This window comes from Primulina tabacum, chromosome 5 (assembly GCF_025594145.1).
Source record: "Primulina tabacum isolate GXHZ01 chromosome 5, ASM2559414v2, whole genome shotgun sequence".
Taxonomy (NCBI): Eukaryota; Viridiplantae; Streptophyta; class Magnoliopsida; order Lamiales; family Gesneriaceae; genus Primulina; species Primulina tabacum.
This window is the reverse complement of record NC_134554.1, coordinates 21842519-21914607: the sequence shown is the minus strand read 5'-3', so window position 1 is coordinate 21914607 and position 72089 is coordinate 21842519. Positions and strand designations below refer to the sequence as shown.

The window sequence follows — 72089 nt, the reverse complement described above, 5'->3', positions numbered from 1 at the left end:
AAGTAAAAGGTCCCGAGAAGCAAATAATCCTATTTGCCCACTGTACATTGCTAATATCAGAAAATGAAATAATCGAGAATCTCGAGTAACAGGCCGAGCCACTAAAGTAGCTAAAGTCGTGATGAATCCCGTCAGTAAAATAGGTCCTATAGAAAGTCCATCTATTCCTAATCTCCAATGAAAATAAAAAAAAAAACGATCTGTTGGAAATCCTCCACTAGTTGGATTAATGGGGATCATCCAATTGAAAATGATAACAGAATACATAAGTCATTAGAAGAAGTTCTAAAATACATATGCATGTAGTATACCAACGGATTAGTCGATTTCCTACATGTGGAAGAAAGAAAATTAATGAACATGCAAATATTGGCAAAACTACAATTATTGATAATAAAGAAAAATAATTTGTGGTAAAGACAAGATATATTTGGGTCAGAAAAATCCGTGCTCAAACTATTTTTATTTTATTTTTAGCACGGATTTTGTCGGTAAAAAAATATGAATTTAAGGAGAGTTTATGGAACGTATCAATAAGCTAGACCCATACTACGAGTTGTTTTTTGCGATAAATAAACTCGAACACTCAAGAAATCGGTCGGACATGAAGATTCACATCGCTTACAACCAACACAGTCTTCGGTCCTTGGAGCAGAAGCGATTTGTTTAGCTTTACATCCGTCCCAGGGTATCATTTCTAATACATCAGTGGGGCACGCTTGAACACATTGAGTACATCCTATACATGTATCATAAATCTTTACTGAATGTGACATTGTATCTATACAGTTTTGAACATCATAAGATTTTGATCTAGTAAACTAACTGAGAAGTGGATCCTATATTTAGATATCGGACGAATCAATGAGTGATCAGAATCAATCTACTTCCGAATTGATTTAGGAGCTAGGGTCAAAATACTTTGATTTCTTCTTTTTTTGCAACCATGATCATACTTGACCTATCAAACCTGCTAATTTGAATTATTTATGATTATTCGAATTTTGATTTATATGATTAATACTATTTATTCATCAAATTTGATTGGTTGATACGAGTTGATTTTCTGTTATGATAAATTGATGAAATAATAGCAGGTCCAATAGCTGCTTCAGCGGCTGCAATAGCTATAACAAAAATTGAGAAAATGTCTCTTCTTAATTAACGATTATCAAAAATATCAGAAAATGTTACAAAATTTATATTAACTGAATTTAATATAAGTTCAAGACACATAAGGGCTCTAACCATATTCCGACTTGTGATCAATCCATAAATACCAATAGAAAATAAATAGGCACTCAAAATAAGTACATGTTCCAGCATCATTAACCAACTCCTTATCAATCTTGATTCCTTTCAATATTAACAATAATTCAATCGATTCAATTCTAACAAGTAGGAAACAAGGGAATATATTAGTAATAGATCGATAGAAAAAATGATTTCTTTTTTAGACAGGAACTAAAGGGATTATAACATTACCTTTCGTTGATTCTATTTGAATTCTTCGTTTTAAAGATTTATTATTGACGAGCTATAACAATTGCACCTATTAAAGCAACTAAAACAATTATTGAAATGAGTTCAAATGGAAGAAAAAATTTTGTGGATAAATGAATTCCAATTTGTTGGCTATTACTTATCAAATCTTGCTCTAGAATCTGGTTTTATTTTGTAGTCCAAATGATCCCATACCACGACGTATCTGGAATAATAGTAATTAGTGAAATAAAAAGACTTTTACAAACCATTGAAGTAACTCCATCCCCAACGGTCCAAAGAGAAAAATCTTTGTAATATTCTGACCCATTCATGAACATCACAACAAAAATTATTAAAACATTTATAGCTCCTACATAAATAAGAAGCTGTGCAGCAGCTACAAAATACGAATTCGATAGAATATAGAATAAGGACATACAAAAAGAACAAATCCCAATGAAAAGGCCGAATAAATTGGATTCGGAAGTAATACTACTCCAAAACTTCTTAATACAAGACCCGATCCCAAAACGACCAAAATAAAATCATGTATTGGTGCAGCTAAATCCATTTTATTTTATAGAAAAAAAAATCAAAATATTTCATGACTTTATTGACCTGACCAGGAAATAGGAGGTTATCAGGATACTTCTTAATCTTAATTGACTGAAATTTGAATGGGGTTGGTGTGGGTTGATGTAGATACAGTTATGGGGCTACTATATTATCGAAACCAAAATTTCAAACTATCGAAATCATATTCGAATATAAATTGACTTCCAATTCAAATTAAACCACGATTATCACCAAGTAATCGCTCATTTGTATTGACCAAGCAAAAACCTCATTCGACATTTACGACTTTATGCTTTGAATGACTTTCTTTTGGATTTTAAAATAATACTTGGTTGGTTTATTTTTAAATGTGCAATATATATATATATATATATATATATATATATGGCCGAGAGTTGCACACATATATAAAAAAAATTCTAGTATATTTTAAAGAAAAACGAGTCGTTGACGTTTCAATGAAAATATTTAAGATTTTGTTTTTTCCATGATTATCTCATAGGATGTCATAGTAGAACCACTTCTGAAATATGCGCAATTTGAGATATGACATGTCGTGTTGAGGTCAGCAGCCCAAAAATGTTTTGAAATATTATTTGAACTCAACATCACCCTAACCATCTCTTGTAAGGTATGATTTTTTCGTTCACCAATACCATTTTGTTGGGGAGTCTTTATGGCAGAGAAATCACCTTTCTTATCACAAAATGATGAAAATAGATATTTCTCGTACTCCTTACCATGGTTGGTTCTGGTTTTGCTTACCTTCAAGTTATTCAGGTTAGTAATATTTGCAAATAAAATTTTAAAAGCAATGCAAGTGTCTTATTTTCCCTAAGAAATCTCACCCGTGTGAAACATGAAAAGTCATCGACACACACAAAAGAATACTTTTTACATCCATAGATTTCCACTTTCATTGGAAGCATAAGATCTATATGTAATAACTCAAAGCAGTGTGTTGTGCCGAAGTGTTTGCAACACGAGGTGCGACACCCGAATATGCTTACCCTTTTGACAATCTCTCCAAACATATGGTAACACTAAGGATAAATTGGGCATACCTCGTACATCATCATACTTAAGATTCTTCAATGTTTTGAAGTTTTCATGAACCAACTTTTGATGACGTAGATTATGTTCACTCACTTTTATATGTTCGCAGGTAATGTAAGGTCTAGGAAATTCGAGCTACGTAATCTGAATGCATGCAATCTAGGGTTTTACTAAAATAATTAAGGAAAAATATTTTTATTAAATAATTAATTTTAATTATTTAATATATGGTGTCAATAAGTATGATTTTCGAAATGGGCCTTAATTGGGTATTTTTACTCGTCAGACCATATTTTTAACAGGTACGCAAAATTTAGCGAGTCAGAGGATTTTTTGAGGGTTTGGGCAATATTTTCAAAAACGTACTTGAACGAAATATTTTTCGGGAGTGTTTTTGGGCTTAATGGAATTATTTAATGCATAATGAGCCCAAAATTCTACTTACCTTCATTATTTTAATTAAGGACCCAATATACACTAATTATACCACTTAATACACCATCCAAAAACTGCTAAACCTATTTTACATGACAAGGCCGCCCCTACCCTTGTAGCAATAGCCTCCTTTGAAAAATTTCATCAGCTCCCTCTCTAGAATTCTTTCAAGTTTTTTAAAGAAGTCCTTTGCCCGCCTCTTCGGTGCATGTTCTCTGCGAGTATCTCCACGTTTTCGAGCGTATATACGCAAAGGCACGCTTATTTCTCGTGTTACTCATCATTCACATCAATATATGTTGGTTTGTATGTTTTTGCATGAGAAAATCTTAGTGGTATCATGTTGTGTAAGTTTTATTTGATTTTTGCATGAAATATGCCTACACTTTTATTTGTAACCAACGTTTTCATGGTTCTTTTGCGACGGGCTGCTAGGGCTAGGTGTTAAAGAGCTGAACACGTTGAGGGCTAATGCATCAATGGGCTGGAGTCGAGAATCGGTCGAACCTTGGTGAGAGTCGATCAGGTCTAGGGATTATTATTGATGCTTGGGCTAGTTCGGGCCTTGGGAAAGAAACCGGCTGTAGGGGAGTCGATCCCAGCCATAGTGCAGTCCCTAAGGGGGCTGAGACGTGGTCTAGGAGGGCTCAACCGCGGCTGGTCATGATCTAGGAGTCGGCAGAGGCGCATGAATCGAGTAGTGTTGAGTTTGGACTTGTTTTCGGGCGGTTCACGATGGGTAGTAGGCATGGGTAGGGCTGGTCCAGGAGGGAGTCCAGCGCTTGATCTTCTTCCTAGGTAACATTGGTTCAAGGCTGGTTCGGGTTGGTTAGTTCTGGGAGCAAAAATTTGAGGGTTTAATGCACTAGGGTTTTCGGTGCATGTGTGCATAAATTTCTAGGAAGTGGCTACAGGTTTTAAGGGGTTGAAAATGGCTGGAATTGTGTTGTTTAGGGACTGATAGAGTGTGAATATCTTGTGGTTAAAATTTGGGAAACTTTGGTAATGTTTTGGGTTGATTCGGGTTGAAACCGAGACCCCGGTCCAAGTTTTAAAACGAATCATAGAAGTTACGAAATGGCCTCGAGGTTACATCTAGGAAATGATTATAATTATGTTTTGAGACAATTGTTACTTCAAATATACTTAAAATACTGCTTAATTTTTTTTTTTTAAGCTATACTTGAAAATTAAGTCTAAATGCATACATGCAATACTGCCAAAAATTAACATTTTTAAAATAACAATAAGCAACTAACAAGAAAAACACTGCAATTTAAATAATAGATAAATCGTCAAATCTAGACTTAGGTTTTAAAAAAACGCAATAAGAAACTACGTAAAAATCTCCACAACCAATGACATAATAAAATGATCAACAACAAAATAAAATGAATGAGTTAAAGTATTTACGTCCATTACTATCTCATAAACATGATGTGCGGAAAACTACGGTCCTCGGGTTTCGTGTGCGCACATCCAACTCTGCCTACTCAGTCTTCGGCACCTTCTACCTCCTGATTGTAATGCTCACCTGTATAATTCACACATAGTGAGTCTAAAGATTCAACACCCCTGTAATGTTATAACAAATACATATAAATAAAAGCAACAATGAAAAGTACCGTAATCAAAATACAATTCATGAACATAAAAAATCGTATGCAAAATCGTAACATGTCAAAGCATAATCATATTCATAACATATATCATCATATCAACACATACGTGTTCGCTTTCTTAATTTGAACTGAAACGTCTGCTATTCGTTTTGCTTAAAATGTGCTAAAAAAATTTTTTCTTTCAAACCTCACATAGCATTCGGCCGAATCATAAAATATTTTGGAACCATATTAAAAGAAAACAACCAACTATTTTATCAACCAAAAACATTATTTGAAAAGTATAGCTCATACTATAACCTCTCAAAAACCACTCATAAATAAATCGTCGTAAAAATATCTTTAACATAACTTAAAATAATAAATCATAACTAGTGCGAAAAACTAACGTTGGTCCTCGGGTTATGTGCACCTTCAGTCCAGCAAAGTCAACCATGTAGAAAAATATATTTTAAAAATACAAATATGCACCATATAATTAATTTATGCAATTAAAACATTTAATTAATATACACAAAGAATTTAATAATTGCATGCATGTGGTTCGCGTGGACCTTTAAATTTTCGGGGCATTACATGAATTTCGATCATCAGCTATGACTTTCGTATCATCGTATTAGGCGATGGATCCATCTACGTATAACTACGGTACCCGACAGCGGGGACATCAGCGACATTATTACCCATCCACTAAGTCTTGGTCTTACATATCATCGTATTAACATTTTATCATATTAGTCACAACCAACTCTCATCCTTTAAAACATCATCATTTTCATCACTTAACAAAATCATGCATATACGAATTTTTTCCTTAAAACCAAGCATGCAACGTATTTTTATATTTACGTAAAAAGTCATAAAAATGATACATAAACATTTAAACACATGATAAATTTGTGATCAGGGTGCTGCCAGGACTCAAAACTCGACTGGAACCCAAAATGACCATTTTTCCATAGGAACCCAAAATGACCATTATACCCCTGAACCTCAAAATTTCGACCCAAAGCTTACCAAACTCTTTAAAAAACCCCAAAACATATTATAATCACTTCCTAGATGAAAACTCGAGCCCGTTTCACAACTTACACGATTTGTTTTAAAACTTGAACCGGGATCCCGGTTTTAACCCGAAACTCAACCAAATTTTCCCAAACTTTTTAAACACAACATACCAGCCCCTTAACAACTTAAATCAGACCACCTAAGACCCTTGAACACGATCCAAGACCTTCTGGTCCTACTCTACGCAAGGAAGACCGAACCCTAACTCACCTAGGCTTATAAATCAAGACCCAAGTCTGAACTGTCAAGGACCTGACCCGGGCTGACCCTTCCTAGACCATCACTGGACCCTCCTAGGACTTATTTAACCCACGTCCAGAGCCCCATGCAAGCTGCAGGACTCAAACCCTCGCTAACCTCCAAAGGAACTCCACCCGAGACCAACTCGCACACAACTCGATCGACCGGCCCTAACACCAAATCAGCAGCGTTCGAGCCACCCCTAGACCATGACTCAGACCCACCAGGGTCTAGTCCATGGCTAAGAATAGCCCTTGCACGGCCGGCGCCCTCTATTCCCACGATGCAACCTCACCCGAGACCATCTACCAAGACATAGCGCAATGTGACTCCTAATTGACACCAGCCTCTTGTCATCTCAATCCTTTGACTTACACTGCCCCTAGGATTGAGACACGGTATCCCCTTACAATAAAATCAGAAAACATGAGATGTAATCATAAACATGCGGGTTCATGTCAAACCCAAATGAAATAACATGATATCATGCAAGGATCGAGCATTCTATATACATGACACACATCACAACATATATATGGTGTAAATGATGCGAAAAAGAAGATACATTGCGTGCCTTAGCGATAAAGTGATCAAAAACTCGAAAAACAACGCGCGGGGCATGAACCGGAGAGGCGGGGAGGAAGCTTTCTTTGAAAACTTGAAGGGCCGAAGGTTGCTGATGTTTGATGCTGTAATTTATGTGGGAGATGTTGCTGATGGAGGGGATGGGCGGCTGCTAACATGATAATAGGTTTAGGGTTAGCTTAGGGTAATATTTAAATAGAAATACAAAACACTAATGAGCCCTAAATTCGCAAAAATACTTTTAGGCCCTAAAAAGAATTTACTCGGTGAAGAATTTTTTAATCGGTACGTAAAAATAACACTCCCAAATAACGACCCGGCGAGTAAAATACTCACAAAAGCCCAATTTCAAAAAATACACTTAAAAACACTTCATATTAATTAATTAAAATTAATCATTCAGTGAAAATATTTTTCCTCAATTTTCTTCGGTTTCCATTGGTCGTTCGAGCGCGAAATGCAACCTAAAACCCTAATTCATTAAAGTTAAAAATAATCATGAAATAAACCTTACTCATGCAATAACCATGCATTAAATGCATAAAAATCCTTAAACACATATTTTAGACAAAACCCTAGATTGCATGAATTCAGGTTACGTAGTTCGAATTTGCTAGACCTTACAACTCCCCCCCCCCCTTACAGCAAAATTTTGTCCTCGAAATTTAAACATATCGAATAACTCCGAGTAGTGACTCCTCATCTCGGCTTCCGTCTCCCATGTAGCCTCCTCCTTGGAATGATTCAACCACTTGACTTTGACCATGTGGATCACCTTGTTCCAGAGCCTCCTCTCTTGCTTGTCCAAGATTTGAGTGGTCTCTTCTCGAAAGACAGGTTCAGTGTCAGCTGTAGCGGCTCATAGTTCATGTGAAGGATTCGACATGTACTTCCACAGCATAGAGACGTGGAACACATTATGAACTTCCGCCAGATTCAGCAGTAATGCAACTCTGTACGCGTGTGTCCCAAATCTCTCTAGGATCTCGAATGGTCCTATAAATCTAGGACTGAGCTTGCGCCTTCTTCCCAAACCCCATCACACCCTTCATCGATGCGACCTTCACAAATACATGATCCCCCACTGCAAACTCCAGATCACTGCACCGCTGATCTGCATAACTCTTCTGACGGCTCTGAGCGATCCTCATCTTGTTCCCGAATTCTGACTACCACCTCTGCGGTCTGCTTGACAATATCCGAACCCAATTCTGCCCTTTCTCCTACCACGTCCGAATACATCGGTGACCTGCACTTTCTCCCGTACAACGCCTCATATGGAGCCATACCGATCGATGCCTGGTAGCTATTGTTGTACGTGAACTCCACAAGAGGTAACTTCGGCTCCCAGCTGCCCTGGAAGTCGATCTTGCAAGCTGTGAGTAGGTCCTCCAAGATTTGAATCACCCTCTCTGACTGTCCATCGGTCTGAGGATGGAAGGCAGTACTGAATAGTAGCTTAGTACCCAATGTCTGATACAGAATCTTCCAGAACGCAGACGTGAACCTCGGATCCCTGTCTGACATAATGGACACTAGAATCCCTTGCAGTCTGACTATCTCTCTGATATAAAGCTCTGCGTAATGAGTTATGGTGAAAGTCTTCTTGATCAGTAGAAAATGAGCTTATTTATTAAGTCGATCAACTATCACCCAAATAACATTATATCCACCAGTCGTCCTCGGGAGCCCTGTCACAAAGCCCATGGTAGTGTTCTCCCATTTTCACTCGGGAATAAGGAGTGGTCTTAGCTTCCCTGCAGGTCTCTGATGCTCTGCCTTGACCTACAGATATGTCAAAAACTCGAAGATGAAACGCAGAATATCTCTTTTTATGCCCGGCCACCAATAAATAGACTGAAGATCCTTATATATCTTCGTACTCCCTGGATGGATGGAGTACGGGGTGTTGTGGGCCTCGCTCAAGATATCTGCTCTCAGGAAATCACTGCTAGGAACCCTATATCTTACTATGCCATCCAAAATAGTGTACAATCCCCAGCCCTTAGCCTCATCCCTATGTCTCCACTTCTGCAACTGCTCGTCAGAAGTCTGCCATGCCCGAATTCTATTTCTCAAAGTCGGCTGCACTAACAAGGTAGAAATATTAGGGGCACTGCCCCTGGCATAAACTACAAGCTCAAACCACCGAATCTCTGCCTGAAACGGTCTCTGTGGTGATAATTGAACGATCATTGCAATCTTCCTTCTCAAAGCATTTGCAACTACATTAGCCTTACCCAGATGGTAGCTAATATCACAGTCATAATCCTTCACTAGCTCTAGCCACCTTCGATGTCTCATGTTCAGCTCTTTTTGTGTGAAGAAGTACTCAGGCTCTTGTGGTCAGTGAAAATCCTGCACTTCTTCCCATACAGAAAATCTCTCCAAATCTTCAGGGCAAAAACTACTGCTGCTAGCTCGAGGTCATGAGTCAGATAGTTCTTCTCATGGACCTTCAGCTGTGTGGACGCGTAGGATATAACTTTGTAATGCTGCATCAGAACCGCGCCCAAACCAATTTTCGAAGCATCTGTATAAACCACAAACTCTCCTTGCCCTGATGGCATAGCTAGAACTGGTGCAGTGGTAAATGTCAGCTTCAACCTGTCAAAGCTCTCCTGGCACTCAAATTCCCCAGATAAACTTGGCATTTTTCTTCGTGAAGGCGGTCATAGGCACCATAATAGAAGAGAAGCCCTGAATGAACTTCCTGTAATATCCAAAAAATCCCAAGAATCTACAGATCTCTGTCACGCTCTTAGGCACTGGCCAATCTCTGACTGCCTCAACTTTACTGGGGTCGACCTCTATACCATCCCGAGATACAATGTGGCCCAAGAATGCAACTCTGTCTAGCTAGAACTCACACTTACTGAACTTGGCATACATTCGTATGTCCTGTAAAGTCTGCAGTACGGTCCTTAGATGATGACTGTGCTCCTCTCTGCTCCTTGAATAAATCAGTATATCATCTATAAAAACTATGACAAACTGATCCAAATATGGCTGAAACACACGGTTCATGAGATTCATGAAGATCGCTGGCGCGTTCGTCAGACCGAAGGGCATCACCATAAACTCATAGTACCCATAACGCGTCCTGAACGCCGTCTTATGCACGTCAGACTCTCTTACTTTCAGCTGATGGTATCCAGATCGGAGATCTATCTTCGAGAATACCGATGTTCCCTGAAGCTGATCAAATTGATCCTCGATCATGGGCAGTGGATACTTGTTCTTGATTGTGACACAGTTCAGCTACCTGTAGTCAATACAAAGCTGCATGCTGTCATCTTTCTTCTTCACAAAATGTACTAGTGTGCCCCATGGAGAAAAGCTAGGGCGAATGAAACCCTTATCTAGCAAGTCTTGTATCTGATCCTGATCCAAATATGGCTGAAACACACGGTTCATGAGATCCATCAAGATGGCTGGCGCGTTCGTCAGACCGAAGAGCATCACCATAAACTCATAGTGCCCATAACGCGTCCTGAACGCCGTCTTATGCACGTCAAACTCTCTTACTTTCAGGTGATTGTATCCAAATCGGAGATCTATCTTCGAGAATACTGATGTTCCCTGAAGCTTATCAAATTGATCCTCGATCATGGGCAGTGGATACTTGTTCTTGATTGTGACACAGTTCAGCTACCTGTAGTCAATACAAAGCCGCATGCTGTCATCTTTCTTCTTCACAAAATGTAACAGTGTGCCCCATGGAGAAAAGCTAGGGCGAATGAAACCCTTATCTAGCAAGTCTTGTATCTGATCCTTCAGTTATTTCATCTCTACAGGTGCTAGATGATAGGGCGCCTTAGAAATAGGCACGGTACCTGGCATGAGCTCGATAGAGAAGACCACCTCTCTGTCCGGTGGAATGCCTGAAACATCTTTAGAAAAAACAATGGGGAAATCTCTGACCACATCTACGTCCTCTAGCCTCTGACTGATTGGCTCTTACAATGTCACAATACTGGCCAAAAACGCCTGTCAGCCTCAATTCATTAGCCTCCTCGAACACATGCAGGAAATGATGTGCGGCATCTGGTGGTGTCTGGATGCCTTAAAAATAAACGGCTTACTGCTGGGCGGTCGGACAGATACTGATCTCTGTCGGAAGTCTATGACAGCTCCGTTCGACGAAAGCCAGTCCATACTGAGAATAATATCAAACTCCCGCAACGGTAGCACAATCAAGTCTTTTTGCACCACATATTTTTGTAATCAAAGCTCCAATTTCTTCACTATCAGATAGGTAAACATCTAATCCCCGGGTGGAATCGATACTCATAATCCCAATTCCATTGCCTCTGGTATGATTCCTAGTCACTAGACGAAAGATTCGGATATAAACGAATGTGTAGCTCTTGAATCTAGCAATGCATGCGTAGCTACACCTGCAATATATATCATTCCTGTGACAAAACATGCCATCAAATATGATCACGTTGAAATTTAAGAAATTTCTACCAGCAATTATCCCAAGTTCCTCGAAGATTATTGATTTAATTCTAGCACCCAGGAAGGAAATCTCGAAATTTTACCTCCAAAAATTTCAAAAATTGCAAATCGGTCCTTAAAGTTTGATTTCTGTACAATTCGGTCCTACAATTTTTTAAATTTAGCCCATTCCACCTTAAAATTTTCGAAAATTAAGAGTTTGACACACAAAAATCCCAAAAAATTTCGAAAGCAGCCCTTTTTTAAAAAATTTCGATTTTTCAAATAGGTCCTTCAAATTCTCAATTCATGCAATTCAATCCTTAAATCCAATTAGATAGAGCATGCATCCTAATTCTTTTATGTTCTCAATCCCACGAATTAATTCCCATAATAATCAAATCAACCAATGCAATCAAAGCAGTAAATACATAAAACTTAATCATAAAAGTTATCAGTGATCAAAGTAGAGTCGGATTCAGCCTCTGCCTCCTCGGCATGCATCCCATATGCTCTTCCAGTAGTGAAGCCCTTGTTCCTAGGGCAATCTGCCGCCTTGTGTCCCTCCTCTTTGCATATGAAGCATCTGAAGGTGCCCCACAGTGTATTTTTGTCGTAATGTAACTTGTTGCACTGCTTACATGGCTGCCCTTCCTCCAGCTTAGAAGCTCCTGGTGCCTGAGGTGGCCGCTGCTGTCCTGGCCTACTAAAATGTCCCTGGGGCTTTCTGCTGCCTCGGTGACCCTGTAAACTGCTTCTTCTGTGGCTGGGATCTAGGCTGGGCCTGATTCCTCTTCTGCTGCATCTCGACGTCGATATCTCGGAGGGCCTGCTCTGCCTGAAAAGCACAGCCAGTCGCCTCATCGTAACTAGCCGGTCTCATAAGCATCACATCCCAGTGCAAAGTAGGCATGAGGCCATCCATGAAATGTCTCAGCTTCTGGGCGACATCTCTAGCAATGAGGGGCACAAAGTGACAGCCCTTGTCGAACTTCCGAATAAACTCGGTCACAGAAGAGTTCCCCTGACAGAGACTCATGAACTTCTTCGTCAGGAAACCCCTGACATGAGTTGGAAATACTTACCATAGAACACCTCCTTGAACTGATCCCACGTGAGGGTAGCCAAGTTCAGCCCGTGCGCTGCTCCCTCCCACCAAAGGGATGCATCATCTCTCAACATATATGTAGCGCACCTGACCCGGTCACCTTCCCTCATATTCAGGTCTTGAAATGTAGCTCCAAGGATCAAATCCAACCCTGTGCCAAGAATGGATCAGTGGTGCCCCAGAACTCCTTCGGGTTGAACCGTCTAAACTGCTCATATATGTCTGACTGAGGTTGAGGAGCCTGCTGCGCCTGCTCCAGAAGTCTAGCTATGCCCTCGAGAACTCGAGTAGCTGCATCCAATGGCGGTGGTTGTGGTTGTGGTGGTGGTGGACGGTGCGCCTCTGCCGACTCCTGGATTATCATCCTATCGGTCTGTACTGGGGACACGTCTGGGAGGCATGATATCTGAATATAGTCTAAATTCTAAATGTAACCCATCATTCAATTTAATCTAGTTTCAAATCATTTAATCCTTAAATCATGAAAACAGGTAAACATGTACTGTAAATCATAAATCATGCAATCATGTAGGTGATAGATTTAAAACATTTAAACTTAAGGACTTGAGGCTTGAAGACTGAGCTACAAAAGCTGGCGGTGGCAAATCCCATATAGGACCTTTGCTCTGATACCAACTGAGAAAACTGCCGCTTAAAATATACTTAAAATACTGCTTAATTTTTTTAAAGCTATACTTGAAAATTAAGTTTAAATTCATACATGCAATACTGCCGAAAAAAATTAACATTTTTAAAATAACAATAAGCAACTAACAGGAAAAACACTGCAGTTTAAATAATAGATAAATCATCAAACATAGACTTACGTTTTAAAATAACGCAATAAGAAACGCGTAAAAATCTCCACAACCAACAACCAACGACGTAATAAAATGACCAACAACGAAATAAAATGAATGCGTTAAAGTATTAATGTCCACTACTATCTCATAAACATGATGAGCGGGAAAATACGGTCCTCGGGTTCGTGTGCGCACATCCAACTCTGCCTACTCGGTCTTCGGCCCCTCGAACCTCCTAATTGCAATGCTCACCTGCATCATTAACACCTATTTAGTCTAAAGACTTAACACCCTGTAACGTTATAACTACATATAAAGACAAGCAACAGTGAAAAGTACCGTAATCAAAATACAATTCATGATCTTAAAAAGTCTTATGCAAAATCGTAACCTATCAAAGCATAATAATATTCATAACATATATCATCATATCAACATATACGTGCTCGTTTTCTTAATTTGAATACCGTTCATCAGCTGTGACTTTCGTAACATCGTATCAGGCGATGGATCCATTTATGTATAACCGCGATTCCTGGCGACGGGGACCTCAGCGGCAGTATTATCCATCCACTGAGCCTTGGCCGTACATATCATCGTATTAGTCACAATCAACTCACATCCTTCAAGACATCACCATTTTCATCACTTAACAAAATCATGCATATACGAAATTTTTCCTTAAAACCAAGCATGCAACGTATTTCATATTTACATAAAAAGTCATAAACATGATACATAAACATTTAAAAACATGATAAATTTGTGATCAGGGTGCTGCCAGGACTAAAAACTCGACTAGAACCCAAAATGATCATTTTTCCATATGAACCCAAAATGACCATTATACCCCTGGACCTCAAAATTTCGACCCGAAGCTTACCAAACTCCTTAAAACACCCCAAACATATTATAACCATTTCCTAGACGTAAACACGAGCTTGTTTCACAACTTATATGATTCATTTTAAAACTTGGACCGGGGTCCCGGTTTTAACCCGAATCAACCCGAAACTCGACCAACTTTTTCCAAACTTTTACCACAACTTAAACACACCCTACCAGCCCTTTAACAGCTTAAATCAGACCACCTAAGACCCTCGAACATGACCAAACACCTGGTGGTCCAACTCTACGCAGGAATACCGAACCCTAACTCACCTAGGCTTCCAAATCTCGACCCAAGTCTGAACCGGTGAGGACCTGACCCAAGCTGACCCTTTCTATCCCACCACAGGACCCTCCTAGACCTAATTAACCCATGTCCACAGCCCCATGCAAGCCGCAAGACTCAAACCCTCGCTAGCCACCAAAGGAACTCCAACCGAGACCAACTTGCACACAACTCGATCAACCAGCCCTAACACCAAACGAACAGCGTTCGAGCCAACCCTATACCATGACTCCCACCAGGGTCTGGTCCATGGCTAGGAACAGCCCTTGCACTGCCGACGCCTTCTATTCCCACGATGCAACCTCACCCGAGACCATCTACCAAGATATAGCGCACGGCCCTCACCAAAGCGTGACTCCTACATAACACCAGACTCTTGTCATCTCAATCCTTTGACTTACACAGCCCTAGGATCGAGGCATAGAAACCCCTTACAATAAAATCAAGAAAACATGAGATGTAAGCATAAACATGCATGTTCATGTCAAAACCGAATGAAGTTACATGATATCATGCAAGGATTGAGCATTCTATATACATGACACTTATCACAACATCTATATGGCGTAAATGATGCAAGAAAGAAGATACATGGCGTGCCTTAGTGATAAAGTGATCAAAAACTCGAAGAACTACGCGCGGGACGTGAACCGGAGAGGCGTGGAGGAAGCTTTATCTGAAAACTTGAAGGGCCGAAGGTTGTTGATGTTTGCTGCTGTAATTTACGTGGGAAAAGTTGCTGATGGAGGGGAGGGGCGGCTGCTAGGGTTATAATATTTTTAGGGTTAGCTTAGGGTCATATTTAAATAGAATTACAAAGCACTAATGGCTGTAAATTAGATTTTACAAGGATTAAAAAGGGTCTTGAGCACATCAAGCATTAAAACCAACCCACAAGCCCAATAACACTCCCGAAAAATATTTTGTTTAGGTAAGTTTTTGAAAATATTGCCCGAGCCCTTAAAAAGTCCCCCGATTCGCTAAAATTTACGTACCGGTTAAAAATATGACCCGTCGAGTAAAAATACCCACCAAGACCCAATTTTCAGAAAATACACTTAAAAACACTTCATATTAATTAATCAAATTAATCATTCAATAAAAATATTTTCCTCAATTTTCTCCGGTCTCCGTTACTCGTTCGAGCGCGAAATGCAACCTAATATCATAATGCATGAAACTTAAAAATAATCATGAAACTAACCTTACTCATGCAATAACCATGAATTAAATGCATAAAAATCCTTGAACACATATTTTAGACAAAACCCTAGATTGCATGCATTCAAGTTACGTAGTTCAAATTTCTTAGACCTTACATGTTTCGAGGTTATGTTTTAAGGAGTTTGGTTGGCTTCGGGGTCGAAATTTTGATGTTCAGGGGTAAAATGGTCAATTAGGGTTTTCGGGGGCAAAATGATCATTTTGCACCCGAGTCGAGATAGCGGTCCTAGCAGCGCCTTGAATACTAAAATTGCATGTTTAAAATGTATATGATATTATGAACACTAATTTTTATGAAAATACGAAAAATATGTTGCATGCTTGGTTTGAAGAAATTTAAGTATATGTATGATTTTTATAAGTGATGAATACGATGACATGCTTTTGAAGGAAGGGAGTTGGTTGTGACTAATACGAACACGGACACAAACACGACATATAAGGCCAAGGCTCAGTGGATGGGTAATGTTGTCGCTGATGTCCTCGCCGCCGGGTACCGCGGTTATATGTAGATGTATCCATCGACTAGAGCCGATATGAAAGTCACAACTAATGAATGGAATTCAAATAAATAAAATTGAACATGTTGATATGATGCGATATGGACCCGTTTATGCTTTGACATGTCATGTTCATGCTTATGCTTTTGAGATCATGAAATGTATTTTAATTACAGTATTTTTCATGGTTGCATGTTATGTATATGTACTTGCTATTGTGATTCAGGCATGCTGAGTCTTTAGACTCACTAGGTGTGAATGATGCAGTTGAGCATATTGATGTAGAGACTGCAGGCGCCAAAGACTGAGTAGGCGGGGTTGGATGTGCGCACGCTAACTCGAGGACCATATTTTTCCGCACATTATGTTTATGAGTTAGGAGTAAACATGGATATTTTTATAAACTTTCGCTTTTATATGTTGATGGATGACAGGACTTTGCATGTCGCATACTTGAATTATTTTAAATAACAGTTTAGGGTTTGATGATGAGATATTCTTTTTTACTGCAGTATTTTTACCAGTAGTTGAATACTTTTATTTTAAATGTGTGATTGACAGATGTTATTGCATGCATGGGCTTAAATGTAATTTTCGAAAAATAGTTTAAAAAAAATTTCTAGTAGTATTTTAGTAGCACGAGTCGTTTCAGGTAAGTTCTTCTCCTAATTGATTGCAATTATCTGCAGATCTTGTACTTGTCATATTGACTTTCATGCAAGTCATCATCACATAATTGACTAATGCTTATTAGTTTTGAATTAAGTCCCTCGACATGAATCACATTGTGAAGTTTCGGAAGTCCTACATTCAGCGTTCATTTTCCAATTTTCCTTTCTTTTGAACCACATTGCATATGTCATTCTTCCATTATTTTGTTCAACAAAGTTTGTGTTTTCTTGAAAATGTCACGTGGCATGAGCTTTCACTATCAAAGTAACAGAGACCTGCAGTGTTAGTTCTCAAAGAGGGATAAATAACATGGCAATTAATTTTAGCCTTAGATACCCAATCTTTCTTCACTGAATTTCGTGTGTTGTAAGTGTTGTGAGACACTATGGGCAACATCCAATTGGCGTCCTTATACATATAGTCTTGTCTCAGCTTAAAACAGTACGGTCTGATATGACAGGTTTGAGATAATAACGACAAACAATTTTTTTTATTTTTTGCTTTGGCTTCTAATTGGGAACTTGCTTCTTTTGTGGGAAGATTTTGGCTGTTGGAGTGACTGTATGTTTACTTGATGTGTTGCCGTTTTCTCTCAAAAAATACAGTTGATTTTGATGATTCTCCAACTTTAAACACACTATTGTTAAAACCTAGATTATCCTTACCATACATTCCCATCATCGGTATAAAGTCAAGCTTGGTTGTACTCCAACGACAATCATAATCAGTGGTTATCTCAGTTTCTTCCATCATCAAACTTTCAAATTTAGAGGTTAACATTCATAACTTCGTAAGCTTTCAGACCCTTCACAATTTTTGAAGGATTTCTCATTCATCCTTATCAGAAACACAGTTGATAATCAGACTGAACATGTATATATATATATATATATATATATATATATATACAATGATGAGAAGATGACATTTAATGTCTTTGAATTGTAGTTCGACATTTGGGCTCCATCAGTTTTCTGTTCACTTTCTAGTTTGACCAGGCTGTCACTATCTTCATCAACTCTTTTTGGTGAAGTACAGCCGTTGACAACTCATTCACATTGAAACTTCACTACTCGTTTTTCTTTAAAATATACTAGAATTTTTTTTATTTTATATATATATATATATAAATATATATATATTGATTAAAGTACTTTTGCATCATTTAAAATAAATTAACCAACTATTATTTAAAAATCAAAAAGAAAGTAATTTAAAGCGTAAAATTGTAAACGTCAACCATCCTAAACTAACATTATTTCAAAAATGAACTTAACTCTATCATCCTCTCAAAAGTATCATAAGTTATAAAAATCTTTAAGTAAACATAAATCATAAACTTAATTTTATTTGCGGAAAACTAGCTACGGTCCTCGGGTTGTGTGCACCTTCAGTCCAGGTAGTTCAACCATCAAGACCTCCATTAACATCAATATCATGCTCACCTGCATCAATCACACCTAGTGAATCTATTGACTCAGCAAACTTTAATCATGATAACAAGTAATACACATACATTCACAAGCAACAGTGAAAATACTTTTAATAAAATAGCTTTTCATAAACATAAACTTTAACATTTTTCTTTCAAAATATCATATCATATTTCCTTTATCACATAGGTATATGTCTCCCTTTTTATTGAATTCAAATCCTTAATATTGACTTTTGTATTGCATGTAGGTCGATGGATCCATCTACGTATTACGACAGTACTAGGCGACGAAGACATCAGCTGACACTCTCACCCGTCAACTGAGCCTTGACCTTACATATTATCGTATCATCGTATTAGTTACAATCAATTCACTTCTTTAAACTTTTCATATTTCCATTACTTCTAAAAATTCATGCGCATATAAATTATTTTTCTTTTGAACCAAGCATTCAATATGTCTTTTAGCATTGACGTTTTATCATAAAATTTAAATATTTGAAATATAAATTTTAACATATATTACAGTATTCAGAGCACTCCCAAGACGTCTAACATTTTTCAGGTGTAAAATGATCGTTTTGCCCTTGAAATCCTAATTTTCCCAATTTATCTTTAAACCTTAAAACGACAACCCAAATCATTCCAAACTCGTATGTATTTGAAACTTAACCAAACTTGAATCAAGACTTAATAACACCTATCTAAACCATATTCAACCAAATTCAAGTCCATTAAGACCCTCGAACCAGCCTAGGATACCTACTAAAAATTTCTACACAAAACCCTAGCTCTATTTTGTTCGATCCTTGGCTTGCCTCGACTCCAGCCCCTTAGCCACCATGTCCAGACCTTAGTTGACCTTTCTAGGACCATGATTAACCCCTAAGGAACCTGATGTACCGAGCCCTTCACGCCTAGAAGCCGCAGCCTCACAGCAGCGACGCTCCAAGCCATGTGCGGCCCTCCTTCCTCACGCGATCGCCTAGCCCTTCACACCTAGCATCGTGCAGCCCCCCTAGAACCACCCTACAGCCCCTTTAGGTCTCCAAGACGCACCCTAATAGCAGCTAGTAGCCGTGGCCCTAGAAGACTCCTAGTCGAAGATTCCTTGCCCACAAGGGTTCTATTTTCGAGCAACCCCTTCCTCCTCCGTGTCCAGCCCTTATGTCAGCTTTTCTAGGCCCTTAAACCCTCTTAAACTCTTCCCTTCCCATATCCCTATGATGACATTCACTTTATGCACCATTAACATGAGTTTTGAATCATGAAATCATGAGTTTTTGGCATATTGTTGTAACATTTCATGTTCGCGATCTTTATTTTGATGTTAACAAAACTTATTACTTTGTTTCTAATGATTTAACTTAGTGCACAGGCAAATGGAATCGATCAGGCTTCGAACTAATTAGTTATTAAGCCAAAACTGAAGTTATCGAGACATAAACTTAAAACACCAATTGATCGACCAAACTGAATCAACTCAACTGATTTATCAAAGAATAGTTCAACTGATTGTCCAGCTAATAGGTGATTCGACAGAAGACCTTCAGAAACCCGGCCAGCTGATGAAGAATTCAACTGATGAAGAACCCAGCTAACCAGTTCAACTGACGAGTCAACTGATTTCACCAACCCAACTGAAGATCAGTTCAGATGATCTGTTAGGAGCATCAGTTCGGAATCAATCAGTTGCAGATCAAGACAAGCTTATCTAAATGGATTTCAGCTACGCACAAAGATACAAAATTATATGTACGATCAAATGTACAATAATGGATTTTGCAGCAAAGATTAAAGCCGAGAGATTCCTGGAGGCATGTCAGAAAAGTCGAGACACATATATCAAGGAACGCATTCAAGCTGCAACGATCACATGTGACGAGTCTTGGAGTACGGTCTCAATGCCCCTATAAATACAAGCTCAAGACCATCAGCAAAATACATGAACATACAAGAGTGTGTGAAGATACAAAGAAAAAGGACACGCTTATTTGCTTATCAGTTTTCAAGAACCAATCAGCCGAGGGGGAATACTAGAATCTTACTTCCCTCAGTGTGTGAGAACACCTTCGTGGTGCATTCCTTGTTCAGTTCTCACACACCACCACTCAAATATAGTCTTACACAAAGACATTAAACTTGTGTGTGTAGTCTTTAACACATAGACGTTAAACAAGTGTTGGCTGGAAGGTGTTGCCTTCAGTCTAGGCTAGGAGTTCAGTTAGGCAGTGGTGTAAGTCCTAAGATGAGAGGGTTTGTACAAAGATTTGTATAGATCAAAGTCTTCTAGTGAATCCTACCGAGGTGGTAGAAGGGGTGACATAGGAGCAATTGAAGTCTCCGAACATCCATAAACATATATTGTGTATTTAACTGATTAACTATTGTTTTCAAACTGATTTGATCAGTAAGAGCATCCGTCGGTTCAGTTTTTCACCATAACTGAAATGATATATGTCACAACTGATTCATGCTTTTCACTTATTCAGTTTATGCAAGTTAAAATGCTTTCAAATATAACAGCTTTCTCACAAAGGATTACATCGAGTTTCTTCTACTTGGTATTTAAAACCAAACTCGATTTAATTCATCGGTATTAACATTCTTATAACATGAGTTATTGCAGCTCTTGGAGAATATTTTGTTTGAAGCACCTCAAGGTGCCCAGCAAACGATCCTTCACATAGCATGGCATAAAAACGAAAATAAATTCAAGGGTTCATATTTTTTTCATGCAAACATGCATCAAACATATAATATAGTGTGATAGATGAGAAAAAGGTGATTAAGGCGTGTCTTTGCGTATATTATGCTCGAAAAAAATTTTGTGGTGCGAGGAATGTTGGCGGAGAGGCGACCCTTTGCTGAATTTCCTTCCAAGACTCACGAGTTTCCTTCAAATTTTCGTGTTGTGTGTGCATGGTGTGCTGCCGAAGTGTCCTAGTTGTTTAAGGGAGGGGTGGCGTGTGAGTTATGGGGTTTCGGGTAGGGTTTTAGGCTTTATTTATTAATTAAACCTCATATTATAAGCCTAGGCCCATTAACCTTGTATAATAGGCCCATTAAGCCCATTAGTTATTATTTAAAATATTTTGTTTAGTAAAGTTTGTCAAAATATTAGCCAAGTTCTCGAAAAGTTCATATTTCGTCGAAAATCGAATACTGTTTAAAAATACGACTCGACGTATAAAAAAATCTCAAAACTCCTTATTTTCGAAAATTCCATTTTAAACACACCACACATTAAACAATTAAAAATATTTATTTAATAAAATATTTTCTCTCATATGGTCATCGGTCTCCGTTCCTCGATCGCGTCTCGAATAACTTTTAAAACATAGTTTTATGCATTCTAACAGTAAACTCTATTTTAAACATGTAATCATGCATATCATAATTAATTCATGTCATTAAAATCATATAATTAGTCATTTTTCATTTTTCCTATATTTGCATGCAGTTGGATTAAGCCATCGTATTTTGGACATTATACCCATGCTCATTCATATATGAACTTGATATAGAATCTTATTTTGACTTCCCAAATAGCGTAGTTGGATCCATCCAAGACAGGCGGTTGTAACTTCTACCATTTTAAAAGTGCGGAAATATTTTTTTAAAATAATCATTTAAATAAATTGCATGCATTCAGTCCTACTAAAAATATCATTTAAAAATAGTCATAAGTAATTATCAATAAAAATATAGCGGAGTAAAAACGAGTAAAAATCCTAACATCAACCAGTAAAGTAAAACAGTGTATAAAATGCTCAAATCCTCTCGATAACATAAAATCGTAAATGTGCGGAAAATCAAGGTCATCTGGTTGTGTCGCCCACCAGATCTGCCGATTCAGAGCTCAGCACCTCCAGTACCCTCGACATCGAACTCACCTGCATCACACACGCCTAGTGAGTCTAAAGACTCAATACACCTGTACCATAGATAGCAAATACCTATACATACCACACAGCAGTGAAAAATATCATACTCAACATATCTTTCATGATCTTTAAAAGCGTAATGTAAACGTGTCATATGAAATCGTGACTTGTCAAAACAGCTCATCGTTAATCATCATTCATCATTTATCATTGGTGAAATCAGTTCATTAGAGGTGACTATCGTACATCATCATTTACGATGGATCCATCATACATAAAACCGCGGTACCAGGCGGCTGTCGGACATCAGTGACAAGATTACCCATCCACTGTGCATAGGCCTCATCATCATCATTTACATATATGTGTTATGCATTTACATATATTTCGATAGCCACAACTAATTCTCATCATTCAAAACATCATCATTTTCATAACTTATAAAAATCATGCACATATGCAATTTTCCTTAAATCCAAGCATGCAACGTATATTTTCATAAAATCATAAAAATCATGATCATGATGCATAAACATTTAAAATATGGTAAATTTGTGCTCAGGGCGCTGCCAGGACCAAAATCTCACCCCGGATGCAAAATGACCATTTTGCCCCTGGAAACCCAAAATTTACCGTTTTACCCCTGGACCTCTAAAATTGACCTGAAGCTTACCATACTCCATTTTGCCCCTGGAAACCCAAAATTTATTGTTTTACCCCTGGACCTCTAAAATTGACCCGAAGCTTACCATACTTCTTAAAACAACCCAAAACATATTTCAAAGTATTCCTAGACGTACACTCGAGCCCATATCATAACTTAACCGACTCTTTTTAAAACTTGGACCGAGGTCTCGGTTTTAACCGAATCGACTCGAAACCTAACCAAATTCTTCCCAACTTTTTACCACACCTAGTAAACACTTAAAGGGCTCTAAAACCATAAAGACTCAGTCCTTAAACCTTTCTGAATGGGCCAAAAGCTGCTGGACAGATTCAGCTATTCCCATCTCTAACCCTTCCATGCACCACCCGACTTCTAGCACCCCTAGGCTTGTACCAGCTCGCACCAGTCATGATCCCAGCCATCTAGGGACCTAGACCAGACCCTAAGGGACCTACTGAACCCATGCAACCAGCCCCATGCAGCCCACACGACGGCAACGAGCACTAGAACCCAAAGCCCACACATCCGAGCTCTTCTCCTTCCCGCGTGCAAGCTACTAACTCAGGCGGTTCCAGCACATGCCGAGCCCTTCCAAGCCTTGGCTCAGACTGAAAATACTAGCCGAACTCTCAAAAAGTCCCGCGATTCGATAAAATTTGCACACCGGATAAAAATAAAATCATGCGGGTAAAAATACCCAATAAAGCTCATTTTTGAAAAATACTTTTAAAAACACCTTAAATTAATTAATAAAAAATTACTCATGCAATAAAATATTTTTCCTGATAATTCCCTGGTCTCTGTTCTTGTTTGAGCGCGAAGTGCAACTTAAAAATCTTTAATGCATGAACCTTTAAAATTTCATGAAATAAATTCTACCATGCAATAATTATGCATAAAATGCACAAAATAATTAAACATATAATTTAAATAAAAATCTTAGATTGCATGCATTCAGATTACGTGAATTAAATTCCTGGATCTTACAACCCTCCCTCCCTTGAACATAATTTTGTTCTCGAAATTTAGAACGTACCGAATAACTCAAGGTAGCGACTCCTCGTCTCGGTCTCCCAAGTAGCCTCCTCCTCGGAATGATTCAGCCACTTGACCTTGACCATCTGGATCACCTTGTTCTGGAGCCTCTTCTCCTGCCTATCCAGTATCTGAGTGGGTTTCTCCTCGAACGACAGGTGTGGTGTCAGCTGAAGTGGCTCATAGTTAAGCACATGCGAAGGGTTCGACATGTACTTCCACGGCATGGAGACGTGGAACACTTTATGAACTCCCGCCAGATTTGGCGGTAAAGCAACTCTGTAAGAGAGTGTTCCAACTCTCTCTAGGATCTTAAAGGGTCCGATGAATATAGGGCTGAGCTTGCCGTTCTTCCCGAACCTCATCACAGCCTTCATCGGTGCAACCTTCACGAAAACACGATCCCATAATGCGAACTCAATATCTAGCCGCCTCTGATCAGCATAGCTCTTCTGACGGCTCTGTGCAGTCTTCATCCTGTCCCGGATCCTGGCCACTAACTCTGCTGTCTATCTGACAATATCCGGACCCAACTCTGCTCGCTCTCCTATCTCGTCCCAATAAACTGGCGACCTACACTTCCTCCCGTACAATGCCTCATACGGAGCAATACCTATCGATGCCTGATAACTGTTGTTATACGTGAACTCAACGAGGGTTACTTCGGCTCCCAGCTGCCCTGGAAGTCGATCATGCAAGCTCGAAGTAGGTCCTCCAGAATCTGAATTAACCTCTCTGACTGACCGTCTGTCTGAGGGTGGAAGGCGGTACTGATCAGTAGCTTTGTACCTAACGCCTGGTGAAGACTCTTCCAGAATGCAGACGTGAACCTCGGATCCCTATCTGACAGGATGGACACTGGAATCCGTGCAGTCTGACTATCTCTCTTATGTACAGCTCTGCGTCCTGAGTCATGGTGAATGTCTTCCTGATCGGTAAGAAATGAGCTGATTTAGTGAGCCGATCAACAATCACCCAAATAACATTGAATCCTCCAGTAGTCTGCGGAAGCCCTCTCACGAAGTCCGTAGTAATGTCCTCACATTTTCACTCAGGAATAGGGAGTGGTCTCAGCTTCCCTGCAAGTCTCTGATGCTCTGCCTTAACCTGCTGACAAGTCAAACAATTGGAGACAAATCGCAGAATATCCCGCTTCATGCCCGGCCACCAATATAGAGTATGTAGATCCTTATACATTTTCGTACTCCCTGGATGGATGGAGTACGGGGTGTTGTGGGTCTCGCTCAAGATATCTGCTCGAAGAGAATCACTGTCAGGAACCCATAGACAGTCCCTATATCTGACTATGCCGTCCACAACTGTATACAGTCTTTGTCCCTTAGCCACGTCCCTCTGTCTCACTTCTGTAACTGCTCGTCAGAAGTCTGCCCTGTCGGTATTCTGTCTCTCAGAGTCGGTTGTACTGTCAGAGTAGCAAGATTCGGGTCCTCGCCCCTTGCATAAACTGCAAGCTCAAATCTCTGAATCTCAGCCTGAAGCGGTCTCTGCACTGACAGATGAGCAATCGCTGCGTGTTTCCTTCTCAAAGTGTCTGCAACCACATTAGCCTTACCCGAATGGTAGCTAATGTCACAATCATAGTACTTCACCAGCTCAAGCCACCTCCTCTGTCGCATATTCAGTTCCTTCTATGTGAAGAAGTACTTTAGGCTCTTATGATATGTAAAAATCTTGCACTTCTCTCCATACAGATAGTGTCTCCAAATCTTCAGGGCAAATACCACTGCTGCTAGCTCGAGGCCATGAGTCGATAGTTCTTCTCATGGACCTTCAGTTGTCTGGACGCGTAGGCTATCACTATGTCCTGCTGCATCAGAACTGTGCCCAGACCAAGCTTCGATGCATCTGTATAGACCACAAACTCTTCGTGCCCAGATGGCATAGCTAGCACTGTTGCTGTGGTCAAAGCCTGCTTCAGTCTGTCAAAGTTCTCCGGTCCCCAGATAAACTTGGTGTTCTTCTTCGTCAAGGCGGTCATAGGCACCGCAATATAATAGAAGCCCTGGATGAACTTCCTGTAATAGCCTGTCAATCCCAAGAAATTACGGATCTCTGTCACGCTCTTCGGAACTGGTCAATCTCTGAGTGCCTCTACTTTGCTGGGGTCGACCTCTGTGCCATCCTGAGATACAATGTGGCACAAGAATGCCACCCTATCAAGCCAGAACTCACACTTGCTGAACTTGGCATAGAGTCATCTATCCTGTAGAGTCTGCAATACTGTCCATAGATGCTGACTGTGCTCCTCACTGCTCTTCGAATATATCAGAATATCGTCAATGAAGACTATGATGAACTGGTCCAAGTATGGCTGAAACACGCTGATTCATGAGATCCATGAAGATCGCTGGCGCTTTTCGTCAGGCCGAAGAGCATCACCAAGAACTCGTAGTGCCCATAACGCATCCGGAAGGACCCAGATCGGAGGTTTATCTTGGAGAAAATTGATGCTCCGTGAAGCTGATCAAACAAATCCTCGTTCCTTGGTAACGGATATTTATTCTTAACTGTGACCCTGTTCAGCTCTCTGTAATCAATGCACAGTCGTATGATGTCATCCTTCTTCTTAACAAAAAGAACTGGTGTGCCCCAAGGATAAAAACTAGGGCGAATGAAACTCTTGTCCAGCAGATCCTGAATCTGATCCTTGAGCTCCTTCATTTTTGTAGGCGCCGATCGGTAAGGTGCCTTAGATATCGGCACTGTCACTCGCATGAACTCAATCGAAAAGTCCACCTCTCTGTCTGGTGGGATGCCTGCAACATCGTCAGGGAAAACACCGGAAAACTCCCTGGTTACTTCAACTTCCTCCAGCCTCTGATTGACTAGCTCTGTCACTGATACGAAACTGGCTAAGAATGCCTGGCAGCCTCTCTTGATAAGCTTCAGCCTCTCTTGATAAGCTTCAGCCTCTCTTGATAAGCTTCCTCGCACACAAGCAGTAAATGACGTGCGGGAACTGCTGGTGTCTAGTTACCTCAAAAACAAATGGCTTTCCACTTGGTGGTCTGACAGAAACCGACCTCTGTCGAAAATCTATGACTGCGCCATGTGAAGATAGCCAGTTCATACCCAATATGATGTCAAACTCTGGCAACGGTAGTACTATCAGATCTGCCTGTACTGCCTTTTATTGCAATCTACGCTCCAATCCTCTCACTATCCGGGAAGTGTACATCTGATCCCCAGATGGGATTGATACTCTGAACCTTGAATCCATCGCTACTGGTATGATTCTTAGTCGCTTCATGAAAGATTCGGATATAAATGAATGCGTAGCCCCTGAATCTAGCAATGCATGTGTGGCTACACTTGCAATATATATCCTCCCTGCGACAAAACATACCATCAAATCTAATAATGTTGAACTTAAGGAATTCCTTATCGGAAATTGACCCAAAATCCTCGAAAAAATCACTGAACTAACCCAAACATCATTCCCCAAAAATTCGAAATTGATCCTCAGAAAAATCAAAAATTGCAATTTAGCCCCTTTTAGTTCGAAAATTGCCCAATGGGTCCTTCAACTTTTCAAAAATTTCAACTTGACCCCATAAAATCATTAGTCGATAAATTTTTTCTCAATCAAATAATTAAGTTCTTATTCTCAACTAGGTAGAGCATGCATCCTAAATCCTTCTAAGTTATCAATCCCCAAAAAATAAATCTTCGAGCAAGCATCAAATCCATACAATTATACAGTAATTTAAAATCTTAAACAAAGGATTACCGGTAATCAGTGTCGAGTATGGCTCTGCTTCAGCCTCCTCGGCATGCATCACATAGGCCCGGCCAGTAGTGGGGCATGTGTTCTTTGGGCAGTCCGCTGCTATGTGGCCCTTCTGTCCACAAATGAAACATCTGAAAGTCCCCCATAAGCACTTGCCGACATGGATCTTGTTGCACTGTGGGCATGGCTTCATGTCCTTTGGCTTAGGCGCCAGAGGTCTATGCTGCTGAGGCCTCTTGAACAGTCCCTGGGGCTTCTGCTGCCCCTGATGTCTCGGCGGCCCTGAGAACTGTTTCTTTTGCGGCTGAGAGTTGGACTGTGTCTGATGCCTCTTCCGCTGCATCTCAAAGTCTATGTCCCGCAGCGCCTTCTCCACCTGAAAAGCGCTAGCGGTGGCCTCATCATAACCTGTCAGCCTCATCAGCATGACATCTCGGCGAAGAGTGGGTCTCAATCCATCCATGAAGTGCCGCAGCTTCTGATCGGCATCTCCCGCTATCATGGGCATGAAATGGCAGCCCCTGTCAAACTTGCAGATAAACTCCGCCACAGATACGTCCCCCTGCCGAAGACTCATGAACTCCCTCGTCAGGCGACCCCTGACGTCGGCTGGAAAGTATTTCCCATAGAACAACTCCTTGAACCAGGCCTAGGTAAAGGGTAGCCAAGTTCACAGCATGAGCGGCGCCCTACCCACCACAGGGACGCATTTTCTCTCAACATATAGATGGCGCACCTGACCCGGTCGCCATCCCTCATCTGCAAATACTCAAAGTGCAGCTCTAGCGATCGAATCCACCCCTCTGCTAAGAACGGATCAGTAGTGCCCCCGAACTCCTTCTAGTTGAGCCGACGGAAACTGCTCAAAAACATTCACATGAGGCCTAGGAGCCTGCTGAACCTGCTCCAGTAGCATAGCCATACCCTCCAGAACTCGGGTAGCTGGGTCCCCTGACGGTGGTGGTGGAGGTCCTCTGCCCCCTCCAGGAATATCATCCTGCCTATCTGCCCTGGGAAAACGTCCGGGAGGCATATCTGAATACAGTCCAATTTATAAACGTAACCATTATGCAATTAATCTAGTTTTTTAAAATAATAAACCTTGAATCGTAAAAGCAGTTAAACATGTACCGTAAATCATTAAAGCATGCAGGTGATAACAGTAAATCATTTTAAACATTTAAAACATAAACGCTTACAGACTTGAGGTTTTGAGGACTGAGCTGCAGAAGCTGGCGGCGACATAACCCTATACAGGACCCTTGCTCTGATACCAACTGTAACTCTACCGTTTTAAAAGTGCGAAAATATTTTTTATTTTTTTATAAAGCTCACATTTTGAAATTAATTATTTAAATAAATTGCATGAATTCATTCCTACTGATGATTTACTTCTTCTTTTAATTTATTGTTGATGATTTGAAAAAGTTGATGTTTTACTTTCGAAGATGATTGGATTGGTTAATATGTGATGGATTTATTGTCTATGGTGAATTCAAGTGGTTTGCCTTTGATTGGAATGTGTTTTATTTAGATTGATGGTTTCCTACAACTTTTTATTGTTGTAGATGTCATCAAATATATATTGAGATATAAAGAAGATACATATTTATTGTTGTAGGTGACATCAAATATAAATGTCAAATATCCCTTGGGCCTGGTGTTATTTTCTGTGATACATTACTGAGAATCAGAAATAATCTATTTTGCAGATATTCATTAACTGGATACCAAGCCTTCTGCATATGTTTGGCTTCCATAGATTCAAAACTCTGCTGCACAGTAAGATTCCATGGAAAAACTAATCATGCACCGACACAGATTGCCCAAAATAGAACTTTAATGAAATTCCTTCGTAAGAAACCCATCTATTAGAGAAATGCAGTGGAGAAATGAACATTATATCTACACTAGAGAGGGGAAATCTCTCATTTCTATTATGTATTAAAAACCTTAAATGCAGTGGAGAAATGAATATTATATCTACACTAGAAATGAATATTAAATGCAGTGGAGAAATAGCACAAAATGTGCTATTTTGTGCAGAATATGTATATATATATATATATATATATATATATTGAGAGAAAGAAGATAGATAAAATTTGACAGAAATCCATACGCGAAAATTTCGTGTACTCGAACCATCGGGTAGCACCGATACTGTTCGGATTCGGGTAATTAATGTGCTACTCGAAAATTTCGGGTATCCGACCCGAACTAACCGAACCCATAAAACCCGACGCCCACCCTACTATAGAGTCGTTTACTTTGAGTTAGATTTGGTAGACTTAATTTTTGGTGGTTCTCGAGTAACATAAAAGTCTGAGGTCAAATCAAGACAAATCCAACCATCCACGGCATAAATTGTAAGCAGTCTTTGCGTTCAGATCAAGACAAACCCGACAAACCATCCTCGTCATAAATCGTGAGGCTCACACTTTTCGTTCAGTATGAATCAAACCAAATGATTGTTCTCTGGAGCCATTCAATGTAAAGCACACGCCCGTTCAATTTTTGAAGTAACCCCAATAAATGGAAGATGTCAACTCTCAATATTTCAGAAAACATGTGTGCATGCCATAAGCGGGGAACTACTCTCTTAACGCCAACGATGTAAAATTTTAGTTAAATTATGGTTTACCCCATTACAAATACCAATCACTTTGGATTTTCTCAATAGCTTCTCATCAACTAATTAAGGAATAGAGAGGTCAAGCAACACTTCTAAATGTTGTTTTCTCACATCAATTAACTCGTAGTCTTCAGTTTCAAATTTTACATCATTTCATGCTTTATGTATGCAACCATCTATTTCACTAATCTACCAAAGTGAACCAAGATAAAATACATGGGACATGATATATGGATCAAGAAAACAGGGCGCCTCAACTATTTGCTACGCCAAATTCTTTCTTCTACACACCATTACAGCATTTGCATAGAGCAAAAGCAAATGAATGGAACTAATACCTGAATGGAAATAATACTACAGGCCTAGCGTTTCACGAACTCCTAATATTTCAGAACTTATGCTTCTATCTTCCCCTTAAAGCATAGGGGAATTGACAAAAACGTATGGCACTATACACTGTATTATGACGAAGAACGAATCTATGATTAAATCTTGAGCTCCAAAGAATGGAGGAACACACTAAGTACGCAATGATAGTTGTGAAGCAGCATCAAGGGTCTAATAAAAGACCAAGCAGTGGCTGTTCAGCATCTGTTTTCTTCCGGAACAATATTCTATCTTCGTGTCCATCCTCCCTGCCAAAAGAAAGCAATACCATAAATACCTACCTACAGCAATGACATTAGATTCAATCTCAACGCTGGAAACTGAAAATCAACCAATATTTTCATGTTTTTTGGATAACATCAGTCATAATAAGAAAATGATTCTTGTTGAAGATCGGATAAGAACCCATCAAATATGATTTGTTCGGATATAATATTCCATTAGATAAATACTTATAATTAATTTTGTAATTTAAATAGTGGATAGATTAGGTTACTATCCTTTTTTTACCGCATTGTATATATATGTAGGCCGTGCTTATCAAGAACTCAAGTGAATAAAAGAGTTCTTTCTTCCTCGCATCTATTCTCTCATACACTACATGGTATCAAAAGACTTCGCCGATCCACGACAAAATACGGGATGGCATCCGCTTCCTACTCTACATCTACAGCGCAAACAATCAGATCTCGGGCGACGCCTCTCCTCTTCCTATAACCTGCCATAAGCTTAATGCTAGGAACTTTTTGCCATGGTCACAGTCCCTCTTCATGTATATCCGCAGTCGTAGCAAAGAGGAGTTTCTCACGGGCTCGGTGGCATGCCCTGATTCTAGCGATCCGAACTTTAAATTGTGGAAAGCCGAGAACAACCTAGTCATGTCGTGGTTGATTAATTCAATGACCACTGAGATTTTTGAGAATTTTCTTCCTCGGCGTCTGAGATTTGGGAAGCTGCTCGTGAATCCTATCCATACAAATACAATACAGCTGAGATCTTTGCAATTGCATCGATGATTCACGATCTCCACCAAGATGAATCCACGGTGACGAGTATTTTTCGGCCCTTACTCGCCCCACAGACAGAGATCGACTTGACCGAGGCACATGATTGGAAATGCTCCAAAGATGAGAAGAAGTACAAATCAATTATCGAAAACAGGAGAGTTTTCAGGTTCCTCATGGCCTTACATAATAGCCTTGATGACGTACCAAGTAGAGTTCTGAGCACAAAGCCTATACCTAGCCTTCGCACTACCTACTTGGAGGTCCGTGTTGGGCACCTCGCCAAACGCTTCAAACTCATCTGATAGCTCTGCTCTTGCCCTTCAAAGGCCATATCATTCACCTTCCAGTCAGGGTTATGCTCCTCAAGCTATTCGAAATGGACATCCATCAACCAATGCTAAAGGGAAGATGATTCCAGGACGTCACTGGTGTGACATTTGCAAAGAAGCCCGCTCACAAAGTTGACACTTGCTGGAGGACACATGGAAAGCCAGCAGATTGGAAGCCAGCCCCAGAGCGTCGCGCGCATACTGTTGCCTCTGATCAGATTTTTGCTAACAAAATGTATTGTTTGTCCCCGCCCTTTATTGTAATCTATCATCAGTCAGTATGTTGAATAAGGATATGCATTGCTCTACCATATTTTCAAGTGACTCGTGTGTTTTTCATTACCTGGTATCGGGAGGACGATTGGCAATAATGACGGTAATGCGGGCCTGTATCTTCTCAAGATGAAGTCTACCTCCATCTATCCATCTTCCAATGTCTCGGGTCCTCCTACTACTTCTAATTTTCAGCGTAATAGGGATAGAGATATATTGTTATGGCACCATCGCTTGGGTCATCCAAACTATTTGTATCTCCAAATATTATTTCCATTTTTATCAAATAATAAAAGTCTGAATTTCCCTTTTTGTGATGTTTGTCAATTGAACATACTTGACACTCATTCAAACCACAAACATATACATCATCCAAGCCTTTTGCACTAATACATAGCAATATTTGGGGTCCTCTCGAGAGAAAAATATAACGGGTACACTTTGGTTCTTACTATTCGTTAATGATCATACTCGTTTGTCATTGGTATTTCTCATGAAAGATAAAAGTGAGACTTCTACGATTTTTCAAAAATTCTCCACTATGATCCGTACACAATTCTCAACAGATATCCAAATCATTCGCACTGATCGGGATAGAGATTTCTTTAACACAGTCATTGGTGATTACCTAGCCACTTGAGGAATAATTCATCAAAGTTTCTATGTTAACACACCACAACAAAATGGTGTCGCAGAACACAAAAATCATCATCTCTTAGTAGTGGCTCGTTCTGTGTTATTTACTCATAATGTCCCTCATCATTTATGGGGTGAGGCTATCTTCAGAGCACTTGGGCTGTCTTCAGAGTGCTTGGCTCATAAATAGGATGCCTTCTAGAGTTCTTAAGTTCCAAACTCCGATCTAGTCTCTCCTTAGCATCTACCCGAATCCTCACCTCCTTTACAATATTGCGAGTTTTTGGGTGCTCATCTTTTGTGTATATTCATTCCCATCATAAGGACAAACTCGATCAACATTCCCTCAAGCGTATCTTTTTTGGGTACTCACCTAATCAAAAGGGGTTCAAGTGTAATTTTTCGACTATTAAGAAGTTCTACACATCAATGGATGTAACCTTCAATGAGACGGAACCGTTCTTTCTACCTTCCTCGGTTCAAGGGGAGCAAGTGATCCATAAACCTCAGAATCTGGAAACTCCCAACATACCAAGTGACTCACTGACACATTGTTATGAGCCTCCGGAATGAATTCCGATTACTTGACAGAAAATAGAGTATATTATGTATATGGAAATAACAAACTCTTGTTACAACCAATCTCTCTCACACTAGCAGATTGTTAGCGACTCACTCACTGTATATTAACTGAATACCTCTCTACCCAGCCTACCCTATCATTTTAAACTTCTCTCTCACGTGTTTTTCCCTTCCCTCTCCTAACATATACGTTAACAATCTTGGGCCGGATCTTGTCTGACTCTTCAGGCAATGGGCTTGATAATCTTGGAGTCATTGGGCTCAATAAGCTTGGGCCCATAACATGCCTTGCCTCATCAAAATTCGCCTTGTCCTCAAGGCGAAATCCAGGGAACTGTGTTGTGAAGTTTTCCTTGTCTTCCCACGTTGCTTCCTCAACTGTTCTTCCTTTCCACTGCACCAGCAACTGTCGGCTTATCTTCCCTTGTACTTGCTTAGTTCTTTAAGCCAAAATTCCTTCAGGTTCGAAGGTGAGAAATAAATCAGTGTCTACTTCACTAGGCAATTTAATTTCATCAAGGTCTCTACCCACTGCCTTTTTTAGACACGACACGTGAAAAACTGGATGTATCTTGGACCCCTCGGGCAGCTTCAAGCGATAAGCCACTTGTCCCACTTTCTTCAACACCTCATAAGGCCCATAGTACCTTGCTGCCAGTTTCTGGAACACTCTCGTAGAAACAGAATTTTGGCGGTGCGGTCGTAGCTTCAGATACACCACATTGCCTTCTTGAAAATGAACCTCCCTACGCATTTTGTTGGCGTATTTGGTCATTCGCTGTTGAGCCCACTCCAGGTTATATTTGAGCTGTCTCAAAAGTTCATACCTGTCCACCAAGGCTTGTGGGACTGCAGATACCTTAGTTTCCCCAGGTAGAAACATAGTTAAAGTAGGGGGTTTTCTTCCATACACCACTTCAAATGGAGTCATTCCAGCAGCAGTTTGATATGAAGTGTTGTACCAATATTCTGCCCAGTGCAACCATTGTGATCAACTCTTGGGTTGTTCGGAGCAGAAACAACGCAGATACGTCTCCACACATTTGTTCAACGCTTCACTTTGTCCATCTGTCTCCAGATGGTAGGCCGTGCTCATCTTGAGATGAGTCCCTTGTAGTCGAAACAACTCGGACGAAAATAAACTCATAAACACCGCATCTCTGTCACTGAAAATTGTCTTTGGAACCCCATGTAATTTGACCACGTTGCGTGTGAAGATTTCTGCCACAGAACTGGCAGTGTACGGTCGTTTAAGGAGTAGAAAATGTCCGTACTTAGATAGCATGTCAATCACCACTAATATCACTTCATAACCCTTTGATTTCGGCAGCCCCGTAATAAAATCCATGGCCAAGTCTTCCCAGATAGCTTCTGGAATTGCCAAAGGTTGCAGCAACCCTGCTTGTGTCGCTGCTTCGTACATTGGTACACAAACTTATAGATATCCTTCTTCATCCTTGGCCAAAAGAAATTATTTGCAATTCTTTTATACATTCGAAAAGCTCTGAGTGTCCCCCAATAGGAGTAGCGTGAAATTCAATCAACAACTTGGAGACCCATGATGATGCCGGGGGAACAACTAATCTGCCTTTGAAGAGCAAACACCCACTAACGAAGGAGTAATGTTTGCGACTATCTGGAGCCATTCTCACTCTTTCTATGATGTGTTTAAACTTGGGGTCATTGTTCACTGCCTCTTGAATCTCTTTTACTCCCATCCATTCTGTTTTTGTTAAAGCATTCAACCCTTCCATGTCCTCTCTCCTAGATAGTGCATCTGCTGCCTTATTGTTTGCCCCCGCTCGGTGTTTTATTTCAAACTCATAACCCAGCAACTTGGCCAACCAATATTGCTCACCTGTGTGGTTATACGTTGCTGCAACAAATTCTTCAAGGGCTTATGATCAGTTATCACCACAAACTTACGTCCCAGTAAATAGTGACTCTAATGCTGGAATGCCAATACTAATGCCATTAATTCTCTCTCATATGTCGACTTGGACAATGCTCGATCTGCCAATGCCTTGCTATAAAAGCAATAGGCTGGCCCTCCTGGGCCAACACTACTCCTATTCCCACTCCTGAAGCGTCGCATTCTATCACGAATTCTTTAGAAAAATCAGGCATTCGCAACACTGGGGCAGTAACAATAGCTTGCTTAAGCAACTCGAAAGCTCCTTGGGCTTTCTTTTTTTTTTGATAAGAAACTATTATATTGCTAATAATAAGTGAAAGGTTACATTACGAAGTGGACAAGCGATCCACGAAACAAAGACTAGGAAATGGAAATTAGACTAAGCTTAAGACTATCAATAATTCAACATGAAATAAAACACCAATCCCTAACAAGATCTGAAAATAGTAGATGTTTAAACGCCGGAGTCGCTACTGTCCATCTTGCCACCCTGATCTTAACTGTTTCCCACAGATTCTGTGAAAGCTCTTCTATGTCGTTGAATAGTCTGTTGTTGCGTTCCAGCCATATCGACCAAAATAAGCAATGAATAATGATGCACCAGAAATGTTTTAGGCCCTTTCCTTTAAGGTAGCTATGTTCCATAAGGTACATATCTCTTGAGTTTAGAGGAAAGGTCCATTCAAATCCCAAGTGTTGCATGACCTTGATCCAGATACTTCTCGTGTAAGAGCAGTGAACCAATATGTGATCCTGATTTTCCTCGTTTTTTTTGCACAATACGCACCACTGCGGACATAAAGAGTAATTTGGATTCCTTATCTGCACTTTGTCGCTCGTTTGCAATTTTCCCAACGCAACTATCCACGAGAACACTTTCACCTTTTGTGGGATTGGCACTTTCCAAATTTGATCGATGAAAGGGAAGGTTGAATTGGAACTATTGTTGAAAAAAGAGGAGTATAAAGAATTAACAGAGAAAAGACCCGAAGAATCCCCTAACCAAACCCTGATGTCCCTAACCCCCACACTCAAAAAAACTGAATGCAACACCCCAGATAGAGATGTGAACTCTTCCAACTCAGCATCATTCAACCCTCTTCTAAAACGCACTTCCCACTGAACTGAAGAAAGACCTTGACTAACGGTAACCGAGTAAAAAAAATTAACTGGTTTGTTCTTCGACTCAGAAAGAAGATAAAGAAGAGGAAAACACTCTTTAAAAGGACACAAACCCACCCATCTATCCTCCCAAAACCTCAAAATATTCCCGCCCTTAAGAACCGAGCCAATCAAGTGCCAACAAAGAGAATGAGTCCGAGAGATATACTTCCACGGGCTTCTAAACGTCGAACTTCTTGCCTCTCTTAAATCCCATCCATTACCTTGGACCCCGTAAATACTGCCCACAACTCGTTTCCACAAAGGACTTTCCTCGACCGCGCATCTCCACCACCACTTTCCGAGTAACGCTTTATTCCTTAGAAGTATGTTACCTAAGCCTAGGCCACCTTGCTGTTTCGGTTTGCAAACTTGATTCCAGTTAATAACGTGACAGTGCAAGTCCCCATCAGGACCATCCCATAAGAAATTCCTCATCAGTTTTTCCATAAGCATCGCCACTCGATTTGGGACCTTGAATAATGACATAAAATATGTAGGTAAAGCACTTAAAACCGACTGCTCGGTGAGTGGTCTTGCAACCTTACCGTAGTCCTTAATGAACTTCCGGTAATATCCTGTTAACCCCAGAAACCCCCTCAACCCTTTCGTGTTCTGTGGCTGTGGCCAATGTACCACACTCTCAACCTTATTTTGGTCCACTTCTACCCTCTGGGCCGTGATGATATGTTCCAAATACTCAACCTGTTTTAATCCAAACTCGCATTTTTTTATATTCAAGACCAGTTGGTGTTGCTGTAATAACTTCAACACCACTTCCACATGTTGCACATGTTCCTCCCAACCCTTACTGTAAATCAAAACACCATCAAAGACAACTAATACAAATTTTCGCAAATAAGGGAGGAATACCTCATTCATGGTTGCTCGGAACGTGGCCGGCGCGTTTTTAAGCCCAAATGGCATAACCAGAAACTCGTAGTGGCCTTCATGTGTCCTGAATGCGGTTTTATGTACATCGGCAGCTTGAACTCGAATTTGGTGGTATCCATATTTGAGGTCCAGCTTGGTAAAATGTGTCGCTCTATGTAACTCATCAAATAACTCCACCACCACGGGAATTGGATACTTGTCAGCAATGGTAATGTCATTTAATGCTCGGTAATCGATGCAAAAACGCCAACTCCCATCTTTTTTTTCACTCGTATAACTGGGCTCGAGTAGGGACTATTGCTGACTTGTATCACTCCTGAAGTGAGCATTTCCCTCACCGTCTTTTCAATTTCATCCTTCTGATGATGAGCATATCGATAAGGCCTTACCGATACCGGCCCACAGCTCTCCTTTATACTTAAAACATGATCTTGGCTCCTACTAGGAGGTAATCCACAAGGTTCTTGGAATACCTCCTCATAGTTGGCCAGAATGTTGCTCATTGCTTCCTCAGCTTCCTTTTTGCCTGGCACACCCTCCTTCCCTCCGCTCCACTTGATTAATACTGCTCCGTAGAATTCGACCTCACTAACCTTGGCTATCCCTTTTAGTGATACCATGGATCTGCTAAGGGATGGATCCCCCTTTAAGATAACTGTTTGATCAAGCCAGCTAAATCGCATCTCCATTTTATTCCAATTCAACAAGACATCCCCCAACGTACGAAGCCAATCAACTCCTAGAATAAGGTCAATACCCCCTAACTCAAACAAATATCCTTCAATCTGAATTCGACATTGCCCCATATCCACCTCCAACTCGCTGCACACCCCCTGACAAGACACCCGACATCCATCCCAAGACACACCCCAAAAAACACACTCTCGTCAACTACGAGCCCCAACTCCGTTATTAATTTTTTTGAGACGAAGTTGTGACTCGCGCCACTGTCCACCATTGCTACTACTTCTCTTCCAGCAACCCTCGCCCTCATTTTCAATGTTTGTGGGTGGTTTATGCCGTTGGCAGAATACAACGGTAGCTCAAGGGTGTTGTATTCAGGGTTGGGTTCCCCCGCCTCCTCTAGTTCCCGCCTTGCCTTCATTTTTTTTCCTCTAACTCGACTTGCTCCCACTCACCATCTTCTCCTTCCTCTTCCGTTAGAATCGTCACTCGCGGGCTCTTGTTGGCAAATCGGTGCATCAGGTGGTAGGGTTCTCCACATTTAAAGCACAATCCCTTCTCACGCCTGTGCAAGAATTCTTGATGAGATACCACTCTGCCATCACGAATTTTTTGATCTGGTAACCTCATCGGCCCTCCACCACCTCCTCCCCCCGAGATCCACCACCGTAAGATTGCGGTGTAAGTAAGTTTCGTATCCTCTGCTCTCCTGGGCTCAATGTCCGCATATTGTTATTGGGATGTGGGTAATTTTTGTTTAGGTCCCTATCATGCATTGGGGCCTGATTGGCCCAGCCCACATTAGTTACCGGTTTGTGTGCAAACCCCAGGCCCGATCAGAATTTACTTCTTCCTCGATCCACCGTCGTCCCATACAATTCTCTCTTTAACCCCTTTGCTAACATCATTGCGCGATCCACCGTTCGGGGTGTGTGCACAATCATCCTCCACCGTATCTCCTCCATCAACCCACTCATGAAATAGCCGAGGCCTTGATCCTCCTGGACCTCACCCAGCTGTGCAAGGTAGCTCAAGGGTGTTGTATTCAGCATTGGGTTCCCCCGCCTCCTCTACTTCCCGCCTCGCCTCCTCGTTTTTTTCCTCTAACTCGACTTGCTCCCACTCACCATCTTCTCCTTCCTCTTCCGTTAGAATCGTCACTCGCAGGCTCTTGTTGGCAAATCGGTGCATCGGGTGGTAGGGTTCTCCACATTTAAAGCACAATCCCTTCTCACGTCTGTGCAAGAATTCTTGATGAGATACCACTCTGCCATCACGAATTTTTTGATCTGATAACCTCATCGGCCCTCCACCACCTCCTCCCCCCGAGATCCACCATCGTAAGATTGCGGTGTAAGTAAGTTTCGTATCCTCTGCTCTCCTGGGCTCAATGTCCGCATATTGTTATTGGGCTGTGGGTAATTTTTGTTTAGGTCCCTATCATGCATTGGGGCCTGATTGGCCCAGCCCACATTAGTTACCGGTTTGTGTGCACACCCCAGGCCCGACCCGAATTTACTTCTTCCTCGATCCACCGCCGTCCCATACAATTCTCTCTCCAGCCCCCTTGATAACATCATTGCTCGATCCACCGTTCGGGGTGCGTGGACAATCATCCTCCGCCATATCTCCTCCATCAACCCATTCATGAAATAGCCGAGGCCTTGATCCTCCTGGACCTCACCCAGCTGTGCAATCAACATCTCAAAACGCTCGATGTAAGCGTCCACCGACTGCTGCCCTTGATTCAGCATTGCCATTAGTTCAAAAGGATTGGCATCATATCCACCTAAGTGTTTGATCAGTTCTTCCGCAAATCTATCCCAATCTATGTTTGGGATTCTTACCTGCATCCATCGAATCAATGCACGGTGGTACCATGCATACAAATGTAGGCCAACTTGAGCCTACATTCCAGTGGAGTATCGTGGACTTCGAAGTACTGCTCCATTTTCCCCAGTCATCCCAACGGATCTTCTCCTCCAAATACAGGTAATTCAATTTTTTTCAATGCCATTCTCACCTCCTCTGCGACTTCTTCCCATTCTCCTACCTGGCGCGCAACACTCTCATCCTTCCCATGCATCTCGCTTCCTACCCCTGGCTGTCCTCCGCCTTCATTGCTCATTACCGTCGCTCCCCCTTGTGCCTTGATCATTTGTTCCATCAATTATCTCAGACTTAGTAATCCCTCCACAGCCTTATCGATCCTATCCAGCCTACCTTGCACTTGTGACATGTTGTCTTGCTCCCCCATCTACGCCTTCCCCGTGCTCTCCATCTTGGAAAACAATCAAGGTACGCAATGATCTGACTTACCAAACATGAATGATCTTGATGATAGACCAGTTGCATTGACAAAAAGGGTGAGATCATGCACCCAATATCCTCCTTTTATCTCCTGGTTACCATACATTTGTGGTAAATTTAGACCAAGTACATGTTCCATCAAACATCACTGAAGCTCTCCAACATCCAAACTAGAGGGCTGCCGCCTTTGATGAAATACTTGCCCTTGAAAATAACAACACATGGCAGATCACAGAACTTCCAACTGAAAAACAAATTGTAGGTTGCAAGTGGATTTTAGTCAAACATAAGACTGATGGGAATATTAAAAGATTTAAAGCACGGTTAGTAGTAAAAGGTTTATTCAGACATATGGGATAGAATATCAAGAGACCTTCACCCCTGTAGCCATGCTAAATACGGTCCGCGTACTCTTATCCATTGCTGCGAATCTAGACTGACCTCTTTAACATTATGTAAAACTATGTAAACAATGCCTTTTTAAATGTAGATCTGGAAGAAGAAATCTACATGTTTATTCCACCATGATTCGAATCCAAGACTACAACTAATATAAGTCTGCAGGTTGAAGAAATCACTTTATGGCTTGAAGCAATCTCCCAGAGCTTGGTTCCACGGGTTAGCTAAAGTCTTAAAAGAAAGTGGATACAAAGGTTGTTGGCAGGAACAGAAATTGAAAGGACATCGGATAAAGGAATTAAAGTGTGACAATCAAGCTGCGATAAGTATTGCCAAGGATCCAGTTCATCATGATAGAACTAAACATGTTGAAGTCAATCGTCACTTCATTAGTGATAAAATCGAGAAGGGAACCTTAAGGCTCTGCTACGTCCTTAGCCACTCACAAGTTGCATATATTCTAACTAAGGCCCTATTCCATCCAGCATTTGAAGATTTGGTGTCCAAGTTGGGCATGATCAACATATATCACCCAACTTGAGAGGGAGTGTCAAAGATTCGATAAGAACCCATCAAATATGATTTGTTCGGATATAATATTCCCTTGGATAAATACTTATCATTTGTTTTGTAATTTAAATAGTGGATAGGTTAGGATATTATCTTTTTTTACAGCATTGTATATATATAGGCTGGGCTTATAAAGAACTCGAGTGAATAAGAGGGTTCTTTCTTCCTCGCATCTATTCTCTCATAAACTACAGGTCTCAATATTTTATTTTTCGCATATCTTTTCCAGTTTCTTTGGAAAAAAGAATATCTCAGCCATAGCAGAAAGGTGCCGATTAATTTAAGTTCTCTTCATTCTTTAAAAAGGATACGATAAATATAATCAACAGGACGTTAAGAGCGTTTATTTTTAAATGTAAAGGTTATAGCAACAAATGAATTCAAGTTCTTGAAACTAGAAAATCATCTTACTGCAAGTGCGCATACACACATGAAAAAGGGAACCACCAAAATCCCATTTCAGTAAACTAATTGTCCAGATTATAAAAAAAAACGAGAAGGAAGCCTCACTAAACTTGAACCTCTTCCTGGTTGATTACGTTTTTGCTAAAGAACAAATTAAAAGTGAAAGTGCACACTTGATACTGATTTTTTTTAATGCTTTATGGAAAACTGAACGGAGAACTTAGCTATTGAGGCAACTGAATGGGCATCTGTCCGAACAAAGTTGAATTGAAATAAACAAATGTTTACATCCAAACGGTTAAAGCAGCGTAGAGACCTTACACTAGTTGATTGAAGCTCCACAGCAGCTGACTCTTCATTATCCTGTTCGTAGAATGGCAAATATTTTCAATTACCGTGAAACATAAATACACTCGATAATAAAGTATTATATTATTAAAGCACCTCGATTAACAAGTCCTTCCTTGTGATCATTCCAACAACACGAGAAGCACGTGGAACAACAAGTATGTGTCTTAATCCCAGTTGACGAAATAAATTGTATACCTGAATTATTCAGCTCATGAAATTAGTACAAGTAACTTAATGACGACATAGTTTAAAAAAAAGTCGTCACCTTAGTTAATGAAGTATCTTCAGGAACTACATAAGGAGAAGGGTTTAAAAATGGAACAAGATCAATGTACATCTCCAAATCATCTGTAGTTAACTGAATGTCATTGATACCTATTCCCTTGCTTGAAACAGGTTTCACAAATTCAGTGGGATTGTGCCTGAAACATGAAAAACCCAGTATAACAATCTTTTTCAATGTTGCTGAATGAACAACCAAGGATGAAAATACACTCTTTCCTTTACCTAATTGGTAGAGGACCAGTTTCACAAGGTAATGGGCTATGTTGAAAGTCAACCTTTGATTGCAGTAGTACTAGCAAATGACTGCATCATACCATACCTCTTTAAAGTCAAACAAATTGCATAACACTAAGATCTAAGAATTTCATGTTTCTTACGTAATTTAAAACCAAGTCCAATATCCAACCTTCGCAATATGAGGCCAATAACAAGTGTTTCCCCATTTCGTGAGTGATCAATGACCTGGATGGAAAGGAAGACGAAAATACGGATCAGACATCCAACAGCTCAGAGAACAAATGAAAACAAAAAACTTCTACATACAGGAAATCCGTTGTGATTGTTGCTCCTTAAAATAGAGAGTACATCCACAACCTTCACGATGCGAGGGAAGTAGACAACCTACAAGACATAGGAAGGATTTTTCAAGAAAAGAATCATCTATCAACTAATTTCTCCTTGTGTACCAATAGCAGCAAAAAAGGGGGAATAATCCTAACCAGAAAGGGTCTAGATAATTCAAATTTTAACCCAAAAGGCCAAGGAGTATTAAAAAAAGTTTTTCCAGATAGTTATCACACTATTATTAGGAAAACCTTACATCAAATATTAATCTTGGCCACTGCAACAGAACAAATTAAATAAATGGAATGATGCCAACCTTTTGATTCCCACATGCCTCTTTTGCGGTCATATTACGCATTTGGTATTTTGGTTTGGATTCCAGTAAAGGGATACCCCTTAATCGAGCTTGCTCTTCATACAGACCTTCGTTGAAAGCATCACCGACAGCCTGCGATGAATGGAAATCACTGAAAGTCAAAATAGAGCACAAGGGTGAACAAAGTTAGAGGCATGCTGTTATTATACATGCCTGAGCTAAATTCTTTATTCTTTACATACAATCTCAGAGTTTATTCAAAAAACAATATGTGCTTCATTTTTAACGATCATTTACATTCAGAATGTTAAACAGAATCATTATTTTAGGAAAACAAGAGAAGGATTCTATTACAAAAATTTATCCAGAAAGTTAGACATAGGTAGGAAAAACAGAAATTAGATGAAGTCAGCAATTGTTTAAAATAGTGGATGTGTTTTCACCATCCCCCCTCTGAGGATGCGAAACAAGTCGAGATATAAATCACTAGATTTTTCTTAACTTATATATTTGCAAATATTTCAAAAACAACAAACCTTAGAAATAAGAAGAACCAACATGATTAGAGGTAGAAGCTTCAGGTTGTTTGTAATCTCAACCATAATTACACAAAGTGACACCGTCATTCGCATTGAACCACCAAGAAAGGATGCAGCCCCTAATAGCGCATATCTAAATTCCAGCAGTAAAATTACAAACATTTCAGTTAAGATGTTGTTGAAATGAAGATTCAAAAGAACTGCAAAAATGCACAACTCTTGAATTGCCACCAAACTATCAGCAAAAGACCATGGTTTCAAGATACTATATTAAAGTCCATTCAAAGGTGACAATAATAAAACAGAAACTATTAAAGGAGAACATAACTGAAAGGGGACTCACGTTCCTTCCTCAATGTTCAGTCTCTTATAGAAACTGACGACAAACATGCCAACCAACCGCCCATAAGTTGATCCAATCATTATGCCAGGAACAAATTGACCAGCTGGAACAGCAGTACCAAAAGTGACTACTGCTAAACTATAAAACATAACCTGAAGAAGAAATCACAACAGAAGTATAATCTCATGAATAAGAGCATAGATATACAATACAGACAGGGCAGATTTACTGTATCTTACAGAGTGTCTCACTGAGATAAAAATTAAGTAGTTTTTGAACCAATCAAAACCAGAATGAAGCTCAAACATTTCACACAAGGTACACAGATATAAATCACATTTTCTTTTTGAAAGTCGGGTACTTCCTCGTAAAGTTAATTAAAACAGCATAAGATACATCTTTGCATTAGGACATGGAAGTGCTCACCTCATACACCTCGTGAGTAAAAACAGGTATTTTCAAATTCAAATCCATACTTAGGAAATAATGTTGTTTCCAGGTGTATACTTACCATTGTGATAAAATTCATTTACTCTTGAAACGAAACAATGTAAGGATAAGACACATCATTTTTATGAATCTATTGAAACATCTCACATTGCACTTAAAAGTAAAATAGCAATCTGACATAGTAACGCATACCAAAAATGTCAGCAGGCTTGGGGCGCTGTATTCATGAATTGTTTTTGCACTGAACAAATTTCTGATGGCATCATCCTGCAAACTTGTATCATTAGGAAGAGGTTACATATATTCACCATAATAAACAAAAAACATTGGGTGAACTTCCAACCTGAGTGTTGAAGAATATGGTTGCAAGGTCATTGTATTCATTGTTATTAGCACAATAAAACTGTAGCATGATAAAAGACACAATTATCAAAAAGGTGAAAAATAAATATAAAGCATGTAAATTTGGATTAACCGAAGTGTGTGGCTAAAAGACTTGAAATAACCCTCGAGATTGCAGTATCTACAAAGAAATACAGTGTTTACTCACCAGCCTTTATGTAAGCTCTAGATCTCTACAAGACCATTCTCATTCTCAATAAATAAATGTATTTCTTCCTAGATACATAGCTTGTACTCTACATGTTCAAATTCTCAAAGAAATCTTACATTGACATAATTTCCATACATCCCAGGTGGACGAGGACATTCGATACCAGCATCTCCTTCAGGACATGGGGTGCACTTCTTAAAAAGTGGCAATCCAAATGAAATAATCGAGGTTAACACAGAAACTATACAAACTTCAATAACCTGCAAGATTACCGAAACAGCGTCAAATTGGTAAATCATTGAGCTATGTAAGAAAGTAAATTCATTTCAGAAATGTACTTTGGCACGATTCCCTCTCTTATGCAGGTAATTACGACGCCAGTGAGCGATGTAAAAAGTAAGCTGATTAAAAAGGGCTCCTGTGATACAAAGCAGAATAGCATACATAAATACCACATCACCAAGAACACCTGCTGTAGAAAAATATCACATTAAGATTATTCACGTACCAAGGAGTCCCCCTATAACACCAATAACAGCCATTGGCAAGAATTCCTGAAATGAATAATCTTCTTGCCCACTAAAATCAAACTGGGTTAGAAAAAAAAACCAAGGCTTACAATAACTGTCAGCATAGAAGATATTATAGAGATGTAAGTAGACAAATGGCTAAAATCCTTACTCCGAGATATCCCACATAATGAAACCTCCAGAGCCAAAATGTCCACATTTCCCAGTCTTACACCAACCCATTGCCGTACGTACAACAACAGCCACAATGGCAGACGTAAAAAAGACACGCCACATAAGCTGACTCCTCCACCTTAAAACAAAAATGAAAAAAAAATGTCATACTAACTAGACCCAGCTGATGTAGATTGAGCCTCAGTTTATTAAGGATGTCACAAATTTAAAACATATTTATGCCTTCTGTACAGTTATACATTTTGCTAGTCCTGATATATGCATTTTATTAATTTCTTAAAAGACAACTTAAGCATAGGCAGGGCCACACTTAAGGGATATACCATCGGAAAATTCTACTCTTTCACCTAAATTCTTTAGTCATGTATTAGCAACTTTAGAATATTTAGTATTTAAAACTTTAAACTTAACATCAAAATTCTGAAAATTACAAAATTGACAATAGTTTCAAGTGAATTAAACAAAAGTAATGTTGATCTGTAGAGTACTTGAATAATGATCGGGAAAAACCAGAATCCAAGAATAACCAATCCATGTGATGCAAAAGCAACACTGTCTGTGTGTTGCCATTGTCTTTTCTTTCAACAGATAAACACAGGTTTGATAAATCAATTTTGCACCACTATTATTTGACTGATTCCCCATATATCCAATGGTGCCTCCATGTTCTGAAGGTTGTGGGTCACAGGCAAAAAATTGAAATTCACAACGAAGAATTAAAAAATCGGCTCAAATGATGCTAACAGGAGAGTAAACATAACATAAAGAGATTATTTACCAAGAAGTTACTTCTTCCAGAGCAAACAATACACCACCAACAGGAGCTCTAAATGCTGCAGCAACGCCTGCTGCACATCCACAGGTGACCTATTTCACATTAATTAATTAAATTAAACCATATAAATGAGCAATTTTTAGAGGTGTTTTTACTTTTTGCATCATGACAACTGAGATCATCGGCTTTTGAATATATTTAGCTAGAACAAAAGATGTGTAAAATATTGTACACTATCATCAACTAATCTTTTTTTTTTATAGGAAACAATATTTTATAAATGAAGTGGTAATAATAAGGATTATATCAGTGGACTAGAAGTGCACTGTCATATTACAAAGAAGATAACTGTCCTAAATTAGCACCCTATAGCATTAATGTTTCAGTGATACACAAATTCCCATTGTCTTAACAAATCCGAAACTGAAACATTCTTGAAATCTCTGTGAATTCCAATCCACATGGCAACGTTGATCTTGATCTTCTTCCAGCATTTGTCAATATTTGTCTCTATTTCTTCGAAGATTCTTTGGTTTCTTTCCAACCAAACTGTCCAGCATATACATTGAACCACGACTTGCCAAAATATTCTTCCTCTCTTACCCGTAGTTTGTCCCAAATCCATGCTGAATAAATCTTTTGTGATTTAGGTAAAACCCAAACCAACCGCAGCTCCTGCAACGCTTTAACCCACAATGAAAACGTGAATGGACAATGGATGAGAAAGTGATCCTGAGTCTCTGAATCATTTCTGCATAGAACACACCAATTGGGGCACAACTGCAATCTCGGGGCATCTTTTTTGAATCGTCTCCGATGTTGGTAGCTTACCCTGAGTGGCTGACCAAGAAAAAAGCTGAATCTTACTAGGAACAGGGACTTTCCAGATAGCATCGAAGAGTAGAAATTTTGGGTAAAGATTAACGGAGAAAAAAGAGTCGTAGAAAGAACTAACAGAAAACAAACCCGACGAATCCCCGCTCCACTGAATAAAATCGTCCACCCCCTCAACTAATCTAACCGGCTCTAAAACTTCTAATAACCCTGTCAACTCATCAATCTCGACATCTCTCACCACCCTTCTGAAATGAAAATCCCATGAATGGTCGCATGTTGCAAAATCAGAATGAGCAAAAAATGAAATAGGCAAATTGTGAAAAGATGAAAGCTGAAATAAAGCTGGATAACAAACCTTGAAAGAACAGTCCCCCAACCAATTATCCTCCCAGAATCTGACCTTATTCCCTCCTCTCACCTTAACTAAAATCTTATTCTTAAAAGTTGGGTATATCCGGGAAATAAACTTCCAAGGGCATCTGTACGTCACATTTCTTGCCAACCTCGCATCCCAACCATTTTCTTGTAACCCATATTTACTAACAATAATCTTTTTCCATAATGTTCCCTCTTCGTGGAAAAATCTCCACCACCACTTCCCAAGCAATGCTGTATTTTTGAAACTGATTTTCGCAATGCCCAACCCACCTCTTTCCTTTGGTTTACAGACTTGATCCCATGCTGCCAAATGTATGTGGCTATCTCCATCCATTCCTTCCCATAAAAAATTCCTTGATATCTTATCCATCGACTCCTCAACACTTTTTGGGACCTTGAATAATGACATGTAATAAATCGGCATGGAATTCAAAACCGAAAGTACCAATGTTAATATACCCCCTTTGGACAAAAATGCTTTCTTCCATGTAGCCAATTTTCTCGACATTTTAGCAACCACTGGCTGCCAGAATGCTGCTTGCAAAGGATTGCCTCCCAAAGGTACACCCAAATATGTAATAGGACATGACTCTTTACAACATCCCACTCGTCTTGCTAACCTTTCAACTTCAACATTTTCACGATTAATTCCCAACAACGCACTCTTTTCCCAATTGATTTTTAAACCCGACATATCACAAAACGAACTCACCACTTGTACCATGAATGTTACGTGATCATCATTTTGTGAGAAAAAAAGAGTATCGTCCGCAAACTGGATATGAGATATCTCAATCATTTTTCTTCCGACCTCCATCCCCTTTATTAGGTTCGATTCCTTAGCCTTGTCTATCAATCTTCCCAACACATCAACGACCAAGTTGAATAGAAAGGGAGACAATGGATCTCCTTGACGAAGACCTTTGAAAGCCCTGAATTTTTCTCTCGGCCTCCCATTGATCATAACTGAAAATGATACATTCGATACACAACCTCTCATCCATGATCTCCACCTTTTTCCAAACCCTTTCTTCATTAAAACAAAATCCAAAAACTCCCAACTCACATTATCATAAGCCTTCTCAAAATCCACTTTCAAAACCCATCCTTTTTTTTTCTTAACCCTAGTCTCTTCGAGCAACTCGTTCGCTATAAGACCACAATCGAGAATTTGTCTACCTTCGACAAATGCATTTTGTGATTCTGAAATTGTCGACGCCATCACACTTTTCAACCTCTCTGTTAGGACTTTCGATAATATCTTATATAAGCTTGTTATTAGACTGATCGGTCTAAAGTCCTTCACTTTGTACGAATCAACTTTCTTTCTAATCAAGCAAATGTAAGTCTCGTTGGTGATTCCATTTACGATGCCACTTTGATAAAACTCATCAAAAACCAACATAAGATCTGTTTTTACAATTTCCCAACAATCTTGGAAAAAACCCAGAGTAAATCCATCAGCTCCCGGGCTCTTGCCTCCATCGCATTTAAAGACTGCTTCCTTCACCTCGTCTTCGTTAAATTTTCTTTCTAGCAGTCGGCTCATCTCCACTTCAATTGGACACCAATCCACGCCTTCAATACCCCAACATCTTAGCTTCCGACTTACTGTACAATCCCTTGAAGAAATCTGAAATAATTGAAACAATCTCATCCTCACAAGTTGTAATGGAACCATCATTTCTTTCGAGTTTGTCAATGGTTGACTTACTCTTTCGATGGTTAAGTATGGAGTGAAAGAATTTTGAGTTTTGATCCCCTTCTTTGATCCATTTTACCTTGCCTTTTTGAAAGTTCATTTGATTATTTCGTCTTATTAACTCCTCTAACATCAATTTCGCTTCTTTTCTCTCGAACGCTAAGCATTCCGAAGCCTTCCCCTCACCCTCCAATTTGTCAATTCTGCTGATTTCGTTCGATAATTCTGCCGCTTTCATTTCCGTCATTCCAAATACCTCTTCATTCCATTTTTTGATGTCACCCTTAATTGTCTTTAGTTTCATCATCAGCCTATATCTCGCCCATCCTTGAGGATTCGAGTTGTTCCACCAGAATTGTGTCAAGTTTCTAAAGCTTTTGTCCCTTAACCACACATTCTCGAATCTGAAAGGTGTTGGGCCCCACTTGGTTTTTTCCAAGTCAAGAACCAGTGGGAAATGATCCGAAGTGACTCTCGGTAAGATCGTTTGTCTGTAGAATGGGTAAATTTCAGTCCATCCCACCGTGAACATGAATCTATCTAATCGACAACAAATGGGAGAAGTCCTGAGATTCGACCAAGTGAATTTACCATTCAGTAGAGGCGGATCACATAACTGAAGTTCCTGTATCAAGCTATCAAAACATTGCATACTCGATGTCATTGAGCAACTATTAATTTTCTCCTGAATTGACCTTACTACATTAAAATCTCCCCCCAAGCACCATCTATCTCCGCATATTACCCTCAACCCTGCGAGCTCATCCCAAAAATTATTTCGTAAACTTGGATGGCATGGCCCGTAAACAGCTGTAAACCACCAGTCATGATGTGCTTCGTTTTGAATGAGAATTGAAACAGAGAACTCGCCAATCAAATTATCCTTCACCTTTATAATTCTTGGATCCCACATAATGATAATCCCCCTGACCTTCCCACTGCAGGTAAGGTTACCCATTCCACAAATCTCGACTTCCAAAGAGTTGAAATTAATCTCCTATCCACCACTTCTTTTTTTGTTTCCTGTAGAATTATTAAATCTGGTTTTTCTTTGGCGATTATGGCTCGTATCAATCCCCTTCTTGTGGCTGATCCACTCCCCCTGATATTCCATGAAAAGACTTTCATTGATTCACTCCCGCAACCCTCTTACTCTTACTACAGCTGGCTTCTTCACTTTCCACCATCATTCCACACTCATCTAAACCTTTAAATTCCACCTTCTCTACACCCATCATTCTTAAGCACTCATTCTTATCTGCATAGATGAATTCCTGCTTTCCCATACCATTTAAATTCACACCTTCTTCCATCCCCTCATGATGCCCTATGAAGTTATTTCCGGATAAACCCACCTTTTTAAACACTGCAGTAGTTCCCCGCTCACCCAGAACAACTATCCCTCCCCCCGACCCGATAAGAGAATCTGAAACAGACCTAGATTGGAAAGGATATTGATGAGAATTGGAGCTGATGGGTAAATTGCCTACCTTGCTCGGAGACTGTTCAAAAAACTCGCCCAAATCATCAAATTCCAATGATTTTCTTGTTGACTTATCCGAGTGATCAGAGATATGACTGTCGGCATCGCTGAAAGCTCCGCCATCATCTGAAGTGTCATCCCTGACGCCATGATATAGTTGATCCTCCCAAATTCCATCTTCCCCGTGAATTGTATCTTTGTCGATCTCAATGATTGATATCTTTGAAGTTTCTTTCTTTCGCAAGGTATGGATCTTGATGTGACTTAACTTGTTTCCTACGATATACATGCTCAAATTTCCGTTCAACAGGGCAATATTCCTCTTCTAAGTTTTGCTGTCCATTCTTTTTAGTTTCAATAATGTTTGTAGATTCAATCTTCCCCTTCTGAAACTCATTCTCATCTTTCGGCTGTAACTTTTTCAGAATCTTGATATTCTTCCCTCGGTACCATGGTTTGATACACAGCTCCGTTCTCCAGCATTAACATCCTTCTCGACGATCTTAAGACCATTGGTGTCTTTAAATTTGTGCATGTTCACTGACTCACATATCTGGTTTTGCTTGACCCCGGTCCTTCTTGGTTCTCAACTGGATGAATTCTAGTGTTTTCCTGCTGCTTGCTTCGGTCGTCATTCATGTTTGCTGCATTTGAAACGCTTTCTATGAATCCTTTCTTGTTACCTCAGCCTGTCACGATTCTAGCTCCATTCATCACCACTTTTGCGTAAGATCCTTTTTCATACTTGTCATACTCTGATATTTTGACCGAATCCACAATAATGCGAATGAACAAAGGTCCTCTTTTAGTTTTGATCTGGAGGTTTCTGTTGATGAAACCTCCTTCGAGTCCCACTACTTTTATTTTTAATCTGCTAAGTCTCTTAATAGGACAGTATCTTGGCTGATGCTTAACAAACCTCCGCATTGATCACCGATACTTTTGAAAAGATCTTTGGACCATAAATCCCAAGGTATCCCTAATAAACGGATCCAGCTGTTACAACACTCGAACACTTCCTCTTCGCTATTGCTATTGTGACTCCATCTCTGAAAGGACAATGTGACTTTATTTTCCAGAAAGCACTTCTTCAAACGCAAATAGAATAATGCATCCTCTATGGACGAGACTCGTACTTATAACTATATATTAAAACTTGACCTGTGAAGACCCAAAATTTTGCATTACAAAGAGACAAAGTACCAAGTTGATTTTTGTTTTGCATTGAAGATGAATTATGTCATGGAGGAGAATAAAATTGCAAGCAACCTTTGGTATGGAGGGGAATGCTTAAAGTCACATTGGTGACATTTAAGTCCATAAACCATGCAACATTTCGCATGGAGGGGGAAGACCTAAAGTCACATTGGTGACATCTAAGTCCATAAATCATGCAACCTTTCGCATGGAGGGGGAAGACCTAAAGTCACATTGGTGATATTTAAGTCCATAAATCATGCAATATTTGGCATGGAGGGGAAGGCCTAAGTCACATTGGTGACATTTAAGTCCATAAATCATGCAACATTTGGCATCGAAGGGGAAGACCTAAAGACACATTGGTGATAGCATGCCATAAATCATGCAACATTTGGCATGGAGGGGGAATACTTAAAGTCATATTGGTGCTTATAAATAGTGGCAAAAGAATGAGTGAAATCACACCAAAAACATCAAAAATTTTCCCCAAAAGTTGTAACTTTCGAGTACCAAAAATTCTGCCCAATTTCAGAAAGTTTTGCTCATTGTTTTACAAGTCCAAATCCGATCTCCGCCGTTCAGAATATACCTACACGTGTTTGGAGCAACATAACCAAAATTCAGACCGATCCAACGGTTCAATTAGGCGCAAACATTTTTGCAAGGTGACTGGTTTTTCATTGTAAAACTTCAACTTGTTCATTCCAAGATTTTTGGAACAATCTTTCAGGTAAGTAGGTTTATATGTTTTAAAGATTATGTATGTTTTAAAATTCGATCGTCTACTGCATGATGTGAATAAGTGTGGATTTCGAAAATCACTAAGTTGCTTCAATCGTTTCGTTCCTTCTGTTTGTTCGTTTATGCTTCTCTGTTTCGTTCTATGTTGGTGTCATTCTGTTAGAACCAATTTGTCCCGAATGATAATTTATTTGTTTGAATTTGATAATGGTGCATCATGAAAGCCTGTGAGGGAAAAGGCCCCAGAGGGAGCCTGTCTATGAAAGAAGGCCCCAGAGGGAGCCCGAATGCGGAAAAAGGCACCAAAGGGAGCTCATTTACAGGAGAAGGCCCACAGAGAGCCCAAGATCAAGGATAGCCCATGATCAATATAATATGTTTGTCTGATAACTTCTGTTCTGAAATGTTATAATTTGAAGTTCTGATTTGTTCCAAGTCTGATTTCTGTTCATCCAACTCTGAAGGTCTCCGAATGATAAGTTATTTCTTTGAATCTGATAATGGTGCATCGGGAAAGCCTGTGAGGGAAAAGGCCCAAGAGGGAGCCTGTCTATGGGAGAAGGCTCCAGAGGGAGCCTGAATGCGGGAAAAGGCCCCAGAGGGAGCCCATTTACAGGAGAAGGCCCAGAGGGAGCCCAAGATCAAGGATAGCCTATGGTCATTATCATCTGTTTGTCTGATAAGTTCTGATAAGTTATGTTCTGAAATGTTCTGATTCGAAGTTCTGAATTGTTCTATGTCTGATTTCTGTTCATCCAACTCTGAAGCTATGATTTGTTCAATGTTTGACTTATGTTCACTCAACTCTGACATACTATGCTACGTAAAAAGAAGAATGTTTTAAAAGTATTATGTATCAAATTTTTTCTGGTATTCGATCGGCCCCGCTTGCTGAGTGTTTCCCAAAACACTCACCCCCCTTACGTCCCTCTCCAGATGAGAATGAAGAACATGTAGAACATAAGGAGCATGAGCAGTTATGGGGCTGGTAAAGAATTTGAAGAAAGGAATTCAAGTTCTGAATGTTCAAGCTCATTAGTGTTCATTTGTCTTTCTTAGTAATGTTTGTACTTTTCGCTTCCGCAACCTCTGTATTTTTCCTTTCATGTAAAGACAATGGAATTTTATGAAATAGACTGGTATTTGGCTATTTGCTATGAGGCTTATTGTTATTTGATTAACAATGCCGGATGTCACCGACGTCTCGGTCTCGGTCTCGGGGCGTGACATGACCCGTACAAATGCGGTATTATCGAGCAACTTAAGAGATTTAATTGTTATAAATTATAGTGTTAGAAAAACTCGATCAAGTTTTTTCACCGTTGAGAGGAATTAAATTGACAAATTTTATTTTTTATTACTTTTTCAGTTAATTGTTTATCTATTTATTGTACTTCATTCTGTGATCTACCAGTTTCTATTATATTCTTGCAGAAACCTTTTTTTGGTAATACTTCGAGATGCTTAATCAACAAGTATTCACAAGTTTTGTCCAACAACACGGAGAGTCATTCTACTCAGCGTGTGAGATATTCAATGATAGCAAACACCTCTCGGTATCATGATTGTTCTAACTATTTTCTTAACCGAATTTTATTTTAACAGTTTGGATGCAGTGACAAGAAGATGGATGATCAATGGAGTTTTGACACAATGACAAGAAGCTGGATGATCAATGGAGCTTTGGCAATTAATTGATAATCCCAAATTTAGCCTAGAAGATGATGTGATGATACACTTGTTCAAAGATATGACGGATTTTGACTACCATTGGCACTGGAACGTAAATTTTATAAGCCAACCGTTAGAGTCTCAAGACGAAGATGGAGATAGTTCAAATTAAGTATGGCTAAAATCGAATTTATGGTGAACAAGTTTATGGCATGCTCTAGAAAATCATATCAATTCTCGGCATCGCCTTGACGAGCAAATAGCGACTATGGTAACATCAATTTCCCAATACTGCCAAGAACATGAAGTGAAGCAACCACCAAGTTTGGTTTGATAACAATCGAAGAGAACAAAGATCAGGAAAGCAATTTGCATCAAGATGAAGTTTTAAAGATGTTTGAGACTTCTCATGTCATTGAACCTCATTCGGAAGAAGTTTCGAAGGAGATATAATATGACGAGATACTGTCAATGATTTGGAGGATGATGGAGTGCATGAGTCTATCAATCGATCATCGATAGTATTATCATACATACATCCACGAGATCTTTTCCTTCCAGCAACACCATTTTCAAAAGATTTTGTTCTCCTAGAGCCCACACCAACGTTATCTTCCTGTGTTTATCATTCTTTACGGAGTATTGTTGTGGTGACGAGCTAACGATGTATACATCTAGCCAAGCTTGAGGGTATGTGGAACCAAGACCTATATGTGGTGTCACACGACATTTACTTTGGACATAAACCACTCTTTGATTAGTGCTTCTGAGGGTCAAGGCGAAGACTCAAAATTAGGCGCGTTTTACTTCATTTTTATTTGGTTTATTTAATTTTAATTCTTCCATTGAGTTTTTATTTCTTTTTTAGTTGATTGGAATAATGGGAAGATTGGTGCCTAAGAAATTAACCGCAGCAGAAGAAGATTGATGTATATCCACAGTCTTCAAGCTCACCACCACCTTACGATCAATCAAGGGAGTACTCTCGTTCTTTGAGCTTCTATTTTTTATCTCGTTTTACATTTGTAAGTTACATGTGTCTTTGTGATATGTGTCATTTTTGCATTATTTATTGCTTTGTTTTTATTCCATTTTGAATTATTTTATTATATCGAGTTCGTATTTTATTCATTTATTTCATAATTTGTGTATTTGAGTCACTCCTCATTTGTGTTGATTGTTTCGTAGGAAAAAATGGAAAAACGATGAAAATTAGTGAACATTCAAGAAGCTGGGACAATAGACCTCGCGCTAGGGCGGTCCAAAATGACCGCCCCAGTGCAACTCAATGAGAAAAATGGGGAAAACATGTCTACGGATCTTTAGCAAAAAGAAAGAAAAGAATATACAAAAAAGGAAATAATATTCTTTAACGTGGAAGCACGATGGAAAGAATCACTCCACTTGGATACTTTATGCTGATGGTATTTAATATGGTTAAAGAAGGGGAATATTCTTTTGGGGGAAAAAGTTTTTTTCTTCAATTGGAAGTACATATAATAATAAGGAATTGGAGATTGAAGGGCAGTACACCGGGGGAGGAGATTGTAGCCGAAGGAGAAGAGGAGCACTTGCAGCAGCGAGGAAGGAAAAGAAGCAAGCAAATGAGAAACAAGGACTTCTCATAGTGTTTTATTTTTCTCTATTTTTTTAGATAGGATTTAGGGGATTCTATCCTAAATAATTATCAAACAATTATGCTTTGATTTATATTTGAAGACTGAATTTTATTCTTGAGCATTCTTGATTGTGTTATTGGTTTTATTCGTGTTGATGAAGCGTAGCCAACTTCTTCAATATTTAATATTTGAATTCGATAGAAAATTTTACAATATAAACAAATAACATAATCCATGGATTTACAACTTACATAGACATATGAGGTTGGGCATATGTTGATAGTCGTAGACCGAAAATCGAAAGCTAGAGGATTCCACAGTTCGTTAATGCGATTACAATTGCTAAATAACAAAAAGACACTTGGTTACTACTTTGGTTAATTAGATTAATACAGCTCGATTGAATATATTGATAAATTAGGGAATAGTGTCAAAAACATGGGTTAATAATTAAATTTTAATATTTAAATAAGATTAAGAGGTAGGTGAACCAGAATCCTAACAATTGTTTGTTTATTGATTTGATTTAAGTTATTTATATTGTACTTGTTGAGTTATTTTATTTTACTTTCAATTGTTTAATAATTTTCGTCTTTTCGTTTTAAGCAACTAAAGAATTATGTTTGAGCTAAATTTCTCTAATCAATCTATGTGAGAACGATACTCATACTTGTTACACTATATTAAAACTTGACATGTACACTTGCATTTATATCGTTCAGCTTGGAGAGATTTAATTGTAATAAATTGTTGTGTTTGAAAAACTCGATCACTTTGTTTGTTGCATTGAGGACAATGCAAAGTTTTAGTGTGGGAAGGAGTATTCCGTCTTACATATACATACATATATATATATATGTATGTATACACCGAGTTGTTTCTAGTCGTATGGAAACTAGTTCAAAATGATGCGATGGTGATCTTTGGTCGATGATGAATATGAATTTTTTGACAAACTTGGTCATTGATCTTGGTTACTCCATCTGTTTAGGACACCCTTGTTTTTGAAACATGAAGCTTTTGGTTGAATTTTGAATCCGAGAAAGCACACGTGTTGTGACCAGTGAATTGTATGAATGGTGAAGAAGTTGATATTAATTATTTGACTTGAGAAGCATAAGGTGTTTGTGGAACTTGAATGCACATTTTTTGAGCAAATCTTACATACCAGCAGCTTGAACATGATTTAGGAAATTTTTCTTTAACTTGTGAGTTGTTCTTAGCCTATCTAGAAAACACGTAATCCTTGACCTCGTTGAGCCTATGGAAAATCAAGTGGGGTTTGCCCATTCGAATCATCATCATTTGCATTCGAGCCACATAATCCTACCCTTAGCCAAAAAAATGAAAACAAGAGAAAAAAACTCATGCCCTGAGGGAGTACATGTGTGAATCCACATTGCACGGGTGAAATAATTTCTTGAAAAAAAAAACTTTAAAAATGATGATGTAAGGTGAGGGGAGCCTAAAAAAGAACGAAATTCAATTCGAAAGAATTCAAGGCTAAAAAAAGGGAATATACGGGAAATAATATCGGATGAAAAATCTGATTGTGCATAACCCAATGTGATCGTTGTACTCCCTTCTTACGAATATCTTATATTTTCTTTGGTAGCACACACCTACATCATGATACGTACCTGGAAAGTCCTGGTAATTTGTGTTTGGTGGTTAACAAATAATGGAGAACTGGATGCATAAAAGGTATGCTTGAACCAACATGTTAATTGAGATGTATGTCAATTGAGATGTCTTGCAATTATGTGAATGTAGTTTACTCAAGTGAATGATACTAGAAATAACACAGCACACACGTTCACGTTTAATTCAAAAATGTAGTGTGTCAATTTCAATGGGTACGCGACGACTTGTGTTGTGCTTCGATCTATGGGAAGTAGTGTTCTACAACTCGGGCCACCTCCTAGGCGCTAGGCACCACCCCACTGCACCGAAAAGGTGCTAAAGGGCACCTAGGCGCTCTAGGTGGGCCTAGGCATCTTGAGTTTTTTTGGGAAATATTTTTTGGGCTTTTAATTTTTGAAAGCCTAATTAAACCAGAACATGACATAATAAATAATTATATTTTTTCTACTTCTAATTTTTTGGGATTGAAAGCTCAATTAAAACCATTGGGTTGCACTAGCCCTAACACACCACTCACATCTTCTTTGTTTGCTTACTTCTGCACACATAATAAAATCGAACCAGATCCTAAAGATATTTTTTTTTTTTTTGATTTATCTTGCATTGCTTATTATCCCGACCTGCCTTAACCAGGAGAAACAAGATGAATGAACCAGGAGTCAATTGGATTTTAACAAAGTTGAGGCAGAAATTTATTCAAAGAACAATTACAAGTTTCTTGATACCGTGGAATCCGCCTAGCAGCGCTTAGTCTCCCGCATAGGCGGACTAGGCTCTAGGCGCTGGTCTGACGCCCGACTATCGAATTTTATAACCTTGATGGAAAATGTAAGAAAATTCGCTAAGGCATGAATATGTCATATGAGCCACGAAATCGCCACTAAACTGGTTTTTGTTTTTGTCTTTGGATAATTCTTGTACCTATTTTGCTAGAGGACGAACAAAAGGTTAGTATGGGGATGTTCATAGATGTCAATTTTATGTGTCTGAGTACGTCGTTTTGAGTCCGTTTTGCATGGTTTTGTTCTGTCGAGTCCGTATTTGTTCATTTATTTCACAATTTGTGTATATGGGTAATGTTCACTTGAATTTGTTGTTTTAAAAGCAAAAGTGGCAAAAAGACAAACTCAAGGTGGTGGAGTGCAAAACTGGGCAACAGGACTTGTGTTAAGGCCGCGAAAAGTTACAAAACCAACACGAATTGAAGAGAATTTGCTGAAAACGGAACTTGTCGCACTGGGGCGGCAGGCCCTAGCACGAGCTGATGAAAAAAATTGGTTTGAAAATAGATCATCTCATGCTAGGGCGGCCAAAAATAACCGCCCCAACGCGAGACTGAAGGAAAGAGAAAAAACGAGCTCGTCGAGTTGGGGCCTGCAAAAGTACTGCCTCAGCACAACATGATTATTGAAAGAAATTTGCGCGGATTTTAGGCCCAGAAGGAAAGAAAATGTGGACTCCTGAGACCATATAAAAGGGAATAAAAACCTAGAAAGTGGAAAATCAGTCGTCGCCCTAGGAGAGGAACGTAAGAAGGAAATTCGAAGGATGCATGAAAAAGCAACTGAGAAGAAGAGAACAAGCCAAGAACAACTTTACACAACGTTTTTTATTTTTCTCTTTTCAATTTTTTTGGATTAAGAGGATCCTACCCACAAACAAATATGTTTTATTTTTTTTTAAGATTGAATTTTATTCTTGAGCATACTTGATTATGTTATTCTGTATTTATTTCATATTTGAAGCATGATCAACCTCAAAGTCTTTTTTTGTGTTATAATTGAGACCGACATTGAGATATTATAACATGATATGGTAACATAATACATGGATCTACGACTTACATATAAATATGAGGTTGAATACATGTTGTAGTCATAGTCCAATAGGCCGAAATCTAGAGGATTCAACAGTTCGTTAATGTAATTGTTAAATAACACAAGAACACTTGATTACTGCATTTGATAATTAGATTAACATAACTTGACAAAGTATATTGATATATTAGTGAATCTAGTCAAAAGCATGGCTTATAAATTAAAATTCAATTATTATAAAAGATTAAGGGGTAGGTGAACCGAGATCCTAATAATTTTTTATTTATTATTTTATTTTAAATTATTTATGTTGTGTTTGTTGAATTCTTTTATTTTCCTTTCAATTTAGCTTAATAAATTTCACTTTTTCGATAAAGTTAACTAAAAAATTGTGTTCGAGGTAAATTTGTAATATATCACAGAACCATATGCGTACTTGTTTCGCTGTACTAAAACTTGACCGGAACACTTGCGTTATTATCGAGCAGTTTGGAGAGATTTAATTGTCATAAATTATTATGTCAGAAAAGTTAGATCAAATATCAAACTATTATCATCAACCGTAACAAATTCTCAGAAGTTGATAAGGACACAATTGCATCAGGTGTAAATCACCAGAAAAGAGAGAGGAAGCCGAGGTAGCACATGATTTGCTTTTCCCCAAAGTCCCCTTCTAATTTTTTTATTTCTTTTGCAATGGGTCAAATCTGATACTTCTCTCTTTCCATAAAACTTTTCCCCCTTACAATTTGCAATACCTACTTCCATTCTCTCTACTTTTTGCCATACATTCAAAAGCTTCCAGAAGTTCTAAAAACTACGGTCTTCCACCCATCACATCACGAAAAATGCACAAAAATCAAAAAATATTTATCCCAACTCACAAAATTCTCATCAGTTCTTTGAAGGACGAAGTGGAACATGAATCTAGTGTTGCTTCATGTGACTTCGAGACTTTAAATTTCGTAGTTTATATAAAGTGCATTCACTGGATCTCAGTTCAGGATAGCAGACAATGACATAATCCTAAACTGGTGGATGAGTCTAGAGTCTTTTCTCTAGTTTATATTTATATAATAATTTCTCTTCAAAATACCCAATTGCTTGATTAAAATAGGTTAACCAATCATTATTACTGTTATTGAAATGCTATATGTTATTTGTAATATCTGTGTATCCAGAAACATAACAAAAACACACACAGAGAGAACACAAAAGACCCATATCAAAGAAAAAGGGAAAAGACACTTTTAACACTTAACAACATTGAAAAATAAATTATAAGCGAACCATAAAATGTAAAAAAAAAAAACCATCTTCAGAAATAATGAAATAACTAATTGAATTGCAAATGCAAAAAGATTCCAGATCATCTTAAACGAGTTACTCACAAGATCACGACGATCCCGCTCACTAGTAAAAATTTGTAGCCATCTTGAACTCAGATGATATTTTGTAGATCCACCCTATATTTATCCATTAGGAGTTAATCAAATAAGATTCCGTCAGAATGCTAATGCAAGCATGAGTTAATAAAATAAGATTCTGTCAGAATGTTAATGCAAGTATGCACAGACATGCACAGAGAGCCAATGGCTGAACCAAAATCTCCAGTATAAATTAGATCACCATAGTTTGAGAGAGTAATACTTATGCTAAATGAGCTCAACCAAATAGATATTGAGCAATTATACACTCACTTGTCCAAGCAATGAAGCAATACAGGCACCAATATGTACAAGGGGACCTTCTTTACCAAGGGCTAAGCCACCTGCCACTGAACCTATGCTTCCGAAAATCTATTAAAAAATTAAAGCATAAAATGCTTTTACCGATAAATCACAATCACAAATATAAACGAAGAAAAAGCATAGATATATGCCATCAAACCTTTCCTACTAATGTTCTGAAGAGAAGTATACCATGGGTGTCAATGCCTGATCAAATAAATGGATAGCATCAACTCAAAATAAAGTAATAATATATTATCCCAACTACTTAATCAACAATTAGAGATAGTTACGGTAAGACTTACCATTTAAATAACCTTTGATTTCAGGAATACCCGATCCTGCGGCAGCTGGTGCAAAATGTGTGATGATATATACAGAAGATAGCACTAAAGCCAAGTTGATCAACGTATAAACCAAGAATCCAGCAAAGTAAGATTTTTGATTTATATCGAACGTCAACGAGTACTTCCATCCAGCAAAGTTCTCAACAGAAAGGTTGATGAAAACAGCAGCTATTCCAGTTCCTAGATGCAATTAGAAAGGAAGTCAATTTCGAGAGAGCATACATGAATACTTTGCATTTCAGGGGCCAAATCCTTGAGGATCATTTTCATAAAATCAAAACCATTGACATGGGAAAATGTGATGATTCCACACCAATTTCATGAGCAATGGTGAATTGGCAAATAAAATTAGCATATTCCCTTGCCAAATAGACTTATCTTTTGGATTTGAACTTTCTTTTTAGACTCATTCTATTTTTGGCTCTCTAAACAACCGGTGCAGCGGAGAAATGAGCAGGGAAAATGATATTGTAAAGAGATGTCAACAATATGACATACATTCATGATACACATTGGATTGAGGTACATCATCGGGTATAAATATGTAAAAGAGAGTCATCCAGTGTGAACTGTTGTGTGTGTTAGTTTCTCAAAGGATGGCTTGGTTCCATAGGCTATTGAGCGGTGGCATATAAGCTGCAGATGTAATTTCACCTAAACCATGTGAATTGTGAGTTTGAGCTCTATTATTTGACTCGCCCGAACACAAAAATATGTTTCAACCCAATAAAAAATGAAACTATAGAAGGATTGCTGAATTTCATCTGATGCGATTATCTTCTTAAAAATCCTCAGTTACGTGCTTCGCAGGACGGAAAAAATCATCACAAATAATTTGCACAGAAAATACAAAGTGGCCATAAAAAAACAAAATTTGCAGCTCAGAAAACAAGTGGCATGCATAAGATGCAGAATTGAGAAGTCGGTTTGAGAATTGAGAGTTCTATGATAGATTTAAAATACTTCAAAACTCACCAATCCCAATAAGCAACGCTAAAAGCCACTTCACAACCACGCTATATCCTACATAAAGCTTCCCCCTTTTTTCCTGCAAATGAACTTTCATATTCGACCAGCGCTATTATTGATAACATATTAAATAGATATTACAAGCATTACTCCTGTCATTCTTGTAAAGCATCCTGATTGAGATTTATAGATTTTCCTAAAGAAAACTGCATAAGTAGTACATAAAGCAAAACAAATCCCTAAATTTTTATCACATCCAATCCCACTACAACAAATCTGAACACCATGACCAACCAGAACACACCCCGCCACAATTCAAATAACTTAAAGCTTAAAAAACATAACACATATACACCTGCTCTTGCTTGTATGCCCAATTCTCAATCACTTCATAATCAAGACTTTCGACACCTCCGCCTTCATTCTTCCCGTCCCAACCCAATTCACTATTCGGGGCACCGACATCAGCCTCAGGGTCGGCGACCGGCAACCGCGACCACATCAACTTCGCAGTCTCCACTCCATTCTGCAAGTGATTGGACAGCATCTCCCCCTGTCCGAATCTACCCCGATTAAATCAAACTATAATCAACAAAAAAAATTAGATGGATATCTCGAAAATCCTCGGAGCAAATGCGGATCCGTGTCTCTATAAAATAGACAATTATCCAGCTGTGGATTTGAAGGTAGGATTTGGTGATTATTTTATTATTTTGATTTGACTAGTGGTGAAGAGACGAAGAACGGTGGGGATGAATTTGTGCGTGAGTTCTCTCTCTTCGTATATCCCAGGGGTTTACGTGGTTTTCGGGTTTCCTAAGAACCAATTTTGTCCTCGTCCTTTACTCCAAATTAAATTTCAATTATACGCACTAATCTGATTATATTATAAAAAAATTATTTTTCCAAAAAAATTAAAAATAATTGTTATCAATTTAATTTAATAAGAGAAGAGTGGAGTCAAGAGAAATGTGAGTTCAGAGAATAAGTTATGCATTATTTTATTTATATCTGAGAACTTTATCTATATAATACTATTGAGTTCAAATTCAGCAAAGCCCAAATTGTGTAAAGCTCACCAGCAATGGAAGTCTATTAAATGTGAGAGCCTTATTTCACCATGACCCATTATGGATGATTGTAGAAGATGTTGGAACTGCTCTTTGGTTTGGAGTTTAACAAAAACAGAAAGAAGAATCAGAAGAAGGCCCTCGACAAAAAATTCACAAAAAGTAACAACAAAGTTTCTTCAAATTCTCGCAGTAGTTTGTCTATGTATTTTCAATTTTCAACATTATAGTTTCTTTGATTTTTGACATATTCCTCTAACTTTCTTGTAAAAATGTCTTTCGAGTTCATAACATCATAATTAAAATTGATATTGTTCATGGATTCTCTCTAAAATTTCATCATATTCCTTAGTTTATATTTTAAGCTTTGTAGTCGTATCAAGAGAATTATAACGAACGGTCGAATTAGGACACACAGCGCTTGATAAAAGAAGTTAGATCATTTCACATTTGGCACGATCATGTGCTTGGCACGCCCGTAAGTTTTGGTGAGAAACAAATTGGCACGCCTGGTGGGACCGCAATGCCTCCAAAGCGTACTGAGAAACATGAAGGATTCCTCCATCACAGGGAAAAGACCATCGTTTTCAAGAAGAAGAAACTGATGTTGATGGAAGATCAATGGAACAACTGGTACACAAGTTCGAAGAAGAGGCTATGAAGGAAGGAATTGCATTTTCTGATGGCGAGAGATTTCCAGCAAATATTATGATGTCCATAGAGAAAAATATATGTGGTGATCTCAAACAAATGACCACAGCTTTTAGTGCTATCATGATGGATTTTGTGGCAGAAATAAAGGAACGGAGAAACTCTTCGAAATAGGAGAATAAGTCGCCAAAAGTTGTTAAATCTAAAGAGATTGAAACTAAGTTGTGTGAGGATCAAGGCCAGGGGTCGGGAGGTGGAAACCACTGCTTGGAGAAATCACTGATTCTGGGTTTGTTAGGGAAGGAAAGTATTGTAACGTCCCGAAAATTTGAAGGTCCACGTGAACCACATGCATGCAAGTTATTAAATTTTTTGTGTATTTCAATTAATTGTTTTAATTTCAAAATTAATTATGTTGTTGATGTTGACATATTTAACATATACCTTTCTACATGATTGCATAAAAATTATTTTTAAATGTTATTCAAGTTGCGATCGAGGAACGGAGACCGATAGCTGAAGAATAGAAAATTTTTTTATTAAATAATTATTTAAAATATGGTTGATGTTTTTCTTATTTTTGAAAATAAGGAGTTTTGAGGTGATTTTATACGTCGGAACGTAATTTTTATCGGTGTTGGATTTTCAACAAAAATACGAGCGTTTCGACAATCCGGCTAATAATTTCACAACTTTATTAAACAAAATAATTTTATTCCACACTAATGGGCTTATTGGGCCTAATTAACCTTGTTAATGGACCCAAGCTATCAATTAATGTTTTGATCAATTATTTAACCCTAAACACTACCACGTAACAAACCCTTCCCACGCCCCTTCCCTCAACAACTAACAAGACTCCCTTTCTCTCTAAAACACACGGCACACACCACAGCAACAAGGAGAAAGATTCGAAATTTCAAGGAAATATCACGAAAAGGCACGACATATTCTTCCCTTTACTCATTCATCACACCATAGTATTTGTTTAACATGTTTTTCATGAAAAACAAGGGACACTTTGTTATATTTTCGTTTATGCATCATATGTGAACTTTGAAGCTTGTGTTTTCATCCAAAATCATGTTTAATATGTTATTAAGGGGCTGCCATGATTAGGGTATTGATCAAGGGTTTTTTCACACGATTTTAAGGGTCCTAGATCATGCACAACACGCTGCACTCGAAGCACAAACAAGCTAGAACCGAAACATGTAATTGTGGCTTGGGCGCTCGGCTTCAAGGGAGTTTGTTGCAAGGCTTGGTCTCGGCTGGGACCAAGGCTGGCAAGGGTCACGCGAGGGGTCAGGGAAAGAGCCCTAGCCACGCTAGGACTCGAGTCAAGGGACCGGGGATGAGTCCTAGCTAGGACTCCACCCGAGAAGCTTCATGCGTGCGCGCTGGTGCAGCTTGCGTAGGGAAGATGGCTAGGCCAGGGGGCTTTGGGCTAGGCTAGGTTGAGTCCTTAGGGTCCTAAGATGGTGCACGAGGGTCAGGGTTAGGGGCTGGCTCGTTGGTTAGGTGGCTAAGCAAGGAAAACGTAGAGTCCTAGCTCAAGGGGGTTTCTCGGCCGTGGCATGTGCTGAACTTGTGGCTTCGGTTTTGGGCTGGGGTTCAAGTCATAAGGGTTCTAATGGTCCAGTAGGGTCCCATAGGAGGTCTGGTTTGAAGATGGTCCAGCATGGTTCAGGCGTGGCTCATGGGAAAATGGAGTTGGCTCGTGGGGTAGTGCATAGGCTCGAGTTAGGGTTTTCCTTGTATAAAAATTCGAAACATGGCTCGACGGGGGTCGATTCATGGTTCACAAAGACTAAACATTAATAAAAGTCTAAGTTTTAAATATGAGAATTTTATATTAAAGTTTGGTTTAATTTGGGATTAAAACGCATTAATATGTTATAATTAAAAAATAAATTAAAAGATATCGATTTAAGCTAAATAAAAATACGAGAAAATTAATGTAAACTTAAATAATTATTTGGAATGGTCTAGAGTCAATGAAATTAAGAAAATTTCAAAAACGTGAAATTTTACGTCTAGGGGTAAAACAGTAATTTTACACCCGAAAATTAGTAAACGTCATGACAATGTCCTGAATGCTGTTTTATATGTTAATATGATTATTTTGCATGTTTATGGAATTTTATGATGAAAGGATAACGTTAAAAGTATTCACTACTCGTTTTCTTAAAAAGTACTAATTTTTTTTAATCCTTCTATTAATCGGCCGAAATGCATATATATATTTATATAATATTTTGCGCCATTTTAAAAATATAAAACAACCAATTAATATTTAAAAATCAAATGAAATAGTTTGAATCATAAAACGTCAATCGTTTTCAACTCCTACTTAGCAAAATCGCTAAAACTACCAACCTCTCAAAAACCACTTTAATCATACTAAAAGTCATAAAAATATCTTTAACATAAATCATAAACGTAAATGCGAAAAACTAAAAGTGTTGGTCATCGGGTTATGTGCACCTTCAGTCCAGTCAGATCAACCCTCAAGACCTCCATTATCATTATTATCATAATCATTTGCATCAATCACATCTAGTGAGTCTAAAGACTCAACACACCATGATCTCGATAACAAGTAATAAATATACAGATCACATGCAACACTGAGAATACTTGTGCGTAAAATAACATTTTTAACGAAGATGCATAAACTTTAAACGTAAACATTTTCATAAATATTTTTATAAACATTTTCATATCATCATAAATATATTCATATCCATATCCATATCCATATCCATATTCTATTTTCCTGTTGTTGAATTCAGATCGTCAATTGTAACTTTCGTATTCGTATTGGACGATGGATCCATCTATATGTAACCACAGTACTGAGCGGCAGGTACATCAGCGACACTCTCACCCGTCAACTGAGCCTTGGCCTACGTATTAACATATCATATCATGTCAATGGAAATACGATCGTCCGGCTCCCTCTGTGGCCTTCTCACGTAAACGGGCTCCTTTGAGGCATTCTCCCTTACGATATCTCCAAACATATCATTGTATCATCATATTAGGTATTGTTACTTCACTTCTTTCAACGTTTCATATTTTCATCACTTTATAAATATTAAACATGCATATAACGTTTTTCCTTTTAAATCAAGCATGCAACATGTCTTTTAACGTAATCGTTTCATCATAAAAATCCATAAATATTTAAAATAAATATTTTAACATATTAAATCATAAAAATCTTTAAAAAATTGAATAATCATATTAGCATATAAAACAGCATTCAGGACATTGTCATGACGTTTACTAATTTTCGGATGTAAAATTATCGTTTTACCTCTAGACGTAAAGTTTACGTTTTTCACATTTTCTTAATTTTGTTGACTCTAGACCATCCCAAATAATTATTTAAGCTTACATTAATTTTCTCGTATTTTTATTTAGCTTAAATCAATGGCTTTTAATTTATTCTTTAATTATAACATATTAATGCGTTTTAATATCGAATTAAATCAAATTTTAATATAAAATTCACATATTAAAAACTTAGACTTTTAATAATTATTTGGCCCTTGTGAACCATGACTAGACCCCCGTGAGCCATGTTTCAACTAGAAACCAAAGAAGACCCTAGTTCAAACCCTTAAGCTAACCCACGAGCCAACTTCGATTTTCACCGAGCCAAGCCTGAGCCTATCCCTGACCAGCTCCTCTAGGAACCCTCCTGGTCCCTTAGAACCCTTAGGACTCGACCCTATCCCCAAACCGAAGCCACAGCTCAGAACATGCCATGGCCGAGAACCCTCTTGAGCTAGGACTCTACGTTTTCTTGCCTAGCCACTTAACCAACGAGCCAGCCCCTGACCCTGACCTTCGTGCACCACCTTAGGACCCTAAGGACTCGATCTAGCCCAGCCCTAAGCTTGCTAGGACTCCTCCCAGCCCCTTGACAAGAGTCATAGCGTGGCTAGGACTCCTTCCCTAACCCTAACACGTCCCTAGCCCAGCCCTGGTTGCAACCGAGCCAAGCCCTAGACCTTATACCCTTGAACCCAAGCCTAGACACCCAAAAAACGATGAAGGTGGTTCCAGCTTGTATCATGTCTCGTGTGTAGCATATTTGTGCATTCTAGGACTATTTAAATTGTGAAAAAACAACAAAAGTTCAACCCCTAATCATGGCAGCCCCTTCAAGTACATAAAAATCATGTTTTTGGATCAAATAACAAGCTTTAAAAATTCATGAAGATGCATAAACAAAAATATTCAAAGGTGCAACTTTTTTTCATATAAAACATATTCAAATAAATATCATGGTGTGATGGATGAGTAAAGAAAAGAGTACGGTGTGCTTTTGCATAATTAATGCACGAATAAACGTTCACAAATCAAAGAACAACGATGAACGACCTTGGATTGAATTTTCCTAGAAATTTTCGAAGCATTTCCTTGTTTGATTTGGTGTGTGCCATGAGTTTTTGGTGAGGAAAAGGAGTCCTTGTCAATTGTTTAGGGTGGGGGCGTGGGTTATTTATTAGTTATGGGGTGGGTTTAGCTCAATTATACTAATTGAGTCACTAGGGTCCTAAGAGGGTCCACAAAGGCTGGGTCAGGGGCTGCAGTGGCTGGGCTGGCTGATGGCTCGAGAAAACGTGAGAGAAGCATCATGGGGAGCGCGCACACAGGCTGCTGCTAGTTGCTGGTGGGTCGCACGCGGTTTCAGGGGCTGGGCTGGGCTTGGTTGGGTCTGGGCATGGTCCAGGGATGTTTAAGGTCAGGTAGGCTCGTTGGTGGCTCGGCTGGAAGAGTCCTTGGCTATTTAAGAGTCCTAGCACAACTAGGATACACACATGCATGCAATCGGGTTGAGGGGCAAAAGGGTTCTGAGCAAGCGGGCTCGGCTAGGGGGCTTTGGGCTAGGCTAGGTCGAGTCACTAGGGTCCTAAGAGGGTGCACAAGGGCTGGTTCAGGGGCTAGAGCGGCTGGGCTGGCTGTTGGCTCGAGAAAACGTGAAAGAAGCACCATGGGGCGCGCGCACAGGCTGCTGCTTGTTGCTGGTGGCTCGCGCGTGTTCATGGGGGCTAGACTGGGCCTGGTTGGGCCTGGGCATGGTCCATGGATGGTTATGGTCAGGTGGGCTCGGTGGTGGCTCGGCTGGAAGAGTCCTAGCACAACTAGGATACACACATGCATGCAATCGGGTTGAGGGGCTGCAAGGGTTCTGAGCGAGCTAGGCTGGTTCCATGGGTTGGGTTTGGTCAGTAGGGTTCCTAGGTGGGTTGGCCTGGGTTTGGCTCGAGGTGGCTTGACCATGGTTCGAGTAATTTGGGATATGGCTCGGGTTGTTCACTTAAGGGTCAAAAACGAGATTAATCAGAATAAAATTAGAACCATGGGTCCACGGGTGTGGTTCATGGCTCACAAGGGTAGTTTAGGTAATAAAAATGTTATGTTTAAAATTTGGGATCAAAATAATGAGTTTTGGATTTATCTGGGATTTAATCGCCTCTCGAGTAATTAATTAAAGAATTAACTGAAACTCCTAGACATAAGCTTAATAAAATTGTGGTAAATTTAATTTAAGCTTAAATAATTATTTGGGATATTCTAGAGTCAATGGAATTAAGAAAAATTCAAATTCGAGGATTTTTACGTATAGGGGTAAAACGATAATTTTACACCTAGAAAATAGTAAACGTCATGGCAGTGCTCTTATGTTGTTTTATATGTTAAAATGTTTATTTTAAATGTTTATGGATATTATGATTTAATATGAATATTTAAAAGATATGTTGCATGTTTGGTTTAAAAGAAAAATGATATTATTATGCATGCTTTTATAAAGTGATGGAAATACGAAATGTTGAAGGATGTGAAGGGATTGTGACTAATACGAATCGATGATACGATGATATGTTAATACGTAAGGCCAATGCTCAGTTGACGGGTGAGAGTGTCGCTGATATCCCCGCCGCCCAGTAGTGTGGTTACATGTAGATGGATCCATCGCCCCAATACGAATACGAATACGAAAGTCACAATCAACGATCTGATTCAACGAAAAAATGAATATGAACATGTTTGATATGAATATGAATATGAATACGAATATGAATATGTTTATGAGGAATATGAATATGAATATGTTGATATGAAAATGTTTATGTTTAAGTTTAAGTTTATGCATCATTACGAAAATGTTATTTTACGTAAAAGTATTTTCACTGTTGCATGTGATCTGTATACGTATTATGTTGTTATCAAGATTATGGAGTGTTGAGTCTTTAGACTCACTAAGTATGATCGATGCAGGTGAGTTTGATGTTGAGGGTAGTGGAGGTCTTGATGGATGATTTGACTGGACTGAAGGTGCACATAACCCGAGAACTAGTGCTTCTAGTTTTTCGCATTTACGTTTATGATTTATATTAAATATTATTACGACTTTATTTCATGTTTTAAGTGGTTTTTGAGAGATTGATATTATGAGCTATAATTTTCAAATAATGCTTTTAGGTTTGGTAAGATGTTGGATGATTTTACGATTTGAACTATTTCTTTTGATTTTCAAATATTAGTTGGTTGATTTATTTTTAAAATGGTGTCAAAAATAGTTTATATGGTTGCATGTTTTTAATTCGGCCGAAGTTTGTGAGTATAAAAAAAATAAAAATTTCCAGTACTTTTTAAGCAAAACGAGTAGTGGACGTTTCAGTTGGTATCAGAGTAATAATTCCTGTAAAGGGTTGTGTCACCATCAATGCCGAGAAGCTCAGTCGTCAAGCCTCAAAATTTGTAAGTTTACATGCTTTATATGATTTATATGATGCTACCTGCATGATTACATGAATTATATGTTTACGTCACATGGTTAATAGCTTTACGAGAATACATGTTTTATATGTTTAAAATTGCTAAAATGAATTAGGATCTGATGCATGATTAGAAAACTTAGATTTAAATGCATGTTGATTACGTTAGAATTTGGAAAACGTTCAGATATAATGCCTCCTAGATGCGCACCTATCGATAGATAGGCAGAGGTTGCTGAGGATTGTCATGTTGATGCACCCCCACCTCCTAAGGGGGATGCTGCTACTCGTGCCTTGGAGGGGATGGCTCGTTTCTTTGAGCAGTTTCAGCAGGCTCCTAGGCCACAACACGATGTTTATGATCAGCTCCGGATGCTAGGGCCGAAGGAATTTTCTGGCACCACAGACCCGTTTGCTGCGGAGGCTTAGATTCGTGCACTCAAAGTGCACTTTCGCTATTTGAACATGGGAGATGCTGACCGTGTGAGGTGCGCCACTTACATATTTAGGAACGATGCTTCTTCGTTATGGTGGGAATGAATTGAGCATGGGATTAACATAGCTACTCTTACTTGGGCCCGATTCAAGGAGATATTCTAC

At 39.0% G+C, this 72089-nt stretch overlaps 2 protein-coding genes across 3 annotated transcripts; both read right to left on the bottom strand.

Annotated features, from left to right (window-relative positions):
• Positions 1 to 25765: 25765 nt before the first annotated feature.
• Positions 25766 to 28343, bottom strand: LOC142544259 (uncharacterized). Its single transcript, XM_075651318.1, has 4 exons — positions 27767 to 28343; positions 27181 to 27366; positions 26640 to 27005; positions 25766 to 26061 (listed from the first exon to the last, which is right to left on the bottom strand). Exons 1-4 carry the CDS (start codon positions 28341 to 28343, stop codon positions 25766 to 25768), a joined length of 1425 nt encoding a protein of 474 aa, XP_075507433.1.
• A 2380-nt stretch (positions 28344 to 30723) lies between these two features.
• LOC142547298 (chloride channel protein CLC-d) lies at positions 30724 to 63773 on the bottom strand. 2 transcript variants are annotated; one of them, XM_075655517.1, is made up of 23 exons: positions 63327 to 63773; positions 62978 to 63050; positions 61961 to 62182; positions 61816 to 61862; positions 61626 to 61724; positions 61317 to 61391; positions 46837 to 46925; positions 46036 to 46176; positions 45863 to 45933; positions 45693 to 45772; positions 45471 to 45614; positions 45145 to 45204; positions 44994 to 45068; positions 44352 to 44503; positions 44006 to 44141; positions 43470 to 43601; positions 43133 to 43210; positions 42996 to 43051; positions 42812 to 42892; positions 42570 to 42726; positions 42398 to 42499; positions 42270 to 42316; positions 30724 to 31036 (listed from the first exon to the last, which is right to left on the bottom strand). In XM_075655517.1, the coding sequence occupies exons 1-23, from the start codon at positions 63516 to 63518 to the stop codon at positions 30952 to 30954; spliced, it is 2394 nt and encodes a 797-aa protein (XP_075511632.1). In that variant the 5' UTR covers positions 63519 to 63773; the 3' UTR covers positions 30724 to 30951. The 2 variants fall into 2 exon arrangements, with proteins under 2 accessions (XP_075511632.1, XP_075511633.1); XM_075655518.1 differs by having other exon boundaries at positions 42275 to 42316.
• Between the last annotated feature and the right edge of the window lie 8316 nt (positions 63774 to 72089).

Coding starts and splice junctions, on each gene's coding strand:
- LOC142544259 (XM_075651318.1), bottom strand. CDS start 28,343: ATGAGTCTTCGGCAGGGGGACGTATCTGTGGCGGAGTTTATCTGCAAG. Junction 27,367..27,766: donor ATACTCGACACTGATTACCG/GTAATCCTTTGT, acceptor GTTTTGTCGCAG/GGAGGATATATATTGCAAGT. Junction 27,006..27,180: donor GATAGTGAGAGGATTGGAGC/GTAGATTGCAAT, acceptor TGAGGTAACTAG/ACACCAGCAGTTCCCGCACG.
- LOC142547298 (XM_075655517.1), bottom strand. CDS start 63,518: ATGCTGTCCAATCACTTGCAGAATGGAGTGGAGACTGCGAAGTTGATG. Junction 45,934..46,035: donor ATTATGTGGGATATCTCGGA/GTAAGGATTTTA, acceptor GTTTGATTTTAG/TGGGCAAGAAGATTATTCAT. Junction 42,727..42,811: donor ACTGGTCCTCTACCAATTAG/GTAAAGGAAAGA, acceptor TTCATGTTTCAG/GCACAATCCCACTGAATTTG.